General features: G+C 45.6%; 4 protein-coding genes across 9 annotated transcripts; 2 read left to right on the top strand and 2 right to left on the bottom strand.

Moving 5' to 3' along the window:
• The first annotated feature begins 10,552 nt into the window (after positions 1 to 10,552).
• On the top strand, positions 10,553 to 15,063 carry LOC133909143 (transcription initiation factor TFIID subunit 12b-like). Of its 5 annotated transcripts, none has more exons than XR_009908306.1 (8): positions 10,554 to 11,221; positions 11,966 to 12,178; positions 12,620 to 13,123; positions 13,310 to 13,384; positions 13,563 to 13,641; positions 13,733 to 13,797; positions 14,020 to 14,244; positions 14,694 to 15,063. XR_009908306.1 is itself a non-coding variant. In XM_062351444.1 (8 exons), exons 1-7 carry the CDS (start codon positions 10,688 to 10,690, stop codon positions 14,191 to 14,193), a joined length of 1,647 nt encoding a protein of 548 aa, XP_062207428.1. In that variant the 5' UTR covers positions 10,657 to 10,687; the 3' UTR covers positions 14,194 to 14,231; positions 14,694 to 15,063. The 5 variants fall into 5 exon arrangements, 2 of the variants coding, with proteins under 2 accessions (XP_062207429.1, XP_062207428.1); XR_009908305.1 differs by having other exon boundaries at positions 10,557 to 11,221; positions 12,617 to 13,123; XM_062351444.1 differs by having other exon boundaries at positions 10,657 to 11,221; positions 12,617 to 13,123; positions 14,020 to 14,231.
• A 280-nt stretch (positions 15,064 to 15,343) lies between these two features.
• On the bottom strand, positions 15,344 to 21,341 carry LOC133909144 (ultraviolet-B receptor UVR8-like). Of its 2 annotated transcripts, none has more exons than XM_062351446.1 (11): positions 20,765 to 21,341; positions 19,811 to 19,884; positions 19,635 to 19,719; positions 19,426 to 19,551; positions 19,088 to 19,324; positions 18,764 to 19,006; positions 18,146 to 18,189; positions 16,551 to 16,733; positions 16,311 to 16,401; positions 15,776 to 15,819; positions 15,344 to 15,688 (listed from the first exon to the last, which is right to left on the bottom strand). In XM_062351446.1, the coding sequence occupies exons 1-11, from the start codon at positions 21,318 to 21,320 to the stop codon at positions 15,563 to 15,565; spliced, it is 1,809 nt and encodes a 602-aa protein (XP_062207430.1). In that variant the 5' UTR covers positions 21,321 to 21,341; the 3' UTR covers positions 15,344 to 15,562. The 2 variants fall into 2 exon arrangements, with proteins under 2 accessions (XP_062207430.1, XP_062207431.1); XM_062351447.1 differs by having other exon boundaries at positions 18,764 to 19,000.
• A 6,497-nt stretch (positions 21,342 to 27,838) lies between these two features.
• On the top strand, positions 27,839 to 34,137 carry LOC133909142 (probable methyltransferase PMT11). The gene is made up of 9 exons (XM_062351443.1): positions 27,839 to 28,862; positions 29,829 to 29,978; positions 30,070 to 30,340; positions 30,734 to 30,844; positions 31,533 to 31,692; positions 32,003 to 32,260; positions 32,766 to 32,888; positions 33,266 to 33,343; positions 33,615 to 34,137. The coding sequence occupies exons 1-9, from the start codon at positions 28,176 to 28,178 to the stop codon at positions 33,817 to 33,819; spliced, it is 2,043 nt and encodes a 680-aa protein (XP_062207427.1). The 5' UTR covers positions 27,839 to 28,175; the 3' UTR covers positions 33,820 to 34,137.
• A 5,216-nt stretch (positions 34,138 to 39,353) lies between these two features.
• Positions 39,354 to 41,479, bottom strand: LOC133909141 (probable protein phosphatase 2C 9). Its single transcript, XM_062351441.1, has 4 exons — positions 40,750 to 41,479; positions 40,327 to 40,656; positions 40,121 to 40,226; positions 39,354 to 40,034 (listed from the first exon to the last, which is right to left on the bottom strand). Exons 1-4 carry the CDS (start codon positions 41,167 to 41,169, stop codon positions 39,661 to 39,663), a joined length of 1,230 nt encoding a protein of 409 aa, XP_062207425.1. The 5' UTR covers positions 41,170 to 41,479; the 3' UTR covers positions 39,354 to 39,660.
• Between the last annotated feature and the right edge of the window lie 15,559 nt (positions 41,480 to 57,038).

Below are 57,038 nucleotides of genomic sequence, written 5' to 3'. Positions count from 1 at the left end.
GAGTGGTCGCAAGATGGAAAAGTGTTCACCGGTCACGGCATGTTCCGTGCTGGATCGATCTATCTCCCGAGCAAGGAAGTTCGTGTCTTTGTCTCTTGACTTAGTCGATGCAGACTCGCGAGGGCTCGGGAGCTAACGCGTCGTGAAGGATGATCGGGACGACCCCATTCTCGGGGATGGAAAGGTCAGGGTCGGACCGACTAAGTACTCCCCGGGGCATCAAGGCAAAACATCAGAAAAAGCACTAAGTACTCGAGAATATCGGAGTTGCGAGCCCAAAGAAAAGCTTCCATTGTATTTACAAGGGGAATACAAGCGTTTCTAAGGGATCACTCCCGTATTTACATCAAGTCAAAAACAAATGAAAAAAAGAAGAAGCTACAAAAAGCCTAATCGGAATCAGCATCGGAGTCGTCACGGCTTCCCCCGGGGGCTGGCGGCGGCGGCGCTTCCCGCGTGAAGCCGGCTGCCACCTCGGCGGCAGTGCTCCGAACTGCTTCCCAGGCGGCCTCTCCCTCGGCTTCGACTACTCCTTCCCGAGCTGGCTCCAGTGAGAAGTTCGAGTCTCTGCTCCGATAGCAGGCCAGGACGTGCTCGGCCACCGCTTGGGCCAAGCCGCGTCCTTCCCGGGAGGCAAGCTCCTGGACGGCCCAGGTCAGCACCTCGAGGCGCTCGCAGACTTGCTGAAGTCCCAGGACGTGTTGTTCGGGGGCGTCGCCTTTCTCGTCCACGACGAGTCGCCCAAGGCCGGCCCTCGCCACGGCCCGCCGCATCTGCCGGAGTATGTCCTCCAACATCTGCTGCGGGTTGACCCGCGAAACAAAGGCAGCCTCGAGCTTCTCCTTCGTGATCCGCAGCTGCTCCTCGAGTCCTTGGCCCCGGGTCGCGCCAGAAGAGCCCGCGTCAGGCGCAGGGCCGGCGGCTTGTTTCGCCTGCGCCACCAGTTCGGACAGAGCCCGCTCGCGGGCGGTCAGCTCTGCCTCGTGCTTGGCGTTCTGCTCCTCCCTGACAGCGGTGGCAGCCGCCGCCTTGGCAGCCTCACCCTCCCGGCGGGTTAGCAAGTCCTCCCGGGCACCCAGGTCCGCCGCCGTAATCTCGATGTCGAACTCCCAAATGGCGACGTCCTCCTCCCAACGTTGGAGATCCCCTTCGGTATTCTGGAGCTCCGCTGCCCAACGCTGGAAGTCGGCGTAAGCCCGGTCGACCTCGCTCTCCCGAAGGGTCAGGTCAGCTTCGTGGGCCTCCGCCGCCCACGCGCGGTTCGCGACCGCCTCCTCCCGCTCCTGCGCCCGCCTCTCCCTGGCAAGGGCCTCGGCAGCCTGCTGCCACGACGCCCCAGCCAGGCGGGCGGGGTCTTCTCGCTCCCACGCAACTTCTGCGCGGGGCTCTCCAAAATTCCCCGCTCCCGCGCGATTTCTGCGCAGGTATCCTCCAAGAGCTTATGCTCCCGCGCGGCCGCCACGCGGGCCTCATCAATGGCGCTTTGCTCTTCCTCGTTGGCGGCGCGCGCTGCGACGAGCCGAGCTTCGAAGGAGCGCCAGGCCGTCGTAAGCCGCGCCCTCTCTGCGTCCAGCCTGGCGCGCTCCGCCTCGAGCTGCGCCAGCTCCACGTCCACCGCCGCGCCCAGTCGCTCGACCGCCACCCAGACGCTCTCGATCGCGACCGGGAGGGGGTCGGCAGGCTGGCCGGGCGCCGGTTGGGCGCTGGGTTCCCCGCGAGCCTCCTCGGGGGGAGTCGGGGACCCCGGAACTTGCAATGCCATCATCCGCCCTGGGCTCGGCACACCCGGGGTAGGTTCAACCGGCGCCGGGTGCTCGGGGGATGGCTGCGTCCCCACCTCGGCTGCCGCGTCCACCGGCCCCGTCACAGCCGTCGCGTTCACCGGCCCCGTCACGGCTGCCACGTCCGCTAGCCCCGTCACGGCCGCCGCTTCCACCGTCCCCGCCTCTGCCGTCGCGTCTGCTGGCCCTGACACGGCCGCCACTTCCGCCGTCCCCGCCTCCATCACTGCGTTTGCCTGCCCCGGCTCCTCCGGCCGGCTTGGCTCGGGTGCTGGCGCTGGCGCCGACACTCCTCGAGCCTCGGTGGCGCCTGAAGGCGGCCTGCGGGAGAAGAATGAAAAATCAAAATCAAAGTTTAGTTCGGGCGAAGCACGCCCAAGAAGGAACGAAAGGCAAAACTTACATGGTCCTGATCCCTCAGTATTGCCACTTGGCCGCCGGGATCCTAAACTCCGGGCCCGATGGCGCCGGCCCGGAGTCCTCCCTCACCCTCTTCCGCCGGGGGCTTGACGGGGCCGCTGCGCGGTCTCCGGGCGCCAGGGCGGGCCCCATCCTTACGAGGCGCGGCTCCAGCATCGGGAACGCCGCCAACACCGATGGCGACGGCGGGGACTCCGGCACGGGAATGTAGAGCCGGGGGTGCTTCCCCCGGTCCTTCGGTGCCACCGCCGCTCCGTCGTCGGCGGTGCATCCTCCTTCGGTGCGACGGCTGCTGCCCGCAGCGGCCCCATCGCTGGCTTGCGGCTCGCCGCTCGTCGCTCGTGGCGCCAAGGCCACCGGTCCGCACCGGGCTGCTCGCGCCCCCCTCGCTGGCCGCCTCATCCAGCCCAGGGAGCTCGGGGGCCTCGGGGCTCTGGCTCCTCGGCCGGTCGACGAGCCCCTGGGCATCGAACTCCGGCAGCCTTGCCTGGATCGTTGTGCGCTCGGGGTTGGCGCAGAGTGCCATTTCCGGCCACGGGAGCTCCGCCCGGCTCGTGTCCTCCACGCCGGTCACCACCTGGATCATGCCCCTCAGCTCTGCCGGGCCTAGGTCCCAGCTTGCGCCGATTTGGGTCCGGGTGATGTCTTCGGGCCCGGTGTAGAGCCAGCATGGCCGGGCCCGCTCCCGCAGGGGCGCCAGGCGGCGGCGCAAGAAGTCCGCCACCACCATCACCGAGGTCAGCCCGGCGTCACGCAGGAATCTGACGCGCTCGAACACCGACTCCAACCTCGCGTCCTCCGGCTGTGGCGCCTCCCACATCGACTTCTAGGGCTCTGCCGCCACCTCCGGTAGGGCGAGACGGTCATGGGGGTCGACGTCGATGAAGAATCAGTCCCGCCGCCACTCCGCCCATTTGCTTCGCAGCACCTAGGGGATGTACCGCTCCCCCATGCCGTCTCGCAGCCGAAGATTGCAGCACCCCGCGACGTCCGCCGTGGAGTACCCCCTCTTCTTCCCGGCCGATCGCAGGATGATGAAATATCGAAGAAGCGTCACCAAAGGCGCCACTCCCACGAACATCTCGCATAGATGCGCGAACACCGCCAGCACGATGACGGAGTTGGGGCTCAGATGCACCAACTGCACGCCATAGGTGTCGAGGACTTGGAGGAAGAATGTCGAGAACGGCGGCACCAGTCCCGCCGCCACGAAGGACGTGAACAAGACGATGCGCCCGGGGATGGTCGTCGCCGGTGGGAAGTTCGCCGGCGTCACCACCGAGGCCCCCTGCTGGCCCTCGAGGACCAGCAGCTTCCTGACCTTCTCCGTCGCCTCCTCATTCTTCAAGCGAGACTCCGGCAGCACGCTGTCCGGAGTCCTGTCACGGCGGCTTCCCTCGGCTCTCGGCATCTCGTCGGAGGAGGAGGTTGTCTGGGTAGTGGAGAGGAAGAAAGAGAAGCGCTCTGATCGCCTAAGGGATTCTAAGGGCTCAGGAGCGCGAGGGAAACAAGAGCAAGATCGCAAGATGGCGTAAAGAGGGGGACGGATCGATCCCCTCCCCCTCTTATATCTCAGAGAATTCAAACGTCTCCTACCAACGGCGCACTCGGCGGGACGGTTTCCTCGGTCGACGCAACCGCCAGGCGAATCTCCCACTGGTCGTGCGACGTCAGCGGCTGCCAGGCGTATTTTCCTCGATCTGCGCGGCAGCCGCGCGTGCCGCCTGTCCCGTTGTCATGCCCTTCGAGAGTTGTGTGGACGCGCATCTACTCGTCTCCCCGTTGGGCCGTACCAGAGGCCCGGATCTAAAGGGCCACCTCTTGAAAGCTCGCCATGTGGCGTCCACGCCAGCCTCGGCCTCGTTCGCGACGAAGGGCCCATCCGCAGTCTCCGTGCCATCGCCTGCCAATAGGCCCGGGGGCTACTGTCGGTGTATCAGGAACTGGGGGTCCCTGAGTCCCAAGGCCAGACCGGCCATCCGCCACGTGTCGCCATCCCGTGAGGTCCCTCCTGCGGGATGAGGAAAGTTCAAGTCCCGGGAGAAGGTGCTCGGGGCCACAGTCACTGGTTCCCGAGCATTCCAGTTCCCCGATGATTCGTAAAGTCTAAGTTCCGGGAAGAAAGTGCTCGGGGAGGTGCCCGGTCACCCCCGAGCACCCTAGTCCCCCGACGATCAGAAGAGCTAAGTTCTGGGAGAGAGTGCTCGGGGACTGCGTGCGGCAGCCCCCGAGCGCTCAGTTCCCTGAGGGTCAGTGTGAAAGTGCTCGGGAGGGAGTGCTCGGGGCTGCACGTGGCAGCCCCCGAGCTCTCGGTTCCCCGAAAGATCTATGCAAAAGTGCTCGGGAGAGAGTGCTCGGGGTTGCATGTGGCAGCCCCCGAGCACTCGGTTCCCCGAAGGTTTGTGCAAGAGTGCTCGGGGAGGTGAACAGTACCCCCGAGCACCCGGTGCCCCTACGACTCAGAAAAACCCCCGAGGCACCCGCCGAAGGGGTGTCAATCCGTCAGAGGTCCGAGACCGCATTCAATGAGCGTGCGTGGCCTGACATCCCCCACTGCTCCCGTTACAGTGCCAGTTCGTGCCATGTCTTGGCAGAGAGGCGTGGGGCCATTAATTGCACGGGTCTCGTCCCGTATCATCCGGTGTGTCTCGGGATAACATCGCCAGGATCAAGGCGTTCCGTCTGCCACCCTGTTGTGGCAGAGGAACAAGACATGGCGGGCACGCCAGGTTGCTCTGCGGCTGCCCGGTGGGCCCTCTCTACGGCGCCCGTTGCCAGGACGTTTATGGTGACAAGTGACCGGGCGTGCGCCGCGTTCTCCACCCCCCGGTCACTTCACCCAGAAGAAATATTGACGCCTTTCCCGGTCGTGGCGTCTTGGAACTAGTGCCCCCTCTTTCCCGTTCGGGGCGTGTCGCAGCCGGCGAGTGCTTAAAAGAGCCGGCAGCACAGAAGAGAAAGATACATCCGAAATACATCCCACAAACCACCCGAGAACGACCAAACAAGCAATCGAGCAAGAGACCGCAAGCATCGAATACAGAAGCACTAAGAATCGAAGCATAGACCAACTCAAGGCATAGTCCCTGCCCAAGAACAAGGAGCCTCAAGCTCTTAGTTAGACACAATATTCTTGTAACCAGCAACATCCTTGAGGGACTTCCTCAGGACAGTTATTACATCCATACAGGAGTAGGGTATTACGCCCCCGTACGGCCTGAACCTGTCTAATTTCCGGTGCATTTACTTCTCTTTGCACTAGATCATCACCCCCACCACCGGCCGTTGCATTTACTCTCATTCATTTCTCCGACGAACTTATTCAGGATCATCCCCCCGACCGAATCTCTAAAAAGGGGTCTCTCGGGATCCCTGCGACAGGAGTTAATTCTCCGACAGTCACCAATACCGCCAGATAAAAATCTCTTGTGCCAAATTTCCTTTCTCTACCTTATTTATGTTTCTGCATTTACATACTTACAATTTATATTCCTAGAGTAGGTTGTAAACCTCCTAAAATGTTAGCATATACACGCTAGATAAACCTAGATCGTATTTAGATGGATATTGATATTGGTTTATTTTGTGAGATTTTTGGTACATGTGAAACATAATCTACATGAAATAGAGTAAAGAAATGACAATATATTACCGAACAGATGAAAAATTATTATGGTAGGTCCACATTCGAATTATGTGTATTAATGAGCATGCATAGTAGTGACCATGTCAATGACAGAAAGAAGAGTGGTTGTAATGTAAATCGCAAATTTATGATAAAACCAGAATGATATAACGATACACACATAATTGGATTTTTATACTAGCCACATAATAATGCATGCCATCCCGCATGGTTGTAAGACTTGACGGAAATTAACCATCCTGCATGACACAGACAAGACTAGAGGTCTAAATTCCCACCGACCTGTTGGTGTCTCCATCCGTCCCGTCCTAGTTGGGGCAAGATAGGGTGGGGCACCGATCGGGGCAGGACAGGGGCGGGTCAAGTTATATCCCGCCCCACTCTGCCCCGAAATATATATTACATACATATTTAGCGGGTTTATTAAGAAGTTTACTATCTTTTTTAATGAAATTTTTAGTAAACTAATGTATGTATGTAATTATTACTCCCTCCGATTACAAATATAGGTCGTTTTAGACTTATACACAAGGATTAAGATAGTAGATCAAATGACCTTGTTGCCCCTTATTTATTCTACATTGGAAAAGATAACTCATTCATTTTGTGAGAGTGATAACATTTATTAAACAAAGGCAAGAAGATAACAAAAGAGAAAAAAGAACATAAAAATTTAAGAATGACTTATATTTAGAGAATAATTGAGAAGACTAAAACGACCTACATTTGCAATCAGATGGAGTATTATGTTATGTTAGGTCTTATCAATTTTAGATACGGTCTTTCATTAATTTGTATGTTATGGTAGCTATTATCTTCTAATTAAAATTGATCTGGAGTTTTTAATAATTTTAATTGAAGCGGGCGGGTCAGGTCAAATCGGGGCTGGAGAAAAAAAAATCACTAGATCTCGAGTCAAGATGAAACAGGGTGAGGCAAGAGAAATACAGGTGAGAACGGATGGAGACAAAACTCGCATCTGTCCTGCTCCATCTAGGTCTCTAGACGGGACAAAATGGTGTTTTTCAACCATGCTTTTGCATACATGCCTTGTGCTGTTGCGCACAAACCAGCTATTCGTACATATATTTATTTGTTCACACTACGTGCACTCGATCTTTAACTTGCACAGCCTCCTTTGAGACTTACACCTCATTAACGAAGCACAAAAGCCAAAAGAAATTGCAAAATCGGACCTGAAACTAGTGGGCACATTCCCAGTACTGCTTCCCGCTGTTTGCACATGATCATATAGGTTCTTATGAGACACCTTTAGTGTACCAAACCTTCTCTTGCCTCTTGACCACCATGATTCACGATCCTAAACTCGCCGGCGCAGCGTCGAGCATCGGAGGGGAGACGACCGTGCGGTGCAGGTGGTGACCGCTTCAGCATGGGCGGCCGTCTGACAGAGCAGCTGCTTCCTCTCCTCGCTGTGTCGGCCGTCAGAATCCCCTGGGAGGAGGACGTACGACGCCGGCGACGGCTCGTCGGAGTCAGAGAAGATCGTGCCAGAGATGGAGGCATGCCCTTCTTCCTTGTACTGCGCTATGACCTTGAAGATGAACGGGATGATGCCTTCCATGAGAGCAGCCAAAGTGGCGTCAGAAATCAGAAGCTTTTGTCCTGTGACTTGTGCTGGTAGAGCTAGATAGGATGAGCCGGCTCGAGATGATGGGGGTATAAAAAGGCAGGTAAAGTCGCCATGGAAAGGGACATGGACAACTAATCCAATAGCCTAGCAACAAGACTCTGGCGAACGAGCCGATGACTCGGTGGTAGCGCTTGGAGTGCCCAGCCTACCCGCCTCAGTTCGACTCTGGAAAGTACTGTTTGATCTGAGACTGGAACCCAAGCAATGTATCGAATACCACTCTGAATGTTGCTGCTATTCTCTGGCTGACGCCTTGAGCTTAGCTCTGATAGTCTGATGTGTATGTCTCATGGATTGACAGCTCTATGGTTCTATACTTTTATTGGCCGCGGAATGGATAGCCAATGGGTTTTTGGCCAGTGCGGTCCAGTTAACACTTGGAGTAAAATCGTTGATTAGTCTTACACGACGAGTGTGCGATTGGACAGCGATCATGTCGGGATGCAGTTTTCAGCCCCTAAAGTTTACAGCTTACCTGCTGCGCGAGAAAAGAAGACAATTTCAAAATCATGATTGTGATATTGATCGATGGATACATATGGACGCAGTGGAAACCTTCAAATGCCCGGTGGCGTAATCCACTGGAAGTTAACCGAGTCGTAGGCGTTTTTTCTTGAGCGGTACAGCGCTAGCTTAGCCAGAGTTCAAGTTCCAGCTTAACCCCGAGTTGCACCCAGCTGTCAGTGCAAGATCGCGTAGTAAAGTGTTGAAATCTTCCAGCAACGATCGTTTAGCAAAAAAGTGTATACATCGCATACAATTGCACAGAAGTTACACAGATACCGAAGTAGAGTGGTGGCTTTTTTTCAGTACATTGGAACTGATCAGATGTCTTTGCACTTTCTGAAGTGGGACTGGGATCGAAGAGGCTGCCCGCCGGAAGCAGAGATCCCGCGCGCGGCCGCGGGTTTCTGTTGGCGCAGACGAATTTGACTGCCGACGTGCGGAACCAGACTGGAAAACCGCGACGCGCGCAGGCATCAGGCTTGTGTGTGTAGGCCTCACTTGCCCCCGAAGTCGTTGGACCGGACCACACCATCGGATCAGCGCGACGGTAGAGTCTCGAGGTCGTGATGGCAACGCGCGCAGCCGCCTGCTCCTAGCCGAGGACTAGGGTGAAGGCCGGTCTCGGCTTCGCGGGCGCGAGCCCGTCACGGCACATCCCGGGGGTGCGCTGGCTAGCCGCACGCGGAGCGGAGCGGAGCGCGCGTGCGTCGAATTTTGCGGTCGTTTTGGAGCCAGTATACGACCGGAATCAACGCGGGACCTCGGGTCTCCGGCCGGGCGCCAGATGGAGATGACGGCGAATTGGTTTACCATGCGGCGTGACGTGCTTCGCTCGTCGGCAGTGAGGAGGGGCGAGCAGCGGGGCAGAAGGGCAACGGTGCCGTCGCGCACATCGCCCGGCACGGCACGGCACATCCCGGTTGCGCTTGCGGAACGCGGAGCTGAGCGCGCGCGTCGACTTCGGTCGTTTTGGAGCCAGGGACGTGCCGTGCTTTGCTCGTCGGCAGCGAGGAGGGGGCAAACAGCGGGGGCGGTTGCAAGTGACAACGTCGAAGCCGTGCTCCAGCTGCAGCGCACGACTGCGGACGATCTGATTGGCCAACGATGTTTCGATTCGGTGGACTCCGTCAGGAGGACCGCGAGCCGAACCCTGTGGTCGGCCCATTTTTGACATGTTACGTTTGTGGAAGACCACGGGCTCACGAACAGTTCGGAGTTTGAAGATAATTGTAGAGGGGCTAGGGTTGGAGATACATACTTAGGGCTCGTTTGGCAGGGTTCCAGATTCTTTCAGAAACGTTTCGATTTCAGATTCTCCCTAGAAACGTTTCAAGTTGAAACGTTTCACGTTTTGGTGCGTTTGGCAGGGATTCTAGAGAATCACCAGAGAATCTGAAACGTTTCTTGCAACCAAACGTCTGGATTCAGATTCTTAAAAATGATATCAAAATTCACAGAGATAAATATGGTTCATAAAAAATAACAAAACTTTTTTTGGATGAAGAACCATTCAAATGTGACCTATTTTATCTGGTTTAACTTGAAAAAGATTAAACGTTGGCCCGTTTCTCCAGCGGAACTGGCCTCAGGCCGTTTCTCACGTGCAGGCTAAAATCAGTGAAACGTTTCAGCCGTTTCTCACAAGAATCGCTCACGCATAACACCGTTTGGAACTGATTCTATCGATTCACGCAAGAAACTGAAACGTTTCAGCATGCCAAACGCGCCCTTAGTTTGATGCGTTCATTAGCAAGAAAGTGATGAAACCAAGCATTTGCTTAAGTGATATGTAGAACCAAGGGGTGCCCATGTCCCCTTTGGCCACAAGTAAGCTTCGCCACTGTGATCATGAATAGGGAAATACAGGGTAAAATAATTTTATGTGTGCACTATAATCTGCAAAATACATAACTTTAGCAAAAATTTCTATTATAAAATGCTAGTTGGTTTCTCTTTCCACTACCCCTCCTATTTAATAAAATTCAAATAATTTACATACTTTGCCATCCACTCTTGTTATTTATCCTACTTGTCTCGTTACTGGCTATGGATATAAGACTCATTCTACTAATAAAAATAAATAAAGAAATTAGAAGAGAAATTAGCTGATCTTTTTATTCGGATGTCATTTAAAATCAAATTATGATATCGCTCTTAAACTATTCTTTGATATTTCCATAATACATTCACATCTCTATACTTAAATTTATATTTGATGTTATCATATCTAATATTTATGTTTTGTTGTAGTATATAATCACTTTAACTAATAAGTGATAAACGAGGAGTGGTTGATTCCGATACCATACTTAACTAATAAGTGATAAGCGAGGAGTGGTTTGATTCCGATACCACACCCGGAGCAGAACGTCTTTTTCGTGGAGAGGCGCTGTGCTGTGCTAGTACACTCCTCGCTCGCTGGTAATGGTATGGTATCTCAGCATGGATCGAAAAGTTTTTCAAATGGCAATCCCAAACCGAGTTCTTATCCGCTAAATGATCCCGTAGGCCCACCCAGCAGTGACCCGAGCAGCATCGAACCCCGTTCTCACTCGACCGCGAAAAGACTACGCGCACACGTCAAACTGTGTCCCACACGACCCGTACCTGCCCCGCCCCTCTCCTTCCAACCGCGTCGTCTCCCACCACCGCCGCCGAAACCCTACACCCCCTCCGGCCATGGCGGATCCGCCGCCCGTGGCCGCCTCCGCCTCGCCGCAGCCCGACCAGCTCGTCGCGGCCTCCGCCTCCACCCCGCATAACACCAACCCTAACCCCCTCCTCTCCCCTCAAATCCCCCCGTCCCCAACCGTCTCCGACCTCTCCGCGCACATCTCCTCCCCTCAGCAGCTCGACCCGGCCTCGGCGGCTGCTTCCGGCGGCGGATCCATGGACTTCCCTCCGCGGCCGCCGCAGCAGCTGCAGGCGCCTTCGCCCACGCAGGCGGCGACCGGCGCCGGCGGCTTCGGCCAGATCCACCGCTCGGGGTCGGCCTCCCGCCTTTCCACCGCCAGCCAGCTCCCGCAGTACGCCGCCATGGCGGCTAGGATGTATGGCGGGCAGATGAGTTTCTCGGGCGGCGGAGGGCAAGTGGGTCAGCAGCAGCAGCAGCTGATAGCGCGCGCGGCCATGCTTGGGCAGGGCCACCTGGGGATGCTGCAAGGCCAGGGGAACGCGGCACATTTCGGGCTTCAGCCGCAGATGATGGTGCAGGTGAATTACTGAATTTGGTGCCTTGCAAGGATGGAACAGAGTTGATCACCTCCTCGTGCATAGAGTCGACCATAACAGGAAGGATGAAACATTAGGGATCTTAATTGTAAATTACTGATGCTAGAATTGGTATCGTTTATTTTGTGGTTAGAAATTCCATAGTTTTTATCTGTCAAATCAGGTCACCTTTGACGCGTAGAAACTGTTTCGTATAACATTTTACAGTGAGATAATGAGCAAAATGCTCAGACAAATAAATCACGTAAGTGTAGGCATGAATACTCGTTGCTTTTTAAGCGAAGTTGAACAAACCTACCTTTAGCCATCTATGCCTCATTAAAAGGAAAAGTAGTCATGATTCCGGAAGTTTGAAATCTCTCGAAGTTGTTCATTGCTTCTGTTTGACCATGAGATGGACTATGGGAAGGACCGAAGGAGGTGACTTCTTGGGTGTGAAGGTGCATTGCAAAAGAAAAAAACTGTTTCTACATTTGTTTTTAGAATCTCTTAGCAATATATTCTAGTTGTGACTGTGCTTGTATGTATTCCATTTTATTGATAAAAATGGCACAATGAATGAATGAACTTCTGAACCTGTTGAAAGGCATGATATTGTCCAATTTTACCTTTGCTTACAAATTACAGCTGTGAGATGAAACTGTTTCGGTTTAAGGTAACTGTAGAAAGCTATTTTTTTTTCTTAGAGGCGGCTAGGAGCATAATTGACCATTCCTGTTACTGCAGCCAAGGCAAAAGGGCATGGCACAAAGTACACAATTTAATACTGCTAATGCAGCTCAAGCGCTGCAAGGGATGCAGCCCATGGGAGTCATGGGTACTTTGGGGATGAACCAGATGAGACCGAATGGTACTATTCCCTATGGTGCTCAACAACGGTTTGCCCATGCTCAAATGAGGCCACAACAAGCATCTCAGCAAGCAGCATTATCCCCGCAGGTACTCTTACAGCTTAATGCCTATATCTGTAAGACAAATTAGCTATATAATTATATTATGTTCAACATGCATACATGGCCTTATGGCAGTTACAATGCTAAGAAATGCTACAATGTAACAATGTTTTTTTTGGGGGGAGCGCATATATTAAAATACGAATGCTGAAAGATGGAATAAACAGTATGTTGGCAACAATGTTCTGATATTCTTTTATCCACACTCCATAGGGTTACTAAAACTGGTTGAGAGTTTAGAGTTGAGACTTTGTGTGCACTTATTCAGGCTTTATCAAATCTGCATTTCACGTGCTATATGCTGAAATTGCTACATGTTATGGTTTTTTCAACTTTTACAGCACCTACCATAATATCATGTTTATGCAGTAGTTTTACTTTTCAAAGATCTGTACGCTAACTTTAATATTGATTTGTTTACCAGAAGGTAGCCGGTCAAGGCTTGTCGAGAACAGCATCGATTGCAGCAGTAAATTCACAACTACCTGGATCATCGCAAAATGGACAGATGGTGGCAATGTCTATGCCTCAGCAACAGCAGCAGCAGCAATGGTTGAAGCAAATGCAATCATCAATGGGATCACCAGTTTCTCCACAACTTCATCAACAAAGGCTTATGTTGATGCAGCAACTTCAGCAGAAGACAGGATTGAGCCAACAACAAATTGCACAAGCCCAACAACAGCATCCACATCTCAGTGCCCAACAACTGATTCAGCAGCAACAATTTCTACAGCAGCTTCAGCAGCAGCAACCACAACAATCTCCAAGAATTTCAGCATCTGGTTCGCAGAAGTCTGCAAACCTTACAGGATCGCAGCCGGGTACACCTTTGTCAGGTGGAACTATGACTGGTGGAAGTGCAAGTCAGGGAGCGGAAGGAACTAGCCAACTCCTTGGGAAAAGAAAAATACAAGATCTGGTTGCACAGGTGCTGATAACCTGGCCCTTTTCTTTCATGTGCTCCTCAACTTCTGTGTCGCTGGTGTAATTCATGTTACTGGTCATAATTTCAGAAAATATTAGAATTACTTTACATTTTGTTTGGAAGCATGCCTGTTATTTTAGTTGAATATAATACTTTGGTCTGTTCTCAAACCACAAACTCTTAATACAGGTAGATCCCCTAGGCAAGGTTGACCCTGATGTGGAAGATTTGCTTTTAGAGATTGCTGATGACTTCATTGACTCGGTAATGTTCTTGTGCTTTGTGAATCATGCTTTCAAGCTCCCCTCTTCATGAAATACTATTTGTTTGGGAAACATAATTTCCTATCAAATTCAGAACGAGAACCTTCATCTTCTAAGTTCAATCATATTTTATTTGCTGGAGGTTTCTTGTGGTTCAGCTGACATGGGTGTGTCATTAGGTGACTGCATTTGCATGCACCTTGGCAAAGCACAGGAAATCATCAGTTGTGGAAGCCAAGGACGTGTTGCTGCACTTAGGTCAGTTGCTTCACCTCGCTATCACACACACGTCCATGCAAACGTGCTACGTGCTATTTTGCTTATTAAGTTCCATACTGATATCATGCAGAAAGAAATTGGCATTTGTCAGTTCCTGGTTTCTCAAGGGAGGATAAGAATCCTCAAAGAAATTCTGTAAGTCACGTTAGTTTGTGAACACTATTGTTTTCATGAAACCAAATTGTGTGGAGCCACAATCCTTAGTTTCTTTTATCTAAGGACAGCAACATCCTGACTATAATAATGAATTTGCTGAGTTTATTCTGTAGGCTTTACAACATTTTTGTAAATTTGAAATTGTATCCCGCAACTATCATGCACAAACAGAAGGTTGATTGGATTCTAATATTGCAACAGGTAAAGCCACTGGTGGATCCCCAACAACCTGAAAGTGATGCTGCTGGTATTAGAGGCGCAAGCAATAAACTTATTGCCAATAACTCGGCTGGCAACCATCAAATAAGATCTCAGGTTGCAGAGCCTTCACCAACGCCGACAGTGGGCCCTCTGTCGAAAGTTCCTCGTTTCTAAGTGTTATGCTGTTCTCCTCTATGGTAGGAGAATTCCCTGTAAGTTCATCCGGTGAGTAGATACTTTTCTTTCTAGTTTTCATTGCTAGTGCTTGGTAACGCGATGATATTCACCTATCAAGCTGGAATATTGTATAGGTTTGATGTCCCCCTCGAAAGTTGAAATATGTGCATGTGCATCCTCAGTTTTGCACTAGTCTAGTAGTGCTACTGACTGAGTAGCTGCTTGAGTTTCCTGGTGATGGCTTTTTGTATCATACGCATTATGTTTCAAGATTATTAGACCTGGCCTAAGAAGAAAAACTTTATCTTCGTTTAGGTGTGAAGCAACTTATGCAGTCAAAGTATCATCTGTACGACATGCTCTAACAATCTCAAATAACAATAATGCAAATCGACAAATTTCTATGATAGTATGCTGGCATGTCTATTGAATTGTATTTGTTGAGTGTCAGTACTGATATCTCTCACAAGTCACAACTAACCGTTTGAAGATTTCAGGACAATCTACATGCACCCCGTCGGTAGGCTAAACTCGAGGATTGCTAGCAAATGGAAGTACAATAAATTCATGAGCACCTATGGGCTAAAAGCGCAGATGCTCGTGTACTTACAGGAAAGCAGTTGCTGACTGACCACTCGTTGACCATAGACTCTTGCAAGGCTACTTGTAACTTTTTCCTCTCTAGCTGCCCCCATCCGTTGTATATAATTGTTTTTGCAACTGGGGCATCTAAGTGATTGCACTCAACCCAGAAGCTCATGACCTAAGACGTAACGCGTGTCTTGTCGGTTGTTACGGGCTCAGTCCTCGAACAAACACAATTGAGCAATCTTGTGAGGAGTGTCACTGTTTCTTCTTTCAACTTTATATTTCGCGTTCCCGGGGAAAAGACGAAGCCCGCACGAAAGTATACCTATTACCAACACGAAACGACTCGGAGAGCCCTACAAACATCGTTCAGTAGGATTTACAAACCAAACGAACATATACAAGTACTACGTAGCTGGATATGTCATGTTTTCTTAGGTCCTTAGTTGCACAATTTGGACGTTCGGAGTCAACAGTCTGGTGATACGGTTACCCTCTCGCCATTGCCGGTGGAAATGCGAGAACAGCAAAACCGTATGATAAGCGTCATCGCACCCAGTTTCAAGCACAAATGTACAGGCAATCCTACTCAACTGTATACGCAGTGCGATACAAGCTTTGTCTACGTTGCACGTTGAAGAGCGCACCGGAAAGAATGGAATACACATATCTGTATGCACTGCCATGTATGTACACGAAATGCAGCATCACCGCACCTGCATGAGCCTACCAAGTTCCTAACAAAATTGTCAAGCTAGGGTAATTTCTTCGTCAGGGTTCAAGTAGGCGATTCCGCGAGAACTAATGTGTGCCACCAACCGCACGACACGTTCAGGGGGCGGTACGCCTCCTCCACGGGAACATTGCAGGGCACATTCCTGTCCATCGAGTCGCCGAGGCCGAGCTGCACGCGCGAGCTCAGAATTCAGAAACCGCAGCATGTTTTTCACTTCATCAGTGTGGAAAAAAAGGGGGTTGAGGGATAACCCACCTGTCCGTACTTGTTCCATCCCCAGCAGAAGACCTCTCCTTCATCTGTAAAAGTTTTGTAACTCTTGTCAGATGCCAGAAACACTGATATGGGCCATCGCCTACACCAGTCTTGACAGGCAGAAATCCTTAAGGATGGCGATTTTTTCTTGCAAACAATAGTTACACCTTTCCTTTGCTGTAGATTTATACACTCGTATTTGTACATGCCATAATTCAGGTGTCATTAGTCTACTTACAATATAAAACAGATACCGGTATTAAGGTCTACAAAGTAAGGGCCCCCAATGATACTTGAGGACTCCTAGCACACCTAGAACAATTCAGGATAAGAATACTAGGATGAGGTAACGTTAGATATCTTTGTGATTCGGCATTGATGTAGGCAAGCTAATAGCATGATGCACATAAAAAGAAGGTTAAAAGTAATATATAAGAGTATAGCATCCATGGTAAAAAAGGTAAATGGTGCTACAGGCATCCAGGCAGGTACAGCTGCAGATCCATACAGCAAACAGCAAACAACTGAAACGTACCTGTTAATATAGCACTGTGGCGAGCTCCACAAGAAACAGATCTGGCATTCTTATGTTCCAAGCTTGTGGCATCCACCAATTTTGGAACAGTCTGCATTGGGAAAAAAAAAATAGTCTTCAGGCTTTTATACACGGGTGACTTAAATGGACAACTATGGACATTAACTAAGTTGACTCTAGTTGTTCGCTCCAAATCTAAGGTTATATAATCAGCAACTATTAACATTGAAAACTTTATACCTCGGCTTGATCAGAACCAGTGCCAAGCTGCCCAAACTGATTCCCTCCAAAGGAATAAACATCACCATCAATAGATGTACATACAGTGTGCCATAACCCTGCGGCAACATCTTGCATCTTGACTCCCAGGATAGATGATACACATGTCGGACTTAAAACATCATCTGTATTCCCTTGTCCACACTGAAGAAAAAAGAGAACGATTGTAACTTACGAAGCACATTGGTACAGAACATTTCTATAAGGCATAATGCGACTGAGATTAATTTGCTCAGCACAACATGGCATGAATATGGAATATGCCACAATATAAAAAATTATATAAATGTGATACCCAATATTTTTACGGTACAAATTTTAAGCAGGAGCGCAGACAAGGGGGGCTGAGGGGGGCCAGAATATTAGTTAATGACCCTACTAATCTTCCATGGTTAATTGCTACATGGCCCTCCTCGTCATCATGAATGTTGGTCTAAAGTAGCACTCAGCAGCTCGGTCGCTCAGGCCCAACAGGCAAACAAGGTGAAAGCCCAACACCAGCTGAGTATCAATGTTTGTCGAATTGAACCCATCGCTTAATTGTTGTATTTACCACAGCCTAGAGACAGCGACTCCAGTCCCATCAGTGTCGGCACTTTAGTCTACTCGTTTTTTCCTCTTCACTTGTTCAAGTACATGCCGCCCAGCCACCACATGAAGCCAACCGCCGTTTACGCTTAGGCTAATTGCGATCGTCAACTGGATTTCACTGGCTGCCACCTGCCACTACTACTGGTACTCACAATGGCACAAAGTACCGAAGGTACATACATGACTATTCTTTAGTTATCTCACGAATCATTATTGATCAGTTAGGGTAAACAATAGATAATATAATGTTTTAATGGGGTGAACTACTGATTTATAGAAATAATGAAGTCATTAATAAAATCAAGTATGCTTTAGTTGTCATAAGACGCCGATGATGCCACGAAATAATATATGAATTGTTGTTACGATTTCCTTTTTTTTTCTTTTTGCAAATGATTGCTATAATGCTTTATCTACGCAATATTGGATTTTTCATGTATTCATATATTATTATGATATTTCTTCTAAGATCGATATCTATGTTGCATTGATTCCTTAGGCGCTAAGGGTGCTTTAGTTGAGGGACAATGATTAGAATCAATGGGCAATTAGACAGGCCTAGGCAGGATAAATCTGGAGAAGGGATAGTCTGGTGGTGATGTTTAGCACCTAGGTGGGCGCCTAAGGGAACACTATGCTTCCCCCCTCCCTATATCTAAATCCTGGCTCCACCCTTGATTTTAAGATATACAAATTACAGTTGAAATGAACTAGAGGAATTAGCATATAGGTTAGGTTTCAACTATGTTTCAATTCGAAAGAAGATACAAGATAATCTATTTTTTCATATTCAAATGGAGATAGTAGTTTTTTGATAAACAACTTGTATCCAGTTCCCAATCATGTTGAACTTCAAAGTTGAATATCCCACCCATACTAAGGCGTCCATCCACCCCCTGACTATATATCACCTTTGAACCACAAACTTGCTTGATCCAATCAAACTGGCCATATAGAAAGCTAACCTGTCCATAGAGCCCCCATCCAAACATAAGAAGCGCTCCCGAGTCTGCAAGCAGGAGTTAGTTGTTAAAAGTGCAAAGAGAAATCTTGATTACAGTCGAGAATATCTATTGCGGAAACTTCAACTTCATATGATAGTATACCCTTGCTACAATCTGATAACCAAACAGTAGCAAATGTTGTGGTTTGAACTGAGAAAACCCTCTTAGTAGCAACTCAGAGTCTCGGATTACATTCTAGATTTGTAATTTTGATGATTAAGCACATCCTATTGTTTAGAAACAAAAGAACACGTCCACACTTCTGGACATTTGGTTTTCTTAAGGAGAAAGATCTGAGCAGTACCAGACCAGCGATATGAAGTCTACCCAGAACACCTTTTTTTCCTACATTTTTTACTATCTTGCAAAAATAAATTGGTAGAAATACATTTACTATTCTTAAATTACTTGGCTAAAGACTTACTATCAGAGCAGACACATAATGTTGATTTTTAAATCTCTTGTTTTCCATATAAATATACCTGATTTTCAAACTACTGTGAGGTCCAGGATGATCGTTACTCCTCTAAATGTATACAGTAAAGAACTTACTGGAATGAACTTATAAGTGGAACTGACCTGTTACTACAGCACTATGACGGCCTCCGCAAGCAATGGCCTTCACGCAAGTTCCCATGACTTTGCTGATATGCCCTTCAGCAGTTTTGTTACCTTTCATAGATGCTGGCCGATCCTTGCTGTATAGTGCCGATTCAATGCACGGTATGGGATGTGGAGAGGAAACTGTCCGGATTCTAGAACCCAGACCTAGTTGCCCTTCTCCTCCATATCCCCAACCCCATACCTGACCTAAATCTGAAGCTTTGAAGAAAACATTTGGTTTAATCAGCAAAGTTCCCTGGCACGACTAAAAGCAGCACCGTAATGTCAAATGCAGGTTACCTGATAATGCTAATGTATGACGACCACCTGCAGCTACTGCCACTATTTTCACCCCTGTATTGAATGTCACAATGCAAGGGGGTGCTGAAAGATTTTCATCACTAGATGTTGAACTCTCTGGTCCATGTTTTGCTGAAGACAACCTTCGTCGCTTTGTGCTATCATCAGCACCTCTACTTTCAGAAGGACCAGATGCTGCTCCGCTGCTGGTCCTAGACACCTGTGACCTCGGGCTCACTGTAATGGAGTTGCCTTTGTTATGTCTGTAAACAATTGATGTAGAGAAGCTTATATTTTTTAGGAAGAAAGGAAACAAGGTAGGAAGTAAGCATCACCACCTTGTTCTGTCGCAATTGCACTTTGTTTTTCATCCTTTTCCAAAGTTCCAACAGATGACTGGTCTGCGACCACCCTTCCAGTTGGAACACACTCTTTCCAACCCCACGTGTAGACACCCCCTTCATCTGTCCAGCACAACATTTACAAGAACAATACCACGATTATGAGCGATTTTAGACCAAAGGTAGGAAGTTGGATAGCCAAATACCTGTTATTGCAACACAATGAGCCCATCCAGCATCCGCCCTCACTATTGCAACACCACTAGGAAGAGGAAAAGCCTCTGGAGTCTCCTGAGAGGTATAAGATTCTATCTTTAGTAATAGGTTTGGAGTTTTATCTTATGGTGCTGGAAAGCATAAAGCATCAATACAGTATCGTTACCTCGTGCTTCCCAGCAGTCACATAACTTTGGCCCATGTCATCAGCGGAACCCCAAGTGAGGAGTTTTCCAGACTCTGAAGGAAATGAAAACTCCAACTTCAGTGTTGGGTCAAATTTGATCACAGTTCACAGGAACTATGGACAGGAAATGGCATTTTGGCATATCAGTGAACATCCGGAAATCGGAATCTCCTGGCTGTAGCTAGAAGTCTAGAACTAAGAATCTGAATCAGAACTTCGATTTCACATGAATTTAGTGGAAGCTGGTACAGCCGACAAAGTGCGAATACCCAAAGAGAACGAAGAGATTTTTACAATCCGTCATATCATCATGGTTAAGCAGCAGATAGCAGTCTAAGACTCTTTTCCCTCCTACTCTTCGGTCATTGCAGTTATTATTGTTTGATCCTTGTGGAATAACAGGCATCAAGTCCCACGAAAACTAAGGAAATAAACTTTGCTCAACTATTTTGCCCCGCCTGTTGCGTTTATCTTCTTGCATTGTTTAACACTCGGAAACAAACCCCATTTCACGCATTCAAACTCGCAACTGAGAAAGTATTATACTTAAAGTAGAATCATGCTACGGAAACCTCTCTGAGCTCAACCTCGACTCTGAACCCGAATCACCACTCAATGCAAGCTCCACAAATCAATTTCGCAACAAGCTCTTTCAGACGTCTAGGGAACTGCCCCTCTTAGCAAATTTCTTCAGCAATCCTCCTAAAATCCAACTTGTGCCCCATAACACAGTACCTTACCATTAGTTGGCAAAATTTAACCAAATCTCTCATACAAAACCCTCCCCTAACGGTGCCTACCAGCAATCCGCCACAGAAACCCCACAGGCCGACACCCCCAGCAGATCTACCAAAGCCCACACGCAAAAACAACAAACAGGAAGCAGCAGAACACAAGCACAGGAACAATGAGGAAGGGAACACGAGACGTCACCGGAGATGGCCATGGCGAAGCCGCACCCGCCGCCGCACACGTCCCTCCAACCATCCCCACCGCCCGCCGCCGCCGCCGCCGGGGGCAGCCTGACGGGGACCGGCCCGAGCAGCGGCGAGCGCTGCGGCGAGACGCCGGGGAGGTACCCCCACATCAGCACCACCCGCTCCTTATCCGCCCCCCGCGCGCAGCCGGCGCCGTCCTCCTCCATCTCCTCCTCCCCACTTCCTCCCCCTCCAACCCCGCCGCCGCCGCTACGGCCGTTCATCTCCTCGAGGGCTCCCAGCCAGGCCGAATCCACCGTTGATTTCTCCGCTATCTCCGCCGTCTCGATCGCTGGCGGCCGCGGATGGGAGAGCAGGTGCGCAGCACGGAAGCAAGGCGTTGGTTGCGGCGAAATGAGAAGCGGCGGCCACTTGCTTTCCAAGAGTGAGGCTGGGGGAGCTGCGAGGTTCGGCCGTATCAGTTTCTTCGGGGGCAGGGGCGCCACATCGGACGCCAACGTGGCCGGTCCCAACACGTGGCGCGCCCGGGGCCGCTGGATCGATACGGGCATTCGTGGCCAGGAAGCGGCCGGAAGCTTCTGGAAGTCAGAGGGCGGGGGCCTTGGGGGGCGGACGTGTCGGGCCACGAGGATCGGAGCCAGGGGGCGGGGCTGCGCGCGGGGGCCGGAGAAACGTGGCCGGTCACGATTTGACCACCGGCGCTTGCCGCATCCACCAACTAAAGAATGCGAGGGAATGGTGCTGAGGCGTCGTTGATGGTTAGAGCATCTAACCGGTTTTTTATTCCTAAATATAGCTATTGCGTCTAAAAAACTAGCTTCAGCCGATTTTCTATCCTCTAACCGTTTTCTCACCTCGCCATTTACTACTCTTGCTAGTCATTTTTGTCAGATGAAAAACGAACTCGGTATTCTTTTGCACCATCAGTTTTATCTAAATTTGACCAAAATCGCCTTTACGTTGTCGGAGAAGATACGTCTTCTTCCCTTTCCATATCATCGTCCTAGCTCCTCGCCGCCATCTTGCGCGCTCCTCGGCCCTCTCACCCTAGTGACAGCGGCCTAATTGTTGTGCCAACCAACTTTGATTTCATAAACCCGAGTTTCCCTCTTAGCCTCTCAAAAACTCATTTGCCGAACAACCGAGTCAGAAGGCCGCGGCCCTCGCCGGTCACGTGGGTAGGCTGCATCGTTGCTGGGGTTGACCACTTCACCACAAGCAGCAACCTAGTGTCCAACACCCTCAATCTATCGTTGTTCCGATTTTTATCAACAAGTTAGGGCTATTATTGATAGGTTTTTTTTCTCATCAAATTGTAGATTTTACGCTTGATTTAGGGTATTTGCAATTCCATCTGGATTAAAAGCAAAATTTAAGGTTCAGATTTGGTATATTGGCACTCCAACTTTGATCATCCTGTGTTTGTTAAAACTAGTAGATTGACGCGCTTTGCTGTATACGTTTTGAATAAATGTTATGCTTGAATGTTGTGTGATTTGTAGACGCTTGAATAGTATATGGAGCGTGCTGATTTTTTCACCGTTAGTATATGTTATTGGAAGGGGAATATTGGATTTATTTAGACTCATGTATGTAATATACACACACATAATATATTGTTGGGCAGTAGCTACGTCAGTAATACAAAACTAACAAAATTTGTTTCGTATTAGTGCACTGATTTTTCCTCCGTTAGTATATGTTATCGGAAGTGGGATGTTAGATTCATCTGGACTCATGTATGCAATATACATATATAAATATAAATATATATTTGTATCTATATAGATTTAGATATATATACATAATATATTTGTGGACAGTAGTTACGAATGTAACAAAAATTGTTTTGTATTTTTTTAGTTTTAGTTTTTTTTTTGCACTTTAGATGGTTCCGATCGATTTATCAATATAACTGATTTTCCTTTCACATTTTTCTAGTATTTTCTGAAAATAGAAAGTATATTATGCGTATATAAATACATATACATACAAATATGCATATATATATATATACACGTGTATGTATCTATATACATATATATATATGTATACGTATTCATATACATTTCCGTATACAATGGTAGGTGTGTCATGCTACAGTGCCTACAGTAGACAATAGCAGAGCCCCGAGCGATCGGGGATTCGACCGTCTTTAGTATATAGGATACTTACATCGAGCGCTTTATTTTTCATGCTTTTTTCCTTGCTGCTATTATAGAGAGTGCTTATTTTCCATGATCTACTTGAAATGTCTTTCCTTTTCATTTAACAACTAACACATCTTGATTTTGATTTTTGAATTTTTTCTATTTGAACATATGTGGCAGACTAACAGTTGCATTAAGGATGATATCAGGTTGTGGTGCAACACAGGTGCAACAAATCTGGCAGCACTCAGAGCGTGTAGGCGTTCCCTTTTGTGAGCTTGGGCTTCAACGGCTTAGCTAATTTATGGTTGCTCCTTCATGTAATTGTTCAGTCTAATTCTAATTTTTTTTTGTTTCTTCTCCTTTTTTTCTTTGTAGGCAGCGGATTCGATCCGACTGCTGTTGTACCGGACTATTCTTTTCTATCTTAATTCAAAATGCGCAGCTCTTCTGTGTATTCGAGAAAAAGGTGAACGGAAGTATTGCTGGTAGGTGGTAACCACTGTCATTTAAACTTATAAACAAAACATCACATTTGATTTCCAAATTTTAGTCTGCACTCTACACACAAACTAGAAGATCACTTATACGGAGAACTTGAAGAAAAACAAGCAAGTTCACATTTATTAGTTTTGTTTCAAATGATGTTTCTGTTGTTATATATCAGATTGTTGGAACTTGCAGGTTTTTGACCATCCTCTTTTGATTGTCGTGATGGTTGCACTCTGCTGGATGTCAAGTGAATTGTCAATTGTATAAATGATAACAAAATTCTAGAAAGACAAGCACCTATCAATCTTAAGGCATGCCCCTAATGATATCAATTGTCAATGTCAATGGCGTGAAATCTTTGTAGCAAAAAGAATACTTGTGATTCAGTTCTCGCTTGGTCAAAACCTATATGCTACTATGTCCAAAACCAAAAGAATGTTCAGGCACATCGATTTGAAACGGTTCCTGAAATTGACAAAATGGTATTGAAACGGTTCCCTGAAGGAACTGCCCCTGGGTCCCTGGTCCCTGCAGACCTCAAAGAAGGTCGGGATGTTTGCCCTTTTTTTAGAAAAATAAAAAAAAGAAACGGTCCCCTGAAATTGACAAAATGGTATCTTAATCTTCTCTGCTATCAGGTTATTCCTTACTCGTCCCGTTAGATCTTTTTTCAGTAGTACGGTTTTTTCTTCATTTGTTGTATCCTCTGTCATCAATATATGCATCTATGTTCAAAAGTATCATTTTTCTCTTATGTTTTGTTGTATCCTCTGTCATTAATATATTCATCTATGAAGTTTGGACAAGTCTGTCTAACTTAATGATCAGATTAGCTATCCTATAGATCTAGCTCACATACTACATGTTTGTCCCTTTTTATAGTCAAATAATGATTACACAATAATTTGTTGTATAAACTATTATGTGAACTATCATTGCTATTTTATTAAAAATATAGCCATTAGAAGTATAGATGTTGAAAATATAGCCGTTTGAAATATTTTTTATTTATAGGATACTAATAAATATAGATGAGTGAAATTTAATGAGCGAGATTTAGAAAATCGGTTGAAGCATGTGGAGAAATAGAGAATAAATTTTTTTAGAGATATTTCATATATAGAGAGATATAAAATGCAATATTTAAGAAGTTGGCTGAAAATGCTCTTATAGTATGGACAATCTGACAAGGCTTATGAATATAAGAGTCTTAATCTTCAATAGAGCATGTCTAATTTGTGCTAATCACCATATTGAAACCGTTTTTTCCCACGCTAAGAAACATTGATTTCGCTAAGCGTTGAGCGCCTCCCCTGAAAGACGACGCAATCACAAGCCCTAGTTGCAAGCTCCACCATGATATGCAAAATCAGCAACTGCCGTCTGGCCACACATGGCCTTAACTTTCGCGCTACAATTAGAAGCTTACTACGTTCCTCGTACATGGAACCGACTTATCTCACATGCTGATGTTGAAAAGTGGAGCAAAATATTGAAAAAAGCGAAGACGTGAAGTACGAAGTTAGAGAGAAAATATCAAGTGACAAAGCCACCTACTATTAAGTTATTTTCGTTAGAATGTGTCTAGATAGTCCTCGTAGCTAGTTACACGTACCGCACGATTCCACTAGATACTAAAAAAAATTCATTAAGAACCTTCTTTAACCAAAGGAAAGGATGATGTATTTCTAAGGAATTGAGTCCCATGGAGAAATTCTTCTGTCCAATATTTTTTGGGGGGCATATGAAAAAAGCGCAAAATTCTTGAAATGACTTCTGGATTTGGAAGAAGCCTAACACATCTGGTTCGACAACATGAAAATATTTCTTTATGCCATTACTTTGTCAATGCTGCAAATTAGTGCTCATTTTTTCTGTTTTTGCATCTATATTCCCACCAGATTCATTGTGTTTCCGTGTCCCCATGTAACAAAGGTGCCTAAGCATCTACGTGTCCATGCTTTTCGACGAGCCTCGTGTTACGCAAAATTCAAAGGGACGGGGTGGTGATGGAAGATCCGGTCCTAACTTCAGAACCAACTCGCATCCTCTCTCTTCACAATTAATTAAGGCGGCGTTACCTTTGGTGGTGCACGCAGCGTTGGTGATGGTTTACCCGGTTTAACAATTAACTCCGAGGAGGCGAAAGCATCATTGAGTTTCTTAAGCAGCTGGAAGACTCAGGAGCGGCACCAACTCCGACTCCCCTTCGTGGCGGGCCCTGGCGCGTCGGGGACGGCAGTTGCGTGCCCCGCCGCCCAGCGATTGGCCAAGAAGCTTCGCGAAGCCGCGCGTGCGCGTACGCGTGCTGACCTTACATTTTTTGTTCGGTACCATGAGCAAATGGGCTGGTACGTATAATTTTAGAAACAATGGTGTTTTTTACTCGTATATATGGTTTAAATTTAATATGATGAACGTAAATGTACTTTCATAGTTTAGTTTGGCAGATACAAATGAACTCACTCGTCAATGTCACAATTAATTTTATACGGATAATAAATCATAATATCAACTCTCATATCGACTTATATGATAAATTAAAACTTAACTCAATTTATCTAAACATATATAACAAATAAAAAATATTTTTTAATAAATATGACACTATTCAATTTAATTTCTCTTAGTTCATATATATATATATATATGACACGTACCCTAAGAACTTGTACGGATAACTAATCGCACCCTAGTTATCACTGCCGGGCGTTACAATACGTCACGCGCCAACCCAACTGTTGCCCTGTAACCAGCTCGCTCTCTGTGCGCAGAGCGCGGGCGCGGGCGCGTGCGAGACAGTGAGCCAGGCGAAAGCGACGCGCGTACGATGTCGCTTCACGCGACGGCAACTAAGCACGTGGTGGACTTTCTGCAGCGCTCGCTCGCTCTCCCTTCCGCTGGCTCTCTCGCTCCCCACGCGCTGTTCAGGGCTCGTGCCTGCGGTGGCCGGCGTACGGTTAGCGTTCGCCACTTGCGCCTGTTGCCTCGCTGGTCACCAGCTTGTGATACGCTTGGTGCCTCCGCGTCACGGTGCGTGCGACGGCGAGGTGCGGAGGAGGACGTCTGTACATTTGTGGGGTGCCGAGCAAGTTGATCACGGTGCAGTTGGGAGAAACGAGCCGTGTAGCTTCGAAATGCATGGGATCTCGCTCGTCGATAGGATCGATCAAACAGGACGATGTGCACAAACTTTAGTTGCGGTTGCAGAGTAACTAACTGATGATATGGTTTGACTTTAAACTCTTTAAGCACCTATTTGATAGAGCTTGAGTTTTAAGGATTTTTAAAGGTAGTGATTTATATAATTTTAAAAAAATTTAGAGTTAGAGCTACGGATATATTAAGAGTATTTGATTGAATCATTTTTATTTTAAATTAAAATAAAATGTTAAATAATTTTATTTTATTCTTTAAACTTTAAATCATATATAGATGTCCTAGTTGAAGCTTTCCAAACAGATTCTAAGTACCACGGATACAAGATCATGGTGTAATTCTTCTAGTAGCGTCGAAGCACATCCACCTTTCGTGTACTAAAGAAAAAGGTGCACTTTTGAAGCGTGTTTCAGAAAGATAATTCCGATGATCATAGTAAAACAAAAAGGTTGCTTCCAGTAGGACGCCTTGCTCACAGAATTTTATGTTGTCACAGGCACTATATGCCCGACGACAAACTAGGCCTGTTGGAATGTAAACTTCACTGGAAGGTACGGACTGTGAAGTCTGGACTTGGTGAAATAAATAAAGCTTTAGTAGAATGGATCGAGTTCTCACAGCTCACTGAATTCGCAAGTTTGCAAACGATTTTGTATAGAAGTTCAAAAAATAAAAAAGCTAGTAGAATGTTCATGGAGCAATCAGAATCCAGTACAATCACATTCAGAAGCCCGCCTTAACGCCAGCCCAGACTAGAAGCTTTTGTTGTTGCCAATGTGATCCAACTATGCTCAATAACAGGCCTACGTTTAACACGGTCCAAATAGACAACGGGTCTTATGCCATCTCTAACCAAATCTCTTCTGGTTTTTATTCACTTCACGAATAGATTTTTATTCTTTTTAATACTCTAACAATTTTTTTTCCGTCACAAAGAGATTTTCATCTTTATTCTTTTTATCCTGAGATTTTTTTTTACCTTTACGAATCTACTTAAAGAAAAGTGGTTAGAGATAAGATATAAATAAAGAGATTAATAACGGAGAGTAGAAAGAAACTAAATAAAGAGAGTATAGTCAGTAATGATCTTAGATCTACGCTTAGCTGCACAAACGAACCTGGAAAGAAAATGCCCGTTACATATGCTGGGCCTGTTCATGAATCACGAGTTCCGAGCCCAGAATCCCAGATCCAAGCATCCATCCGCTAAGAAAAAAAAAAGCAAAAAGGATTCAAGCGTCGCCCGTCCTCCCCAGACGATGGTGCGAATGGAAAGGCGACGGCGGCGCGGTCCTCACGGGGCCGTGGTGCCGTTCGTCCTCCAAATCCACACGCCGGCGACCCAATTCACCACGAAAAGCCGGACCGTTCCACGGAAAACGAACGCGAAATCCTTCTTCCGCCGGCGCAATCTAGGAGGATACAGCAGTATCATACTGGTACGCCGTACCCAAACAGAAATCCGTAGCACCACTGACAACTGGGATCTCCCCGAAAGAAGTAGGAAAAAAAAATTCAAGTTGCAGTGGCCCAGTTCACTCTTCGCCCGTCCGCGATCCCGCAAGGCACCGCGCCGACCGCTCCCCGAGGCACGAGGGCCCAGCCATGAAGCCCCTGGGCGCCGACATGCTCCGCGGCCCGCACCTCCTCCGCGCCGCCGTGCTCGCCTTCGCCGTAGCCGTCGCCTTCCTCGTCGGCTACCACTGGCCCGACGCCTCCCCGCGCCTCGTCTTCTTCTCGTCCGCCTTCTCCGCGTCGCCCCCTGCCTCCTCCCGCTTCTCCCCTTCCGTCGCGCTCTCCCCCAACGCCAACATCTCCTTTGACCCGTCCCTGATTCCCACTCCCGCCACCGCTCCGCCCGCTTCTCCTGCTGCCAATGCCCCGCCCCCGCCTTCGCTACCACCGCCGCCTCCTCTCCTCCCCCCGCCCTCGCCCGCGCGCCTCGGCATCGTCGGCGAGGACGGCGCGATGCGGGATGATTTCGACGTCGGCAGCGTCGGTGCCAACGACACCGATCTGGCGACCGACGAGGCCGCGCCGCAGGAGCCGGGCAACGCAGACGACGGCGTCGGGACCAGGGTTCGGATTGGGAGGTTCCCGGTCTGCCCCGAGAGCTTGAGGGAGTACATACCCTGCTTCGACAACGAGGAAGAGATCAGGCGGCTGCCCTCGACGGAGCGCGGCGAGCGGTTCGAGCGGCACTGCCCTGCCAAGGACAAGGCTCTCAGCTGCCTCGTGCCGGCTCCCAAGGGGTACAAGGCGCCCATCCCCTGGCCTCGGAGCAGAGATGAGGTGAGCATTGGTGTTCACCTTTGCCATTCCAATAGCAACCTGTACGCTCTGGTGTATTATGTTACTCCTTCCATTCATAAATAGTTAGCGTATTTTTTAGAAAAGTCAAACTTCGTATAATTCAACTAATATTTAACCAAATTATAAGAATATTTAGTGTATAAAAATTATACAACTAGGTTACAATTTAAAATGATTTCACACTATATATGTTTTGTAGCTATAAATGATATACTTTGTGAGAAAATCTTAGTCAAAATCTAACTTTGAAGACCGAGTTCAAAAGAAATACGTCTACTATTTCTGAACGGAGGGAGTACTAAACAGTAATGCTATCTTTCGCAGATACTTTAAAAATTCGTTGCATATAATACTATTACAGCATCCCTAACACTATTACAATAATCTCTATTTTTTTTTATCTCCAGCAGCTATTATATTCCCTATCTTCTATTACTCTCCCTCTCCCTCGGGTCCAAATTCACCCTTTGTGAATAGTGTTGCGGCCTCCTCTTTCCACTCGCAAAGTTGCGGTGGTCTCTCTCCTCACTGCTTCACTGTAGCGGTTAATATGGCCTCTGCTGGAGCACTTTGCGGAGCGAGGTCGAGCGGCATCCAACCTGCTCCTTCACTGTTAGCGATGGATACAGCCTCTGCTGGAGTCGGCCTAAGTCTAACCTGCATCTGCAATCTTTACGAATATTGATGATGAACCTTTGGTTTTTGAATTATATGGTTTTGCCACATTACCTGTTTTCACACTGGTTTGGTTTTGTTTTTACTTATTACTACTGGTTCTGTCAGCAGATTTTAAAATTTAGATGAACTGGAACATGATTTTAAGCAGCAGTCGATGTGTGTATATAGCTAAGCAAATTGAACTGACTTGGCTTATTTTGCAGAAACTTCATTTCTTCTTTTTTCAAGTTAAAGGACTTTTTTTTAATGTAATTTGACGGCCTGCAGGTGTGGTTTAGCAATGTACCTCACACACGATTGGTTGATGACAAAGGAGGGCAGAATTGGATTACCAAGGTTAAAGATAAATTCAGATTTCCTGGAGGAGGAACTCAATTCATCCATGGAGCAAATCAATACCTGGACCAGATTTCCCAGGTTTGGTGTCAAATATTCTTCAAATTGCTTGAAATTTAATCATCAGTCTGTGACTCTAAGTAGAGCAACCTATTTCTTTCTGTTCATCCAGATGGTACCAGATGTTGCATTTGGATCTCATACTAGAGTTATCCTGGATGTTGGCTGTGGAGTTGCAAGTTTTGGTGCATATTTACTTTCACGTGACGTCTTGACATTGTCCATAGCTCCAAAAGATGTTCATGAAAATCAGATACAGTTTGCTCTTGAACGTGGTGTGCCTGCAATGGTAGCAGCATTTGCAACACATCGATTATTATATCCCAGCCAAGCATTCGATATTATCCATTGTTCGCGCTGCCGAATAAATTGGACTCGTGATGGTGAGCTCTGACCGCAATATAATTTTTTTTTGGCAAGAACGCACTCTTTCTGTTGCCTCTCCTTTCATGCTGTATTTTCGCAGTTAGGCTGAATGCTTACTTATCTCTCCTCTGACCCATTTTTCAAAGTTTCATTTTTCCCTTGGGTCGGGTCGATGGGAATGATTTTTCCCCTTAGGTCTACGGGGATGATAGTTTATCCAAATGTCCAAAGAAAGTTCATGATGGTTAAACATTGAATTTATTTTTGAGATTTTCAAAGGAAATTATAATTTGTCAAAGAATACAAAAAAGTATGTTAATGTTAAGCTTGATCCCAAGGATAGATATGCTTCTTATTTATGCAATTCCAGAGTGTGCCTAAAATTTGTTATTATATTTGCTTATTTGAAGATGGAATCCTGCTCCTGGAGGTTAATAGACTGCTTAGAGCTGGTGGTTACTTTGCTTGGGCAGCCCAACCTGTTTATAAGCACGAAGAGGCCCAACAAGAGGCATGGAAAGGTATTTCTACTACTGCATGGTAACTTTTCTTTTGTAAGGGTGATAAGTTGATAACGTGCTATTCATGTTTGAATGCAGCAGTTTTTGTATTAGTACGAATTTTAAGATTTACCGCAAGGAAAACCATTATCCTATTCCTTAATATCCAGCATAATAGCTTATAGCTGGTGAAAATGCGTGTTTATGTTTGTTGATGTGGAATAGTCAGTCTTTTTGTAAATGTATGTAGCATTCATGCCAAACTCGTTACCTAGTTTATTGCACTGGAAATGCTTTGACCTGAATTCGTTCTTCCACTACCTACTTAGGTGGCTTCAATAAGTTTAATTACATGATATAGGTACTAGCATGATGCATTGCTGTGACTATCCACTAACCTGTGAACATCATTCAAATTTCATAATAATATATCCATGCAGAACTATTTGAAATGAACATGCTACCTGATTAAATTGACACCATGACTGAGTCATCCTTTCATGAAAAGGAGTTAGAAAACTTGGATGCAAAAAATTGCAAATCCTCGTGATGTTATCTAATATCTACAAACACTTATGGAATATACACAATGATAAGGTTTTTCCCCTAGATTTCTTGTTTTATCGATTTGATCGGCTTACTTTTAATGGAGTGTGGTTTTTCTTTGGTATGCCCTGAAACTATTGCTTATATACAAAATTACGTGTAGAGATGGAGAACCTCACTGCCCGACTTTGTTGGGAGCTTGTGAAGAAAGAGGGATATATTGCTATGTGGAGGAAACCTTTAAATAACTCATGCTACATGAACCGTGGTCCAGCAGTCAAACCTCTACTTTGTGATACTGATGATAATCCAGATGATGTCTGGTATGTTTCTAACTCATCTTGGCCTATTGTGAATTATTTATTAGTGAAGTCTCAATTTAGCGTCTTCTTTTTATGCCGGCTCCAGCCTGTCTTACTGCAACTGAGTTTTATTTGAATGAAATTTATGTTTCTTTTAGTATCACTGTATCAGATCTAGTAGCACGGTAGCAACAACGATACAACTCTTGAAGTTCATATGGACCTATTCCATCAGCATTTTTGTTGCCACAGTGGCAGTTATCCACTTGTCCTTATACATATCTTTGCTGCAGAACCTTTTGACTATTTTTTACATTCTCTTTTGTCTCAGGTATGTTAATTTGAAAGCATGTATCAGTCAGCTTCCTGAAAATGGTGAAGGACCAACTTCCATCCGATGGCCTGCACGCCTAATGGAGCCGCCAAAGAGGCTTCAAGGTGTTCAAATGGATGCCTACACATCAAAGAATGAGCTTTTCAAAGCAGAAACGATATTTTGGGATGACATAGTTGAAGGTTATATTCGTGTTTTTAAGTGGAGGAAGTTCAAATTCCGGAATGTAATGGACATGAGGGCTGGATTTGGAGGGTATTTTTTCTGTTCAAAGCTCTTCCTTTTAATTGCTTTGGTTTGCATGACTTTGATCTGCACAGTGTTAGGTTACTTAAAGAATAACTGCTGAAATACGCAACTGAGCAGCTTTATTTTGTTATTTTTCCTCAAAAGCCACTGGAATTTTTTAACGAGTGGCTGGAAATCTGGAACTAAAAGAATGAAGATTATCTGAACAAGGAACTGTATAAAGGTGTTGCGTTATATGTACAGGTGGCTGTACACTTTAGTTACTGTTATCATCTCATATTTCCAACTGAATCTCTTGACGTTGAACAGTTGAACGGATATAAGTGAAAAAGTTGTAGTGAAACACTTTCTGTTTCCTTCTATATTCATTATGTGTTTCTATGTCACTTGGTGGTTTGGCTAGCTACTCCTTTCCAGACTAAATAATTAGGAAAATGGACTCACTTCTGTGCTTATGTATGGTGATCTTGTTTATTCCTCCATTCTTACTTGCTTTCCATTTTGTATGTAGGTTTGCAGCTGCATTGATCAACCGCAAACTTGATTGTTGGGTGATGAATGTTGTTCCTGTTAGTGAGCCAAATACACTCCCTGTAATTTATGACCGGGGGCTTCTTGGAGTGGCTCATGACTGGTATGCATTTTTATATTCTGGGATGATCAAATATCATTTCTATTTCATCTTGGTTTATAATTGCTTATTTGGAACTGTATTATACTGCAACCTGTAATGTTCTAGATAGAGTGTGGTGATCACTTGCATCTCTTCCTGATCGCCCCTTGTCTTCCTGGGGCCTTGTGAACTCTAGTTTATCAGAAGTCAGAATGGGTGGTCCATAGATTAATTTTAGCCTGCGTGTCAGATTATAATGATTATCAAATTTCGTCTTTTTTGATATAACTGTTTCTTACTAAGTGGCAATAGTTGGATGCCTGATGTTAACAAGCTAGTAACATTTTGCTGCCCTGAGTTGAATCTCATGGTTGCATTTTTACCTTCTATATGGGCAGGTGTGAACCATTTGACACATACCCAAGGACGTATGATCTACTGCATGCATTCGGCCTTTTCTCAAAGGAGCAGAAAAGGTAGGAGTACTCTATCCAACTATTTCCTTTGATAATGAAATTCATTTTTTGTCTGTTATCATCTGACTCAGTGACGAAATAGGAAAGAAATGCGTGCTTTAACAACACATTGGCAAAATTGTATTTTTTCAATATTCATAATTTCCTAAATCTTGTTAACTAAATTTGTAAATATAGCTCTGGAGTATGAAAACTTATGAAGGTCTTTCTACCAGCCCACTGTTACATCAGATACCAATCAGCATTTAACCACGTTCTCGTTGATTTCTAGGTGTAACATCTCAAGCATATTGCTGGAGATGGATCGCATACTCCGACCTGGCGGTAGGGCTTATATACGTGACCAGAAAGAAGTTATACATGAGATCAAAGAAATAACAAACGCCATGGGGTGGCGTGCTACTATACGTGACACTTCCGAAGGCCCATACGCTAGTCGTAAGGTTTTGATGTGTGACAAGCCTATGGCGCGCTAGCCGATCAGGGGAAGGTCTGACCCTTTCGAACTGCAGAGCTGGGCTGCGGTGACCTTTGGTTGATTTTCCGGCACCTTTCGAGCTGACTACCAGAGCCTCTGTCGAGACTGACATTTGTTCGTAGATAGGTACAGGTTAGGTAAAGGTCTAAAGGTCAAAAATTGTAACTATGCAATTTGATTGATCATTCGTTTGCACTATGATGACCGGTGTAGTTCCTGACGCATGGCATGTTTTTGTTGTATCATCATAAGTTTTTTTGAACCATGTGTATCATCATAGTAACGTTGAAAAAGAGTGAGAATTGTTTTTTCCGGGTCTTTTTCCCCGTCTAGGTGTGATACTACTAAAAGGAACCATTGGCTTGGTCTAGCTACGCTTTTCCATCTCAGCTCATGATCTCGATTTGTATGCCTCGTCTGAGTGACTTCAGATTCAGAATCGGCTTGGCATCGAACCTCGCCTTAGCAGAGGGAAGCAATGAGCGTCTCTTCGGAGACATCTGACGAAGTTGAAATGATCCAGCAAAGGAAGCCATTAACATGGTATGTTACAAATTTCTTTTTCTTAGAGAGGATGTTATAATTTTCCAGGATTGGAGCACCGCGATCTCGCGCAGGCCCTCACATTGTAATTGCCACTAGCCCATTTTGTTTCCGATCGATGTGTTTGATGCGTGGGCTTGCAATGGACAATGATGCGTGGGCTTGCAATGGACAAAATGGGCCGGTGACCCATCAGCAGCTACGCACCGGGACATTCCTCTGCTCCCGTTCCCCTCGCTGCTCATTCCGAGGCACCCGAGCTGGCAAGAAACGAAAGAAACAGAATGGGGAAGGAGTGCCTCCGTCTCTCACGATGGCAGAACCAGTGGAGAAGATTAAGCTGCGGAAGACGAAGGAGGAGGTGGAGGATAGGGAGCGGGCGCTCGAGCAGGCGCGGGCAAGGGTGCGGAAGCGTCTGCTGCGCTCAATCGAGGTAAAAAAAAACTCGCTTTTACTGTATGATCGTGCTTAACATATGGATACGGATACATGGTTTAGGCGCACACACGTATAATTATTGTTTAATTGAGCCCTATTACATGGAACAATAAAAACCTGACTTTTAATTGCTTGTTGGCTCTCAATCTAGGCAAAAATGTCACTTTTTGTGTGATATTTATTGGGATCGATAGATTTCGACGCACACGTTTATATGTATTATTCTCTCCGTTTCGTAATGTTTGTTCATAGCCTTAAGAGTATTTGTCTCAAATTGTTTATCCATTGCGGTAAACAAGGATACTTTATGGTTTATTTTATTGTTATACCTTTGAGTGCATACATATATTTATTCGAACGTTGGTGAGTTATTTGCTCTTATCTTTGCATTGATTACGAGTAGCATGATCATCTCTATACATTTTTTTACTCGATTTCAGTATTATTTAGTTTGTACGTAATGGTGGGCGTAGACAAATATTACAAAACGGAGATAGTAGTTGTTTAAACCTTGCCGCACAGGAAAAAATGCTTTTAGTTGCTTGTTTATCCCGGGATCCACTGATTACATATGTGCATGGCTTTCACAATCTCACAATGAAGAAGCGAATTTCAGACATTTGCTCCACGAAAGTGACCGCCACGCCCGCACTCCCTTCCTCTTCCCGTCAGGCTGCACCGGCAGAGCAGTTTACTGACCACATTGCCTTAAATATGGACGTGGGTGGCCGCCATGTCCTACTTCTTTTCTGAGAGAGCGATCTATATTTCATCAGGTTCAAGCCACTTCGCCCAGAAAAAGAGCGTGATGGAGCAACACCTTGGTTCAGGTTCGATGGCGATCAAGTCCCCTCTTTCTTTAAGTCGGTTAGGATTTCATACAACTTAGGGCTATGTGAAAATGTGAGTTTTATCTACTTATCTAGTTTGCGCAGCTAGTTTAGTTGGAAGATTGTCTACTTCAATTGATATCGTTTCCTGCTTTGATTCTTGCAGTAGAGACATTGAGATTGGCTATCAATGTCTTTCGATATATGTAATGTGTTATAAAATACAGTGTTGAAAATGCTATGGAGCGCGACAGTGACAGATGTAGAGTCCTTTTGTTCCTTAATGTTGAGTGAGGCAACGCTTTGGAGTTATACAAATGCGGGTAAAGATACTCTTAGCCACAAACAGACACATGGCCATGCCACATTTTATAACGAAGGTACATTCCTAGCAGGGCGTCCCTGGGCCTGTGCGGCCTGTGCTTGCACAGGGCCCCAACCCAGTGAGTTGCAGTAGCTGATCCTCGTGTGACCCCAGTCACTCTGCCCTTGTGACCCTAGCCTAGCAGCTACGGCCCAAATCAACTTGTTAGCCCATACTCAGTCTAATCTCCCAAATACATCAGTGATCAGTTGCCCAACGCAACACGAAGCACGCGGCCGCCCTCTCGCCTTCTTGGTTTCTCCCCTCACACGACGTGAAGAACGCAGCACGCGGCCGAGCATCCAGCAAGCAGAATCGGACCAACGGTAATTACAAGTAACTACTACTTCAATCATTTGCCCCAAAGCCAAATATCCTTCCAATTTCTAGTCACAAGAACCAGTGAGGATATTGTGATTGATTATTAGGATTAGAATTAGGGAGACAATCTTTTTCTTGAGCTCCACAGGGACCACAAATCATTAGGATTAGGGATTTGCAATTCATTAGGATTAGGGAAATGATCTTTTTCAATTGAAGGATCTTACTGACTTGCATGATTGTTTTTGTTCTAAAGTTTTTGAAGTGGCATGATTGTTTTCCTAATACAACTATTGCATATAGAGTTCTCAATACAAGTATTGTTTTTCTAATACTTCAGCGCTCGAACAGTTTTCTTTCACAGTTTCCGTCACGAAGGGATTCGTAAGGTCATTCACTTCGTGACGGGATTCTAAACCTTTTCAAAGAAAAACTGTTAAAGATGAGGGAAAATAAAGGTAATGGGAACAGGAAGAGGAATCGAAAAGGGAATGAAATAAATAGAATATAGTTGGGGATAATCTTAGGCTACCCGTGGCTCAAATCATCCCTTTCTTAACTTGCCATCCGCATACGTCGAAAGGCACTCCTAGCCCGATTGGATCGGTCTTTTCAAGCGTGTAGCTTTCTATTATCCAAAGAGGTTTGATTACATTGCCTTGCCTATCAGTGGGCCCAGCAACGCAATACACCTCTAAAGCGGTAAAGGCGTAAAACCCACTTATACAAAGACCGTGATGCTATGTGGCGGATGTCCAACTACCGTATTAGAAGAGGGGAAAAGGCATCTTGTAGTCTTTTTTAGACAAGAAAGAAGCAAATGGAAAACGAGATGGGGGCGATGAGATCTGCCAGGTCAAAAATTTAAGTGCTGAATTATTGATTCTCTTCTATCATCTCTTAAAAACTAGCTAGTATTTCCCTTAAAAAAAAAGGAAACTAGCTAGTACTTATGCACATAACGCATGTTCATAATTTTCTGAGTACTTTCAACATCTACAAATTATCGGCGGATATTTCTAGCAGGTTAAAACCTTTTTTCTAACATTAGGATGTTGGAGCATCTAGAGCGAAACACACGTCATGTCATAGTTATAGGTGCCTTTCTTGTTCTCCTGACTTCTGCATAAACGCATGGCATGCTAGTGCAGCTGAAGGAGAAGGATTCTGATTTCTGGCATAGTACTAGCAGAATATCAGGTAGTGACTGCAGTTCTTATTTCACACCAACAACGTCAGTCGTCGGAACAGCACAGAAGTTATGCCCTGATGGCTTGATGCCCATCATATCATCTCCCGATGGTGGACGACAAAAGCATGGATGATTGGAGCCGGACCGGCCGTGGTTGCTTCGCCCGCGCTGATGCCACTGCCGAACTAAAGAACAGCAACACGGGAGCGTGGGCGTCCCAAATCCCGCTTTTGATATCACGGCGCCCTCTCCCATCGCATCGGTCGCGGCAGGTCTTTGATCGGCCGATAGCCCAGACAGATCATGCGATATCTTCCTTTGCTAGATCTCCGACGGCGATGCGCTCGCTTTTGTGTCGATTCTACGTCCGGCTCGCTAGCGCAGCCGTGCCCAGCACTTCGCGGGAAAGGAAAAAAACTGTTGCGTCTCCAGCACTCCCTCCCCCTCGACGTGCCCCTGCGCCAACGCCGATATTTGTGGGACTTCGGCCGGCGTCACGGCACGGGAAGGAATCGCTCCGGGGCAACAATTCACAGCACAAATCGAGTCAGGAGACGGTCAACCATCATGCTATATTGCTATGGTCTCACTAGCCACCATGCGCGCGCGCAGCTATTGCGGCGGGCCGAAAGGCACGGCACGGCGCGGCGCAAGGGCGCAATAATGTGGTCTCGGCGCCTAACTCGATCGCCCAACCGACACGGGCAAAAGTGCTCCGTGGCAAGGACGAGAGGAAAAGGCGGGCTGGACAGTGGACACGTATATCCCAACCATTGCTCGTGGGTCGCACCATTCGGCCCGGCGTTAGGATGACTAGGCAGAAAGGCGCGTTTCCCTGCGCCCGTCTCAAATACTTCGTCCGATTATAAATATAGATTATTTTAGATTTTTTAATTTATAGATAAAAATTAAAAAATAGATTAAATAATTTTATTGCTCTTCATTTATTCTGCATTTGAAAAGATAATTTATTCATTTGTGAGAGTGATAGCATTTATTAAACAAGAGTAAAACAGGAACAAAAGAGGAAAAAAATACATAAAAGAATAACTTATATTTATAGAATAGTTGAGAAGACTAAAAACGACTTACATTTGCAACCAGAGGGATCATAAGAAGTATTTTATCCGATTTTTTAAATTCTATTAGAGGTTGTAACAATTATCTAAAATTATAAAAGTAGTCTTTTATAATTGTAATTTAAATTTTACATAGATTTTTGTGAATCTAATTAAAATAAATTATGTAACATGTACCAAAAATTATAATTTTTTTGAAAAACAGAAGTCTATTGATTTTTAGACTAAAATGAGACCGATGTGATTGTGAACAACAACATTTTGTATGTAAACAGTACCCGTAAAAGAACATAAAAAACAATGGCAGATAAAAAAATTTAAATTTTTTAATGATATAATAAGAAGAAGTTTTTTTATGGCATAGAGTGAATTCACTCTTTTATTTCCGCGAAGAGAATTTTGGAGCATTTTCGTTCACTCATTTTTTTTAACCATACAACAAGACGCACATTACACACTTACTTCATATTCACATCACATACATTCGTACCAGTCATTCACACATGGGATACTCAGTCTAACCTGAGCTAATCCTAAATGATACCACCGAGCCAGCGGCTCGTTCACTCATCCAGCCGGCCAGACCTGGGACGGGCCCACGGATAGATCAGCATCTTGCCGAATCCACGGATAGATCAGCACCAGTCACGGGGAGTGCTTGAGAAGTCGACTCTTTTTTAATGCTTCCTGCGTCATGATGCACTAATTTCTGCATCTATCATCGCGGTAATCTACTTCAATCGAAGTGATGCGGGCATAGAGGAGAATCGAATAAACACGTTTGGCATGTTAATCTACGGGGAAAAAGGTGCTTATCGATTGGTTTCCCCAGTGACAGTAATACATACTATCAGTATGCAAAGATGAACATTTTGTTGTTCCGTTTCTTTGTCCGACTGACTTTTCATTCCTCTTTTGAGAGAAGAAAAGGATACTATTATATTCATCTGATTAGAAACTATCAAAGCTATAAATAAAAAATAAAGGGTGATAAAACTGAGGGGAGAAATTAGCTTAGATTTTAAAAAGGTTAAAGAGAACAAGCCTGGAGCATACGATTTTGCTCCAAGAATCATGTCACCCGGCGGAGATCCACGACGACCACGCTGACATTGTCGGCGCTGCGCCGGGCCAGTGCCAGCTTCGCCAGCAGCATGGCCGCGTCGGAGCACACCTTGTCGGACTCCGCCATACTGACGCCCTTCACCGCCGCGGATCCGTTGTCGGCCTCCGCGTCGGACGAGGGGAGCACGCCTTTCGGCCCAGCGGCCGGCACCGGCGGACCGTTGCTGCGGAAGCACGCCCGGACGACGTCGCACGCCATCTCGTTGGTCACGACGTCCCACAGGCCGTCACTGGCCAGGATCAGGCACTCGTCATCGTTGGTGCGCTCCGTCACCGTCACCTCCGGCTCCGACGACACATACGGCTTAAGGTAACCATCACCTGCGCGCCCATACGCCAGTAAGTTCGAATCCGGCGAGTGGCAAAAACGAACTTTCGACGAGGGCAATTTAAACTAGAGTGCTCACCTATGGCTCGCGACATGGCGAGGACGCCGAGAACACGGGCGCCGTCCCAGTAGATGACGCGGCCGCCCGCCGCCTCGATGCGCGCCAGCTCGTCAGGCCGGTCAGGCTGAACAAATCCAGAAGTTGAGCACGTCAAGCTCATGGACAAGGTACGCAGAAGCGGGAGGCGCAACGCCCCGTGACGCGAGAGAAAACTGTATACAAACCTTGTGGTCGACGGATAGCGGGACCGGGACGCCAGCGCGGGAGAGGACGGCGCGGGAGTCGCCGGCGTTGGCGACGACGACGTGGGTAGGGCTGACGACGGCGACAACGGCGGTGGACCCCACGTGGTCGCACCGCGAGGGCATCTGCTGCTCGCACCTGCAGGCGGGCTCGTCGCGGCTGCGGCTGGTCGCCCAGTTGGCAGTCTGCTCGTCCAATCGCGCGAAGCTCCTCTCCATCACACCCTTCCATGCCGACTCTTCGCCGCAGCCCACCTTCTTATGCTCGTCGGCGACCACCTCATGCATCCTGTCCTGGCACGTCTTCGCAACCTACAGTAATAACGCGAACCTCCGATCAGCATACAGAACTCTGTACACAAAAGAAATCGATACAGGCCCATATGCGCGTCATGTATGCCGTACGTGGGAGCACCCGTGGCCGTCGAAGACGCCGAAGAAGTGGTTCTTGCTGGCGCCGGGCAAGAAATCCGGCCTGATGGAGACGGCGTCCTCCATCTCGCGTCGGAGGCCGCACACGGAAGTGACCCCGTACCTCGGCAACCGCTCCGGCAGGGCCGGCCGCTCAGAGTCCGAGCCAGCGTCGGGGCACGACCCGGACGCCGTGCGCGCCAACCTCTGCCGCTTGCCCGTGCGGACGTCCTCCGCGACCGGCGGCTCGAGATCACTCGCGATGCGGAATCGCCTCATCTCCAGCCTGCGACGCCTCCTCTCCAACGCTGAGGAGGCCACGTTCACGGTGGCGGCGACCGTGGCGGAGACTGCAGCTGCGGCCGCGGCGGTCGCCGGCGTGGACTTGGTTTCCTCGCAGCAGATCTCGGCCATTGGCGGCAAGAGCAAGTAGCCGTCTCCCACAAAGGTGCGTGACGCAAACCCAAGCCACCCTAGATTTTCTCTGCCCGCCGAGCGCGTCGCCGTCGCCCACGGGAACTCGTGCGGCCTACACGAAGCACTCGTCCCACGCGAAACAGCGCCTCCTCTCCCACCCGTCCCCTTCGGACCCCCCCCCCTCCTCCCCTGGAATGGCAATGGCAGCAAGCAGCGCAAGTGCGAGGTGAAACGGGCACGAAGGCTCGGGGGCAGTACAAGAGAGGGAGGACGGACGAGGCGGGCAGGACGGATGCAAGCAAATTCTATAAAATGGATCCCACAGAAGATTTTTTCTTTATGATAATATATATATATATCTTTTCTCTCTCTTTTAATTTAGTTATTAAATTAGAGAATATATAATTAGATTAAAATCTTACGAAATTGTTTAAGATCCTAATTTGCTTCCGGGGCAGTTGCCCGTCACCGTCACGGGCAGCGCCTCGACAGGTACGGTTGTTGCGACGTGGTCCTGATCCGGCTCATCCGGGCCGTCCGTCCCTGCCAGTTTTGGACGCGTGGGGGTATCTAGCTCAGCACGGTCGACACGTGGTGGCCATCCAGTTCCGCGGCGGGCAGGGGCGGGCCCACGAGGAAGCTGATGTTAACGGCGACCACGACGCCGGTGTTATCGCCTAATCCCCGAGCTGCACACACGTGGCGCCCCGGTGGCTAAGTCCGCCTCGGCAGCTAATTTATTGATGCCTCGTGCGGTCCCCACCACATGGGTTCTGTCTGTGTGGGCCGCTAAGAAAATATCTGGGGTCCATTTCACCCTGTCCTACCGCTATTGGCAGGAACCTCAACTACTACGATCTCGATGAGCTGTGGGCCAAATAAACGTCGAGCCCCACTGCGCAGTGTGAGAGAGTCAGTTCGGTAGGGTGACGGGACGGCTGCAGGAAGGAGACGGGACACGTGGTTGGGGGCGGTCGCAAACAGTGAGAGGGTGGTCGGTCGCTGCATGGGTGGACACGTGTAGATGGGCTTGCGTGGCGGGCGGGCGGCGGTGGTTGGCGCTGGCGTGGCCACGTTTGTGAGGGCGAGGGGAGGTGAACCTGGGGAAAAGCAAGGAGAGCACACCGCTCCGTGACGAGATCTGCTGCCTCGGGGCTCCGGTGTGGCGCACGCTGCCTACCTGCCGGGCGCCGGTGCATTGATTTTTGTTCAATAATATTATTTTTAAAAAAATTATAATAATAGAGTTCAAAATTATAATAATATAATACGTACTTACCAACATCCTAGTTTTCACACGCGTAGACATGAACGCTAGAGCACGTCGATACACGCAGAGCCACCAGGTCTCGAAGTTTGATCCATGTCCCATCTTCATAGTCCAATGTAGAGCGTGCCATGTGCTAAAATACACGCAGAGTTGGATCTGTAGAGCGTAGACATGAACGCTAGAGCATGTCGATACTACGCAGAGCCACCAGGTCTCGAAGTTTGATCCAAGTCGTATCCATATCCTATCCTCGTAGTCCACTGCAGAGTGGATCTATCGGCATTTCTTATGCCAACAGATCCCGTTGGCGCATGGAGTTTTAACATGTTATATCAGCTCTTAGATCATGTCCAACGATTTTTCTTTAAAGATCAAAATTCTATGGTAATTTTTTTTTTCTCTTCAGCGTTCTAACGGTTTTCCTTTACGATTTTCTTCACGACAGGATTCCCAGGATCATTCTCTTCAGGACAGTATTCTCTCTCCTTTCCCTTCGCGATTCACCTTAAAAGGAAGCTGTTGGAGATGAAAAAAATAAAAAGAATAGGAACGAAGAAGGGAATCGAGAAAAAATGAAATGAAGGGAATATAGTTGAGGATGATCTTAGTATGTTAAAAGGCTCTCACCCATGATATTAAATGGGATGTCGGTATTTTGATTGTCGAATATTCATCCATCGGTAATTAGAGTAATGATAAGCACTAAATTTATATTTTTTATTTTGAATTATATTTTTCTAATAAAATAGTATTATTTTAAAAAATCCTGGTGCAGACATACATGTTGTTGAAATATATTGTAATAGAGACAATAGATAATAGAATAGAGTAGAGTAGGGAATGAACTCTTGATTCTTTTATTGTATTCATGTTAGATTTATACAGGATGAAGGGACAAGTTCATATCTCTTTGAAGAGTCATCCTTTCCCAATATATGTCTCTTTGAGAGACATCCCTCCACAATATGTGTCTAATTGATCATTCATATTTATGTCATAACACTCTCCTTGATTAATTTGGTCATCTTTATATAACGCAATGAAATATCCTCTAAAAATCCTATGAAAAAATATGAAGAGAAAAAATTGTAATATGCCGTCAAAAATTCCTTTAAAACAAAGTGAAAAAAGTTAGGAGAAAATGATATGTCATATTGATATTGCCTTATTAAAAACTTTATATGAGAAATCATATTGAAAAAACTCATAAAGGAAAATAGCACAATATTTATGATCTGAAGATCATAACATATTATGTATTAGGGATTTACAGTCTTATCATACCAATTCCATAAATAGAACAAATATGTTGGTCAAGACTTTATGAATAAATCTTTAAGATTATCACTTGATATTGTTTGCAAAGTACCTGTCACCTAATTTCTGTAATTCATGAGGATAAATAATTTTAGGCAATATGCTATGTGATATTGCATTTTATATAAACTATATGCATTTTAGTAATACAAGCAGCATTATTTTCATAGGCAATGCAAGATGATTATGATAAACCAATACGACACGATTATTGTGTGTGGTTAACCATTATGTGAAGTTATACACATTCACATGATGCTTCATATAATTATTTTAGAATAATTAGTGAAAGTAGTCACAAGAGTCTGATTTTGATAACTTCTATTAGAAAGTTTTTTCACTATATAAGAATACAAAGTATGTCTATGATATGGTATTAAGGAGATCAGATAGCTAGCTAGTATATGTATATCCAATTATAGTCATGTTTTGAGTTCTCTGATAGAATAAAATAAGATTCTTTAGTACCTTAGAGATATATGAGAATATTCTTTACTCATGTCCAATAATGTCTATCCAATAATTATATGAGAATACTCTTTACTAAGATATGGAACTTCGTGTCCTAATATGTCTCCATCATCCCGAGAGTTTAAATGGCTCTTTATCCATTTAAAGGGATTAGACGTCCATAGGTATTTGAATGATATATCAATATTGAATTTTTTTATATCTTCTAGATATATTCAGACTAGTATACAAGTATTCTTGAGGGAATATGCTCAAATGGTAGACTTAAAGTAAAATTTAGTTTTACCCAAATAATTCATCTCAAATTCCATATTAAAGTGATTGCATGCTTCTTGTGTATTTTCGATGATATGGAGATTATCTACATACACTAAGATGATTCAAAATTATTTGGAGGATTTGTTTGTAAACACATATAAGCAATCATCATTTGAGTAGCTCTTCTACAGAAGAAACTCATTCAGTCGGTTGTACCATATTTTATCCAACTGTTTTAAATCATGAAATGACTTTACATAATACATGTTGCGATTTACTTTGAAATTAAAAATCGTAAGTCCTTTAGGTTTCGAAATCGTAAGTCCTTTAGAAACTTTCATATAGATATTAAACCTAGTGACTAGATTCTGCCGATAATATTAAATATTGAAACATTATGCCACTTGTAACTAGACATTATGTTTCATCGAAAATCGATGTTCAGTCTCTGCATAAACTCTTGTGCTACATGTCTCGCTTTGTATCACTATCTCGTTATTTTTATTCCGTTTGCGGACGAAAACCCTTTGATCCCACATGAAGGATATTTTCAGGAGTATGTATTACTGTGGTAAATACCTCTTATTTATTGAGCGAGTGCAATTCTACCTCAATTGTTTCCTTCTACTTGGTCCAGTCTGAGTGCTTTAGCCACCCTACCATGGCATTTGACCTGAATTCAATTGAAGATCTTTTGTAATTTTTGAGGAGAAATATTTATCAATAATTGTAGTTTGTATATTGTACGATTCTCCATAATCAATATAATTTTGTGGATGTTTCATTTACCCCTTATAACTCCTTGTGATTTCCCATAACAATAGAGTAAGGGTGTTTTGATGTTCCATTATCTAAATTAGTGCGCACATTTTTGCTGGATCATGGATGTTGAACATCCATATGCCTTGAATATTGTGTATCCATAAGGTGCCAATTAATTGCAGGTTAATCTGTATTTACTGTTTTGTTTCCGCGGATACTTATAAAAAGATTATCCTTTGTGACCATACTTGTCCCCCTCTTATTTGTATTTGTGAGTTGAGTGGTTTTATTTTGTATCTCTACTCTTTTCTCGTGCATTGAGTGTGGGGATATGATTTAGTGATATATTTGTTGTTAGTAAATGCATATGACATATAGTTTGCAATGTGTTGAAAATTTATGAATATTCAAATTTCATGTTCAAATTCTTTACTACGTGGAACTATTGACTGAATATCCATATTTAAGGATTGAATGCATGTGGCATTCTAATTTATTTCCTGATATTATTTGTGGTACTTGTGATCTCCTCATAATACCTGAAAATTGTTCTCATCAACGTAGCAGGCTGTAAATAAGTTCGCCCTATTAGGGGCTGAAGGTATGTTATGATTGACGGAAAATATACGTCATATAGATCCCTAATTTTTTGTGAGGTCTCATTAGTGTATGTTGCGATGGTGATATCGGTACATATACAATGTAGCTAAATTATTGCATACGGGAAATACATAGTTGATTTCCAGATACTTAACTGCAACAGAGAAACCGTATAATATGCAATTGGTCTTATTTGAATTAAATTTGCGATGTGTAAGACCGCATGATTTCCTACGTGAGGTTAGTTCCAACATTAGATTGGTAAATTACAATTTTGAAGTAATAGTTGTGCAAATAATTTAATTCTCTTGAGGAGAGATTCAGCTAGACTATTTTGAACGTGTACACATAAGGTACTTGATGCTTCAAATTAATGCATAAGGCCATACAATTATCTTTGAAGTTCCATGAATTGAATTCAACAGCATTATTCATTTTCATGGAATTTATCTTGTGTTCAGGATAATTTGCTCATAATTTGATAATTCAAACAATGAATTTATAAATGCAACTATGAGCATCACAAAGTAACTTAATGGTCCATATAATGGCAGAATATGATCACGTATATCTCTTTGAATGCGTTCAAGAAAAATGAGTAGCTCATATTTAATTTTATGGCAAGATAATCTTAAAATTAATTTCTCTGCGACACATGTGGTGCACATAAAATATGAGGATTTTTTGGAATATTGCAACATTATTGTTGTGACAAATAGAATTGCTAATAAAGAATTTCATCCTTAAACCAGGATGACTCAGGCGATAATGTCAAGTCTTGGATTTATAAAGATTTTGAAAATTATCTTGAACACAACATGTGTTACGAGATTGATGTATGTATAATACAATTCAGATGAAGCTGAAGGAAATTTTTCAAGTATTTGTTTGGCATATCCGTTATGGTGATGAAGAAAAATTTATCATTGTTCTCATTATGAGTTTCCAATAGAAACTATTCTGATGAATATCTTTGTAGTTTAACAGGGTATGTGAAGAATCAAGACACATCAGTGTATCATTGATTACTATTTGAATACCCATAGGGAGAATAATTATGGCTCTGCCGGAACCAACAATCAATGTATCATGTCCAGTGATATTTTTAATATTTTCTTGCCTTTTTTTAAGAGTATGAAAATATTCTATCTCTTTTAATATTGTACTAGTGGAACAACTATCCACTAAACTTGTTTCCTCCTTCATCTGATTGTTTCCTGTAAAATCTATATATTGTAAATCAGAGTTAACTCATATATAGAATTCATATCAATAGTATTTTTGGAGATAAAAAAATAATAACGATTAAATTACAACATTTAGTAGTACGTATATAGGCTGATGACAATTTATGATGATTTTAGGAGACAAAATGAAGTCTCCAAACATGTATTGGGAATTGTATTCCACAAGTATGTTATTTTTGTTGAGGAAGTCGTCCAGCTTCTGCTGGATTATATTGTTGTAATGTTCTTGAGGAACATATTAAGAACAACTTGCTTCTATATTAATTTTTGTTTGAAGTGAGCTTCGAACTTATCCTTTTAAACTTGTGTTTTTTTTCCAATAGATGTGAGGTAGTGATCAACCAAATAATTAGAGTATGGTATTTCTTAGTACGATGATTCGTATAATCACAATTATGAAAAACTTGAGTTGTCATTGTGAACATTTTTTTTCTTGAAAAATGTCATTACTATGAAATATGTACAATGAAGGTATAATCTACCACAGACTTCTGGCAGAAGAAAAAACTCTTTGCTGATCATGGCACTCTCTGAATAATATCCAAAGAGCATGTAGATCCTCTTCCATGAGATATTGGATCTGAATAGAGGTAGCGCCTTAAAAATATAAGAGCGAATATTTGAGTTGTCCAAATACCACATGGGTTCAGGTTGAGGTGCAATTATTGCTGTAATTAGTCATCAAGGCGATAAATATAGTTTTACGTTTATAGCCAAAATTAGATAGTTGTGAACATCTAACACGAGTTTATTAAACTCTTGGATGGAAATATGAGTCATGCACTATATAAAATGACCATGCATTCAATTAATTTACCATGATAGTAAATTAAATAGCATGAACACATTCTAATTGTGTAAAATTTAAATTCAAGATTAGTCTTGAATATATATGTGTGTGTAGTCTTCTATAAAGAACAGGTGATAAAGTCACTGCTAATGTTTTGGACTCTATTTCTCAGGAAATAGATGATTTGATAATCATTACAAAAACATAGTCTATGTTATATAAATCTTGGCTATACTCGTTGAAGGTAGTCATTATGTTGATATGCAACATGATGTAGACGTCACAGTAGTAGATGAGAAACTATCCATTGCCTTGTGTTTTAGCAATATTATATAAGATATTTATCAGAAATATTTTGCACTAATTTTTGCTGTTTATTTAAACAAAAACTTGAACCAAAATATGTTAGAAGTGACATTAGGTTTAAACCTTCAATACATGACAAACGAAAGTTTGCTGCTAATATATCGAACTCGACTTCTAAGGAAGTGGGTGACATATGGTCACTACCAAAGATATAAACTATGTACATGTTAAGGTAATAATGCAAAATTAAAATTCAATATGAGTATTGAATAATTATTGGTGTAGACCTTCATGACAGGTAAAAAATTGGTTGCTAAAGTATTGGTCCTCGTTTTGAAAAATGGGTCACATGTGGTCACTACCAAATACTTAGTCTCTATCCATGTAAAATATTTAAAAAAACACATTGAAGGTAATCACCAATATGGTGTAGAACTCGTAGCATTTAGCGATCAACCTACTGCTATGATATGGACTCCGTCCAATTAAGACGTACGACACTACATTCGCAATCGATGTCATAGACTCTACTACCTTGTGTTTGTGCCAATATAATATAAAAAAGGTAATCACCAAATTTTTTACATATAATTTAAGTTGTGGCTTAAATAAAATATTGAAATGCAGAAATATTTGAATACATAATTGCAAATAAGCAATAAACATTGTGTAATAAACTGCAATCACATACAATGATAAAGTGTTACTAAGGTAATACTAAAAGATACGCATTACACATTAGTTCTGTAGTTTTTAAGGACCTAAGGGTCTTAAAATCATTATTTCTACAATTTATTAAGACCTAAAGGCCTAAAATGCAATTGTATATTATGTAATAAAACATAACATAATATATAACAAGTCTAAGGACTTAAATATATAAAAAAAACTCAGTTTTTATATTAACTTGACTGTAGGCGCTCAATTTTAGAAAAACTCTGAGGGTCTAGATGAAAAATTTACAGCGATAGGCTTTTATTGGGTTAGCTAGCCCATACCAGCTCATTTGACCCATACGGCTCGGATGCTTCGGCCCATAAGTTGTCGGCCCAGATGGGCTCAGTGTATATATGCCAGGGATTAGGGTGGTTTAGGGTCTGAGTTTGCCCTAACCGCCTAAGTCACCTCAAGCCTAGCTCGCCATTTGAACGTTGTCGCATGGTTGGCTGGCCAGGCGCGGTCTTTGGTCGCCGCCACACTTGGCTGGGCACCGCCTCTAAGCATCGCCCATCGATGGCCAAGGACCGAATTTGTGCGGTGCGACTATGAGGGCTGTCAGATCCAGCACCTCGCGGCCAAAAACAGAGCTATCATCACTGCAACAGCCGTGGATGGTAGGAGTGCTGCCTACGGCCGTGTCCACCACCGGGTGCATTGCCGTTGTGGAGGGGTGGCATCGAGGGGCGGGAGCTGCTTGTGGGTTGGTGTCTTTGTGCGGCCGATCGTCGGAGGGAGGCATGACAAAGCGCCATTGATGGGCAGGTGACACCTTATAAGGGCACCACGCCGACGGCCATTCTGCACGCACGTCATCTGAGGGCATGCACTAGCCGCCCAAACTACAACCAGTGTGTGATGCCACCACCAGTCAGGTGGTTGGCCACCCCTATGAGGCTGGGGCCTATCGGAAAATCTAGGCCATGGGTGTCGTCAGGCTTCACCGGCCACCGCCGCTAGGAAAAACACTAGCCTTTGTTGCCTGAGGACAGTCACCATCGAGGATTCTTCTGCCAACCGAGGGCGTGGTGGTGATGTCAAGGATGATGATTATGGTGTCAATAGCCGATGCAAGGCTGACGTGGATGAAGAATGGCGGTTTCAAACACCATTGGGACGGTAATCTCGTTGACCTCCATGATGGTTACCGTGATGCATCGACTTCTGTTGTCCTATGCTTGTGATGCTCCTTTTCTAGCTCGATCGTCAGCCATCAGGATGTTATTGTAGGTGATAGCCTGCTCCATGTGATTGATCGCTTGTTGGAGATGGCCGATTAGCGTAGTTGAGTGAAAGTGACTGATAATGTGTTGAAGTATACTGTAATAGAGATAATAGACAACAGAATAGAGTCGAGTAGATAATGAACTATTGTTTCTTTCATTTCATTCATGTTAGATTTATACAGGATGAAGGGACAATTTCATGTCCATTCAGGGAAGCATCCCTCCCCAATACATGTCGCTTTGGGGAGGCCTCCCTCCCCAATGGGTGTTTAATTGATTATTAACATTTATGTTATAACTGTAAAGAAGTAGAATGAAAAAGCAATGCACCATGATGCTTATCGTTGTATTCACGAGTAGTTATAGAGTACAACAACACATTGTGCTTAACCCAATTGCAACAGACGCGGAGAGGAGTCCGTGCGAGTGGAGCGATCTTGCAGGGAGAGTGGAGCAAGCTAGCCGGGCGATTCTCATGACTCACTAACACCCATCGTAGCTTGTGCGTCGAGTGGCTGGATGCACAAGCTCGATCAAAATTCTTGGAAAGTAGCTATTGGCAAGCCTTTGGTCATGATGTCGGCGAACTGCTGCATCATGGGAACGTGAAGGATACGGAGTTAGCCGAGTGCAACCCCCTCACGAACGAAGTGTATATCGTGCTTGATGTGCTTCGTCCGATGATGATGGACAGGGTTGGCCGTCATGTACATTGTTGAAATATTGTCAGAATAGACAATGTGGACATGTGTTTCGTGGAGGAGTTGCCACAACCAACAGCATTCGACCACCATGTTTGTGACAGCCTGGTATTCGGTTTCCGCATTGGAACGCAACACGATGGGTTGCCGTTTGGATGACCAGGACACCAGAGAGTCAGTTGGTAGAGCTCCGCTCTTGCAATTGGGTCATTGCGATTATGCGTTGGTTGCCTAATTGTCCATGCAGTAATGATAGTCCCAGTGTGGTTGATCATACGAAAAGACTGCCTTTTGAGCACAACCGTTTCGAGCACAACCAACCGAGGAAGACTATGTAGCCGGACGTAGAGCAGCACGTGTCGAGGCAGTCGGCCCAGTCGACGTCGGGGTAGGCGACGATGTCCAAGGATGCTGAGCGGCGTAGCTAAAGCTCATAGTCGGTGGTGCTGCAGACATATCGGGGGATGCGCTTCACCATGGCGAGGTGAAAATCGTGCGGGTCATGCATATGCAATCACGCTTGTTGCACGACATAAGTTATATCGTGTTGTGTCATGGTGACGTACTCGGAGGTGTCGATGACTGGCAGGCCAGACGAGTTGGAGCTGGGTAGTGGTTGAGGTGGTGAGGACGATATCATCCACGTAAAGAAGCAAAAACGTTGTGTCGGGGCCATGTCGCAAGACGAAGTGCGACGTGTCTGACTTCTTGGGGACGAGCTGAGTCCACGAATGAATGATGCAAAGCGGGCATACTAGGTTCGCGATGCCTATTTTATTCCATAAAGGGACTTAGACAGGAGGCATACATGGCCGCAATGTTTGTCGTCGACGAAACCCACATGCTACTGATAGTAGACACGCTCGATGAGGTAGTCATGAAAAAATGCGTTGTTGACATCCATCTGACGGACAGGCCACACACGCGACGCGACGATGGTGAGCACAGTCTGGATGGTGGCCGATTTCACCATTGGATTGAATGTATCGTCGAAGTCCACACATGGCTTCTGAGAGATGCCCCGCGCAACCCAAAGTGCCTTATATCGCTCGAGCGTGCCTTCAGATCATAGCTTGTGCCGGAACAACCACTTCCCGGTGATGTTCACGCCATGCGGCTGAGGTACCAGCGTCCAAGTCTGGTTCGCCATCAATGCCCTGTACTCCTCCTGCATAGCGGTTAGCCAATTGGGGTCACAGAGGGCCACATACACGGACTTTGGTACATGCGAGATGGTGGAGGTAGTGGCTAAGTTGGCGTATTTGGGGTTAGGTTTAAGGATGCCTGATTGGGTACGCATGACCATCGGGTGAGATGGCGCGGGTGCATGAGAGGTTGTTTGGAGCTAGGGAGTGTAGGGGAAGGAGGTGCAGTCAATTCAGGCTAACGAGCAGACATGTCTAGAGGACGAGGTGATGAGGACGGCTCTGGAGGCTGATTGGGTTTATATGTTGGCCCAATCGTAAGACGAGCCTGACCAATGCGAGGACGAGAGAGCGGGTGTAGAGGGATGTCACCCACGTCGAGAACATATAGGGATGGTGGAGAAGAAGTAGCATTGGTTTGGAACGGGAAGGTTGTTTCATAGAAGCTAACGTGACGTGAGATGAGAACTCGTCGAGTTTGTTGGTTGTAATAGCGAAAGCCCTTGTGATCTGGGGAGTAACCGAGAAAGACGCAAGGTATAGATCTTGGTGCGAGTTTATGAGTTGAGGTGGCTATGGTGTTCGGGTAGCAGAGACAACCGAAGACCCGAAGGGTTGTGTAATCGGGAGGGGGTCCATAGAGAAGTTTGAAAGGTGTGATGAGATGACAGGGTCGACACAGATGACAGTTGAGTAAGAGGGTGGTTGTGGCGAGGGCCTTGGTCCAGAATGGGGTGGCATATGGGCATGAAATAGTAGGGTGCAAATCGTCTCATTCACACCCTTGATAGAAAAAGCAAGATGATGATCAAATTCAATAGAGATTGGATTGTCACTGGTTAACGCTCGAATAGATATAATATTTTTAATGAGAGGGAGAGACGAGAACATTGGGTAGATGCAATGGTCGAGAAGATGTTGGAATGGAGAGATGTCCAGTGTGCGTGATCGCCAGTGTGTCACCATTGCCAGCCACAATGCGAGAAGGAGCGGTATGGGGGTTGAGAGAAGCGAGATTACCAGAGGAAGAGGACATGTGTGATGTAGCGCCGGTGTCTAGGTAACATTCGTCGGGGCCTAGGAACTGCTGCTGCACGGACATATTGGTGAGGGCGTTGATGATGCTCGATTGGTCCCAGATCGGGCCATAGTTGATTGCGTCGCAGGTGGTGCCATCATGGCTGCACCGCTGAAGGCCGGCTATGTGAAAGTGCATCTAGGCCTCTTAAGTGGGTTTTGGCTTATTGATGACAAAACGATTAAGGAACTAATATGTTTATCGAAGCTATGAATAGGTTTTAGTCTCAATTGTGAAGACTCAAGACGATTGATGCCCCTCGAAAAGAGAAGAGAAGCGGTGTATAGTATTCAATAGGATTTAAATTGTTCTATCTTTGAAATTGAGTCTAGGTTAGCCGTACCATTAAGAGGGTTGCAATTATTTGCTTTCATGGTGTCTCAATGCTCAAAATAACCTATTAGAACCAATAGTTGAGAGACACATTCACCCACGAACACCGGGAAATATAGTTAGTGTGTACTGAGTCCGGAGTCTCCGGTGTTCACCGGATACTCCGATACTCAGTGTTTAGGCCAGAGTCTCCGAGAAAGACTTCGCCAGAAGAGCCTCGGTTTCGAATATTTTTAATTGTCTGGAGTCTCCGGTGTTCACCGGATACTCCGGTAGTCGGTGAATTTTTGGTCGGAGTCTCCGAAAGAGACTCCGCCAGGGGTGCCTCGGTTAAGCTTTTATTTTTAATAGAAAAAGACCAGAGTCTCCAGTGTTTACGGATACTCTGGGTGGAGAAAGTTTTTGGCCGGAGTCTCCGAGAGAGACTACGCCAAGGGTGTCTCGGTTAGCATTTAATTTAAATGACCGGAGTCTCCAGTGTTCACCGGATACTCCGGTACCTGGAGAGGCCGGAGAGTCCGGCAAGTCTCTGGACTTTTTCTTCGTGGTGACTAAGTCTGGTCCGGAGACTCCGGTGTTCATCGGAGACTCCGGACAGTTCAACAGAAACGTAACGGCTAGTTCTGACACCATTCTAACCCATTTTTGGATTTCAGGCCGGAGACTCCGGTGTTCACCGGATACTTTGGGGTAGGTATATCAGAACAGTAACGACTAGTTTTTGAGGGTGAGCTATATATAACCCCACACCCCCTAGCATTTATGGCTGGCTGTTGCTGCTGAGCTCCACTTTCACAAAACTTTCCAAGAGCATTTAAAAGCCCTCTAAACATCTCTAGTGTTTAGTTTTGCGTCAAATTTGAGAGATTATGTTTGGGAGTGAAGTTGAGTCAATTGAGCATTGAGTTCATCATCGAGCATACATTGTGATCATTTCTCTTGGAGCCTTGTGCTCCTAAAGGGCAAGGCATCCCCCGTAGAGTACCTAATCATTGTGGAGTGCCACGGGAAGTTTGTAATTGATATCGACTTGAGTAAGAAAATCTAGCTTTATCTTTATGGTCGCTAGAAGAGGATAGGGTTGGAAAAGATCCGGCTCTTTGTGAGCTCCTCAATGGAGATGTAGGCTCTTCTTTGTGAGGTAGCCGAACTCCGGGATAATTTCTTGTCTCGTCACTTGTGCAAGTTTTACTAGTTTTGTAGTTTTGAGATTTCTCCCATATAATTAGTTTTTGTGATCATCTTGCTGTTAACTCTTGTTGTTTAAGCATTGTGCTGATAATAGAACTAGTGCTATCTTTTAGTCCTTAGTTATACTTACTTAGCTTCAGTTGTTCTCGAGATCCTGTATAGACCGGATATTCTGGACAAGACCAGATACTCCAGACGGACTGGAGTATTCGACCTTCACCGGATTATCCGGCTTCTGTTTAATCCGCTGTGTAGTTTTAATTTTCAGAAAAACCTATTCACCCCCTCTAGGCAACTTTAAGTACATTCACTATGGCGGGGCTGCTAGGCGCAAGTCGAGGATGCCAGCTACGGGGACATGAGGGTGCCATGGCATGGGCCAAGCGTGGACGTCCCACGGAGCTGGACGTCCCACGGTCATTGGACATGTTCTTGCCGCCCTTGTTCTTGGGCTTAGGCTTGGAGCCAGAGCTGGTAGCAGCGGGTGGTGTCGGCACAGAGCGTGTAGCACGGATCTGGACATCGGCGTCCCGTACTGAAGTTCGCGGGTTTCCTCTAGGATGAGGAAAGATCGCGCGCTTTGGAAAGAGGGCAGTGGAACCTGCAATTTTAGAATGGGGATGACGTGTTTGAACATTGGGTTGAGGCCCCGAAATATGTTCAGCACAAGAGTCTGGTCGGTGATCTCCTTGCCGATGTCACGGAGGTTGTTGGTGAGGCTCTTGAGACGCGAGCAGTAGGCCGTGTTGGACATGGTGCCCTGCTAAAGGCTGCAGAATTCGGCATCGAGGTAGACTGCTCGGGTCGCCTTGTTGTCATGGAAGAGTTTTTTCACCTTTTGCCTGATAGTGAACGCAGTGTCGCAGGGCGCGATGATGATGTTCAAGATCTCTAGGTTGATCGTGGTGTAGAGCCACAAGTCGATGGTGAAGTCGTCCTAGACCCAAATCGGATCGTCGTGACATGGGTCAGAGCTGTACTGTCGATGTGGTGGGCGACGCCAAACTTGCCAAAAATGGTGTCGAATAGCGTGCTCCAAGGTGTATAGTTGGAGTCCCGGAGGTCGAGGATGATCGGCACGTGCTGTTTGATGTTGACGTACTGGAGGTTGTGGGCTGGAGCAGTCGGTGCGGCGACGGGTGCTGAAGGCCGCCGTGCGAGCCGGAGGAGAGGGCGTTAGTAGTGGAGTTGCCGGTCACGGGACTGGTGGCCGGTGGGAGGCTCATCTTGGAGAGGGGAGGATAACTGGAGATGGCAGCCGAAAATGATCGTGGCTCAGGTCTAGGATGATGGAGCAACTGATACCATGTAGAGAAGTAGAATGAGAAAGCAATGCTCCGTGATGCTTATCATCGTTGTATTCACTAGTAGTTATAGAATATAACAGCACATTTGCTTAACCAAATTGCAACAGACGCGGAGAGGAGTCCGAGCGAGTGGAGTGATGTAGCAGGGAGAGTGGAGCGAGCAAGCCGGGCGATCCGCATGACTCGCTAACAATAACACATGCATCCACGCGCCGAAAGGCGGCCAATGCTGAATCATCGCTTGTCGGCTGGGGGAAAACCCGGGCCTGCTCGACTAAGCGCGGGCTTTTGCCAGACTGTCTCAAGTCAATTGCTCGGCGACGTGATAAACGTTTCGTGACTCTTTGATAAACGTTTCTTGGCGGCCTTCTCCTTGAAGCCTACTTGGAATCGCTGTCGCATTCTAATTGAAAGAAAAACTACAGAAACGACGTGGCGTAAGGGGATCAACTTCAAGGAAGATATTACCCGTAAGTCCATGGCTGACGCGATGAAAAAGTGGGCGCCGTAACTGACGACGTATTCCGCTCCGAATTCAGTTCCATTTTTTTGACCCATGAAGGAAATCAGCGTTCCAAAACAAAACAACACCAACACCAGCACAACTACTGCAAGGGAAGGGAAGCATTGTAATCGCTTTGATTACATAACATACGACGTTTGGGCACACACGGGAACCAATCGGCTTTGTACATTTTCAAACGGCTGGGATATTATATATTCCATTATCTAAAAACACTTGAGAACCCAAACATGAGAGCTAAAAGTTCACCGAGCATGCATGATAGGCACTTGGGCTAGACGACGCCTGGTTCATTAGCTACCCCACTCTTCATTTGGGATCTCGTTCAGTTCTATTTGTCCAAGGGTTGCCATTAGTCACATAACTGTTCCGAAAAGGTGTGCTCATCAATACGCTATTCTAAGACGGGGTTATGGGAGTGCCAAAGCACATTGAGCACTAAACAGTTTTGTTTTTTTGCTGGGTAACAAATTTAGGAATCCGTAGAATTCCTTAGCATCAGCCATATGGACCCCCCCCCCCCCTCTCTTGTCAATTTTTTTGCAGTTCCTCTTCCTGTTGTTGTTCTAAATTTCTAATGTTCTTGATGGCATCTAGTAAAAATGTAAAATGTCAGCCTCATAA

Source organism: Phragmites australis, chromosome 2 (assembly GCF_958298935.1).
Source record: "Phragmites australis chromosome 2, lpPhrAust1.1, whole genome shotgun sequence".
Lineage (NCBI taxonomy): Eukaryota > Viridiplantae > Streptophyta > Magnoliopsida > Poales > Poaceae > Phragmites > Phragmites australis.
Note: the sequence above shows the minus strand (reverse complement) of the source record. Positions and strands in the feature narration are given on the sequence as shown.

Bases quoted from the DNA above. Each gene is read 5' to 3' on its own strand.
- LOC133909143 (XM_062351444.1), top strand. From the start codon at position 10,688: ATGGCGGATCCGCCGCCCGTGGCCGCCTCCGCCTCGCCGCAGCCCGAC. The intron at 11,222-11,965 runs GTGAATTACTGA...CTGTTACTGCAG, and splicing joins AGCCGCAGATGATGGTGCAG to CCAAGGCAAAAGGGCATGGC. The intron at 13,385-13,562 runs GTAATGTTCTTG...GTGTGTCATTAG, and splicing joins CTGATGACTTCATTGACTCG to GTGACTGCATTTGCATGCAC.
- LOC133909144 (XM_062351446.1), bottom strand. From the start codon at position 21,320: ATGCCCGTATCGATCCAGCGGCCCCGGGCGCGCCACGTGTTGGGACCG. The intron at 19,720-19,810 runs GTAACGATACTG...TATACCTCTCAG, and splicing joins TGACTGCTGGGAAGCACGAG to GAGACTCCAGAGGCTTTTCC. The intron at 19,325-19,425 runs GTGGTGATGCTT...ACTCCATTACAG, and splicing joins TGCAATTGCGACAGAACAAG to TGAGCCCGAGGTCACAGGTG.
- LOC133909142 (XM_062351443.1), top strand. From the start codon at position 28,176: ATGAAGCCCCTGGGCGCCGACATGCTCCGCGGCCCGCACCTCCTCCGC. The intron at 30,845-31,532 runs GTATTTCTACTA...AATTACGTGTAG, and splicing joins CCAACAAGAGGCATGGAAAG to AGATGGAGAACCTCACTGCC. The intron at 32,261-32,765 runs GTATTTTTTCTG...TTTTGTATGTAG, and splicing joins ATGAGGGCTGGATTTGGAGG to GTTTGCAGCTGCATTGATCA.
- LOC133909141 (XM_062351441.1), bottom strand. From the start codon at position 41,169: ATGGCCGAGATCTGCTGCGAGGAAACCAAGTCCACGCCGGCGACCGCC. The intron at 40,657-40,749 runs GTACGGCATACA...TTATTACTGTAG, and splicing joins ACGGCCACGGGTGCTCCCAC to GTTGCGAAGACGTGCCAGGA. The intron at 40,035-40,120 runs GTGAGCACTCTA...ATGGGCGCGCAG, and splicing joins CGCCATGTCGCGAGCCATAG to GTGATGGTTACCTTAAGCCG.